Raw genomic sequence first — 72,089 nt, 5'->3', positions numbered from 1 at the left:
ACTTCTGCAGCTCTTCCTAGATAGTAGAGACTCTGAACTTCAGAAGAATTACAACTGTTAATAGCCATTAATGTTCTTACAATAAGAAATCTAGATTGAGAATTTTGCATTTTCCATAGGTTCAACATAGGCTCAACATTCGGATAAGAAATCTCTGTTTAACAGAGGTTAATCTCTGTTTAACTTGGTCTAACAAGTTCCAAAAAACACCTCAACCCTTTAAATTGCTTGACTACATACCACTTTGATCTCTTGTAGTGATCCTGCTTTCCCTGGTCTAATTTTTACTGCTGATTTTCACTCTGACTCCAACACTCAAGTTCAAGTGTTCCACATAGAGACAGACAGACAGACAGACAGACAATGAATTTACTAACAAAAAAAAAAACACCACTACATGTGCACATGTATGCATTTGATCGATCGATCTGACCCTTCAAAAAATGGCAGGAAGAGAACTGACAGACTGAGAAAGGAAGGAGAAGTCCCCAGGGCAAAGTTAAGCCCTGTCGGCCGATTGGGAACATTACTCCCCGTTTCTCTGCCTGACCAGCCGGTTTCCTGCTTGTTAAAAACGGGTCAAGAAAGCGCTTTTGTTGATATAAGCCGGCAAAACTATGACCAAGTTGTTGAAGCTTAAGGTTGCCAGATGTTACTATTTTAAGATCAAGACTACTTCTGAGGTGGATAGACCACCTTAGCGACACTCTTTTTCATTCCTGATATTATTAAACACTCAACCACATGATCTTGCATTTTCCTGACTTCTCTGCTGATAATAATAAGCATAACTAAGAGAAATATAATGAGACAAATATACACACACACTAAAGGCACTTGCACAAATCACACTCCTGCACTCATTCGGACCGGTCCTCTTTCATTCCGGTGCGCACCCAACGCAGCACATTCACACAGAAATTGAGTCCACATTACCTTTTTCAAATGGGCAGTGCGGAGCTGCAACTTTTGAGTGCGAACGGAGGAGGGTAAAAGTTCAAAACCCAGAAATAAGTGAGGAGGGTGCAGTTGAATCTTATCTTGGGAAATGGAAAATCCGTGAGATTGAAGGGAGGAGACAAGGTGATTGGCGGCACGGATCAAGAGATCCTGGTCAGAGGAGAGCAAAAGAATATCGTCCATATAGTGATAAAAGGAGACGGAAGTGTAAAGGGAGCGAAAAAGGGTCCACATAGGAGGCTACATAAATCTGACAAAGAGTAGGGCTATTCGCCATGCCCTGTGGAAGAACTTTCCAATGATAGCGAGCTGCCGGGCCGGCAGCGTTAGTGGGAGGTAAGGAAAAGGCAAAACGAGGACAGTCTGTAGGATCAAGGGGAATGGAAAAGAAACAATCCTTAAGATCCAAAACTATCTTATGGGAATCCTTAGGGAAGGCGGTGGGGACAGGGAGACCAGGCTGAGTCGCTCCCATGGGGTGCATTGAGGCGTTAATTTTTCGGAGGTCATGAAGAAGGCGCCAAGCGCCGGATTTCTTCTTAATTACAAAAATGGGGGTATTAAAAGGAGAAGTTGTGGGCTCAATGTGGCCCGCGGCAAGTTGTTCCTGAATTAGGGAAGCGGCGGCGGCCAGCTTTTCAGCCGAAAGAGGCCATTGCGGGACCCAAATGGGGTCATCAGAGGACCATGAAATGCGCAGGGAAGGCCGAGGGTTGGGGGAAACGGGGGGAAGCAAGGAGGAGGCCGGGGGCAGGGCAAACTGTGCATAAACGGAGGTTGGGGAGGGGAGAGGCTGTGTCCCGGAGGAGGTGTAGCCGAGGCCCTGACGGCCAGGGTTGGGGGAGAGGGAGATGGGTTTAGTTATCCCTTGCAAAAAACGGCCGAGGCCTATAGAGGGAACATAGCCAGAGGCTAGCATTTGGTCAAGGATCTTTCTGTCTTTGCACTTAAGGATAACAAGGCCCATTTGATCCATGAGGTCACGGCCCCAAAGGTTAATAGGGAGGCCAGGGATAATATAGGGGCGAACCAGGCCGGAGTCACCGTCCTCATCTTGCCAGATGAGAGGACAGGCACTGAGAAGGACTCGCTTGGCCGTACCAGCAACACCGCTAACAGGGTTGGGGGAAGGAGAGGTAGGCCAGTCGGCGGGCCAGTCCTCGGGGGAAAAACAGGTGGTATCAGCTCCAGTATCAAGGAGGCCGTGGAAACGGCGACCCTGAATAGATAGGGAAAGAATAGAGGAGGGGCGCTCCTGGCAGATGGTTTTTATCCAGTAAACATCGGAGGAACCAGGGTGGGTGGCGCCGCGGGGGTGGGGAAGCGCCGGCAATTCCACAGCTAGGGGGAGGGGAAGGGCCTGTGCAATACGGCGTCCGGGCACTAGCTGTACGGGCTTAAAAGGAGCAACAGCATGGAGAAAAATTTCCCCGGTGTAATCATTATCAACAATAGAAGGCTGAATAATAAGGCCATCAAAGGTGGAGGAAGCTCGGCCAATGATCATAAAAAAATATCCAGGCGGAGGGGGGCCAAAAATGCCAGTGGGGATGGAATAAACACCGCCCTGGGGTGTTAATAAGTGTGGGGCGGAGGCACAGAGGTCAAGTCCTGCTGAGCCGGGGGAGGCCCGGAAGAGGGTGGAGGTAGAGGGGCGTAATCCAGCAACGGGTACTGGGGTGCTGGCGGAGGGGCATGAGTTCCCGCATACAGGGCCTGGGCCGGGGCTGGGGAGGTGCCCGCCTGAACCCCCGAGGCTGGGACAAAGGGAGTAAAACGAGGCTTGGGGCGCGGGGCCTGGGGGCGGCCCCTGAGGGAGTTTCCCTGAGCCGCGGGTGGCTGGCGGCGGGTAAGGAGGGGGTTAGGGCCCAAAAAATTCCCATCCAGGTCCGTGGTCGCGCGGCAGGAGGATTTCCAATGGCGGCCGCGGCGGCATCGGGGGCAGAGGGAGGGGCGCTCGGAGGTGGAGCCAGCCTGCACAATAGGGCCGCGCCGCTCCGGGCATTTCCCAGCAAAGTGGCCAGGGCGACCGCAAGAGTAGCACACGTGGCCAGCATTTTGGCCCTGAAAAGCCACTAAGGCTCCAGCCACCTGTGTAGCAAAGGAATGAGCATTTTTGCAAAGAGAGATCATTTCTTCTAAGGACCGAGAGGGTTTAGGGGAACGAAGAAGTTGACGGCAGGCAGGATTAGCATTTTCAAAGGCAAGCTGCTTAACAAAGGGGTTAGAGGTATCCGAAATGCCTGTGGTTCTGTCAGTAGCTTCCAAAAGGCGGGTAATAAAGGCATGGTACGGTTCATCATCAGCCTGTTGAATTTTGGCAAGGGGAAGAGAGGGGGCAGAGGAAGAGGGAAGGGATTTCCAGGCTTTAAGAGCAGCCTGCGATGTAAGGTTAAGTAAGTGATAAGGGAGGTCCCGCTGTGCATGAATGGAGTCATAGGGCTTTGAGCCCGATATCTGGAGGAATTCTAGTTCATTTGTCCGGGCGAGATCTTTACAGTTATTAATGAACTCCGCCTCCCAAAGAATAATTTGTTCAGGGCGGAGGCAGCGGCGAGCAGTGATGCGCCATTCCTCGGGGAAAAGGTTACCGCCGTAAGCAAGGCTTTCCAAACAGGAGAGGGTGTAGGGAGCCCGAGCGCCGTAATCCTGAACGGCTTTGCGGAGTTCCCTAAGAGAGGCCTGATCGAGGTCCCTGAACTCGAGTTCCTGGCGATAGATGTCGCCAGGGCCGCGGCGAGGGGGCGGAGGAGAGGGCTGCGGGAGAGCACCCGCCGCCTCCGCAAGGGTCGGAACAGGACGGGGGGAATCAGAGGGCTGGACCGCAGGGACAAGGCGGCGAGCCGCACCCTGAGCCTGTGAGCGGGTCGTCATGGGGTGAAGCGAGGAGGCGGAAGATGCAGGGGAGCCCTCCGCCGGAGGGGCAGCAGGGGCGACAGGGGTGGAGGGAGGGTCCTGGGGGACGGGGCGCAAAATAACAGGAAAAGCCTGTGGAGTGTCAGAAGGCGACAGGAGAGAGAGAAGGCGGTCTATAGAGGAGGATAGGCGATCCATCGCTGCAGCCGAAGAGGCCTGCAAAGGGGGATCAGGAGGAGTTGCAGCAAGAGAGATTAGGGGAGGGTCCCCGTGATAGGCTGTTGCCGCGGCATCCAAGTCGGCCTGGTCTTCGGGAGACAGGGGAGTGGGGGAGGGTGAGCGTTCAAGAGCAACAAAAGAAGAAGAGGAAGGAGTGGGAGGCGGAGGGGCCGAAGCTGAGGCAGAGACATAAGGTGGGGGGCATGAATCCGAAGGGAGGACGGGGGTCTGTGCGCGGGAGGCGGAAGCCAAAAGAGCTTGGCCATCCTTGATGATAGCAGCACAGGATTGGGAAATGGGAGCAGCGGTAATAATGCCATCAAGGAGCTGCCAGTATTTTAAGATGCAGTCCTTGAAGGCAGGGTCATGCCGTTCGTCGCAGTAGGTGGACAACTCGTCGCCTAGGGAGAGCCAGGTGGAGCGAGCAATTTTAGGAGCAGTAATAACGAATGAGGGAGAAGCCTTATGTAGGATAGCAAAGAATTGGGAAAGGTCAGCTTTGGAAACATGGACCTTGCGGGAGACTAGTTCGTCGAGGGGGCGGAGGAACTTGGTCTCAGTACTAACAAGGGAGCCCATAACGCAGGGCGAGAAGAGGGAGGCAAAGGCCTGAATACTGTGGTCACGAGGACGTAGCCAAACGGCGAGGGGGTCGACTAACAAAGAAAATGGGGCGACAGGGTCGCGAGGTGCATGCACGGAGGAAACTCACACGTATTCCGACTCAGGAAGGACGAACACGAGGAGACCCGGGATAAACCGTCGACCGGGGAGGAGAGACGAGGGAGTCCACCGACGTTGGGCGCCAGTTGTCGGGCTGTGTTTCCCTGCGGCAGAGAGACAGAGAACTGACCAGCAGCTTCTCTCTCTCTGCAGCCGGGGCAGTCCGACGGTGTGGGTGAAAGTCTCTCCTGAGGGACCTGTAAAGGTGAAAGGGTTAAGGAATGACTCAAGACTCGTGAGGGTCTAGAGCGTTTATTCAAGGCAGAGTTGATGCTTATATACTTTGCAGGGGGATTGAGAAACTCGTAGGTCACGTACACAACGTACACAGCAAATGGGCAGTGAAGATAGGGGGCTTGTGCGTATAACCATTAACTTACACATCCTTGACAATTTGATCAGAGTGAGAGCAGGAACAGAGCTGTCAGCCCTAACTGTTTTCATTGTGGCTCAATATCCTGTTAGCGGGGGCTCGTGAACGTCTGTTTTCAGTCCCTCTGTTGAGGCAGGCGGAGGTCATGCAGAGATCACAAGCTGTGGGGGAGAGGGGCCTAAGACTTCTCGTCCACGGCTCCCCACATCTCCCCAACCAAGCTCGGTACTCCCAGTCACCCTGCTTCCCCATGCTAGCCTGGGTCCCTGGGACAAGCACGCTCTTCAGATGTCACTGTCTATTACTGTGCATATATATGCATGACTGGAGCCATTGGGCTGGAGTGTCTAGAATTGTGATTTTTATAGATTAATATAAAATAGACAAACATGACCACTTTTATGTAATATGACATAGATACGGCAAGATATTTAGACACCAGAAGTCAAGTGCAAGCATCCTAGTGTGGTCTGATGACTGAGGTTTCTCTCCATCCAAGTGCCATGTTCATCTCCCCATGCACAGTGGGGCCCGGGTTCACCCACACGCTGTCTGAGACTCAGTGAAGGGTCTCCTCCCTCTTCAGCTTATCAACCCCTCCACACAGGCGCACCATGGAAAAACGCATCCCATGTTCTATAATATGAAGTACGCCTTTTAAATCTAACCAATCCTCACTGAAAAGTAGACAGTGCAGGTAAATTGCATGGTCTGACTATCCAGGGAACTGCAGCATTTTTTAAATTTGGCCACTGGAGAGGTGCTGACCCTGCCTGATGCTCGGCCCATGTCTGCCCATGGCCACCTCTCAGGACAACCAGGAGCTGCTCTGGCCAGGATCCGTCCCCGTCCTGGTTGAGAAGCAGAAATGAATTGCAATTCTTGGTCTTGATTCCTAACATATTCACCTTGGCGACTTCCTGCACAGCCCTCTGCAGTGAAACTGTGACCTCAGCCGTCCATGAAGCTCCTCCTCCCTGCTGTGGACCGCAGGCCTGCTTGCCGGTTCAGCTTGCCTGGTCTCAATGCCAGTTCATGCATTGTTTATCCTTCAAGTGCCAGTGACAAGCCGCAGCGGTAGGGAATCTCAGAAAAGCAGACCAGAGCTAAACAAGCATTTGCCACAGGCGCTGAGACTGGAGACAAGCCATGGCTCATACCCAGGGTCCGAAACCCACAGACACTTCCCGTGCACCCAGACAACCCAGTTCGTGCTGGAACTCTGGAATCCAACAAAAGGTCAAAGTCAAAGGCTTCCTCTTCCTCCCCCGTGATTTCTAGGTCTGAGAGGTGACTGCCCCGTGAGACTTTAAGAGAACTGGACTCTTGGAGGAGCACCTTTTCCAAGATTGCCTCAAGCAGCCCGAGCACAGTATCTGTTAGGTTTGAAGTCAGCAGCTCAAGAGTGACAGAGGGAAGTCTGGGCCCCATCAGCAGTTTATGGATTTAAATTTTAATTTATTGGGGTTCTGTGATTTATAAAACTGTTAATAATAGCTTTTCATGCTCATAATTCCAACACCTTCTGCATCACCAGTGGACCCACCTCTTCCCCACCCAAGAACCTGTCTCCATCCCAACCCTCCCCGCAAAGAGTTGTGGGGATCTGTTCTCTTTTGAGCTGACTTTGGCCTTTGTTGCTCCCTTGCTGTGTATCTTTAGGCTCCAGATGAGAGAGCCCATTCTGTGTCTCTCCTTTCCTCCTGGCTCCACTCAGCCTGTTATCCTCCAGCTCCATCCAGGTTGCGGCAAGTTGCATGATTTTGTTGTTTCCTGCAGCTGCATCGTGGCAGCCTCTAAGCTCTGTCCCTGCCACACACACACAGCCCAGAGCCTCTGCCCAGCCAGTCTCAGCTGCCTAGAAAGGAATGTCCTTCACTCTGCGTCATGGAGCACGGTCACATGGTCTGCAATAAACCGCTCTGAAGTCAGCAGCTGGTGTGATGAGACTTGTGGACCCACCTGCCGCAGACAAGCTGAGCTTCTGATCTCAAGAACTGTGTTAAGAACTTTCAAGCTCTGTTTAAACTAGGGAGAAACTAACCCCTGCTCAGTCTGACTCCACTGCTTGGGAATGAAGCAGTCTGGGAAAAAAAAAAAAATTGCTTTCTTTCCCCCACTGCCAGCTTTCTCACTCAGGGGATGGAGTGTGTGGTAGGGGGACAGTCCCTGCCTCGTAGAGCTATGAATAGAGATGTGTCAGCCACTTAACAGAATTCCTGGGTGAGCGCAAGCTCTCGTGAAAGGCAAGTACTGCGGGTCTCTCTTCATTCCCCACTTATTTATTTACAAAGACATAAGGATTAAGACACAAACACGGCCCAGCTCAGAGTTTGCCCAGCAAGTGCCCAAGACAATTCCTTTCGCCATTTCCTCTGTCCTCTGCCCAAACAAAGAAATCCAGGCCCAGAGCTATGGGGCCCAGCTATGCCATCCATGCCCCACTGAGAAGCATGTCCCCAGCAAGTGCCTGGCAGGAGAGGAAGGTGGGACGGGGACAGCGGGGACACTGATGTCTGTGCCTGCCTTCCTGGGCTGACCAGGCTCCTGGAGCATGGACAGGGCCCCGGTCCAAGCAGAGAACTTGAAGGACGGAGCGGTTGTGGAACTCCGCAGTGCTTCTGAGCAAGGAAAATTTCTCAGCTGCCTTTTAGTGCCTTCCAACAGAATTAATTTTCTAAATGGAAAGTTGGAGTAATTAGATTATAGATTGAGTGACATTTGCTAAGGTGAAAAGCAGGGAAATTTTGATATCCTTTATTAAACAGTCATTAGATGAATTAAGCGATGTGGAGTAATTACTTTTATTCCTCCAAATGGGACGATTCTTCTCATGCCAAGGCATGATAAAACTCACAGAAGCCAATGGACCGGGACGATTCGGTGAAACAGCCGGTGGCGTGGACCATGCACTCACCGGGGCCCCTGGGGCCTGGTCAGAGAGACTGGGCTCTCAAGGAGAGGCTCCGCTTTCTCCACATGCCCTGATGCCCCATGCATGCCCCACGCACCCCAACATCAACGGTCTCAGGATCCCGCGGGCTCCCATTATGTGCTCGCCAGACCACCAGACAGCAGAGGAGTGAGCAGAAGCTCAAGTGTGTGAGAGGCCATTGCTGGGGAGAAAGGGCATGGTTGAAGGCCACTCTCACAGGGAGAAGAGACAGAGCACAGCAGCTCAGAAAGTCAGGGTGGGGACAGTCAAGGTGAAGGATCTTCACAAAAGCAGGGCCCCTCATGCCTGCGTAGGCGGGTTGGGCACTGAAGGAGCTGAGGGCGCCTCTGAAGATTTAGACTCATGTTCTGAGCTGAGTCCCTGAGGTGGGGTGGGGTTGGGGGATCTCGTTAGGAAAACACACAGCTCAGAGGTGCATTTCCTGTCTTTCCTCAGTGACCACGGCCTTGTATGTGTAGCTTCCGGTTTCCTGCTTTGAATTGTTCGGGATTTGAAAGGGGGGGTAGGAAGCACCTGGCACAAGAATTGGATCCATGTTTAGAATACTGATGGACTCTGAGCCAGCGTCCTGGGGCTGCTTACTGGGTATTGGAAACTTAAACACTGTGTCTTTTTTGTCTCATTCTTATTCATGGAGAAATGATTGTGAGGACCATGTAAAGGGACACATTTCAAACAATGATAAAGTACTTAATTTTTGTTTTGGGGGTACACTCAGCTGCTCAGGTATTAAAACTGGCACTGCATTCAGGTATCAACTCCTGGCAAGGCTTGGGGGAGGGACCCTATGTGGTGCCAGGGATCAAGCCCATGTCCGCCATGTGCAATGCAAGCACTCTCCTCACTGTCCTGTCACTCTAGCCCCTAGATGCTATTTCTGTAGACTGACTCTTTCCTGAACATGGGCGCTGCTAACTGCAGCCTGTGCCTTCTCCCTTCCTTCCCTGAGGGCTCCCTGGCTCACACTTCAGGATGCGCGTGCCACCTCCAACCTTCTGGCCAGTTCTGGTTCATGTCCCCCTCAATGCCTTCCTACAGCTCCCTTTAACCAGGGCTTCTTACTAGGGGGAGTTTGGTGTCCTGGGAGCATTTAACACATATGGAGACAATTTTGTCTGTCACAGCTGGGATGGTTCCACAAGCTTTTAATGTGTTGAGACCAGGGATGCTGCCAAACTTTCTACAGGAAAGACTACAACAGGGAGCACTATGACCTCAAGTGGCAAAAGCTTCACCGTTGAAAGAAGCTCTTTCTTGAGTTTTGTAGTCTTTCACACAAAAGCAGAGGCAGGTTCAGAAATAGATACAGATGGATAAATGGATGTGAGAGAAGAGATGGGTAGACATATGGACAGATTGAAATGAAGGAAAGAAGTAAAGGAGACTGGAGGAATGGGGAGGAAAGGAGAGGATGGAAGGGGGGAGAGGAAGGGAGGGCAGTAGGGTTAAAGTGCTGGCCTTAATGTTGCCAACCTAACCCAGCACTGCATGGCCTCCAACTGCCCCACTGACCTCTGGGAAACACAAAGCACAGATTAGGGAGCAGCCCTGTGCCCCAGCACTGCCAGGCGTGTCCCACAGCCCACTCCTCTCAAAACAAAAAGAAAAACAAAAAACAGAATCCACTTCTTCCCAGTTGACTTGACCCTTGTCTCCCAATCATCTACACAGTTCCTCATGTGGAATAGCTACAGTTATTGAATGAGTTTGCCAGGACATGGTTTTATAGAAACAATTTCATCACACAAATTTTTCTCAAGGTGCAAAAGATTTGGACTCCAAGTGAAACTGTCCATGTAAGATTTCTTGTATGTCTATATTCAGTTCAAAAGGTCCTTGCATGCTAAATGGATAAAATAAGACAGAACTAATTAGTACCATCCCTTGTAATTGTTTTCAAACACAATATTAAGGGTTTAATGGAGGAGAAAAGCGGACATATTTAGTCAGATAAGTATCTCAGCGGGAGGACGCACACACCGGACAAAGATGGCTGCGTGGCTGAAGTAGAGCTGGGAGGGTTGGTGAGAGGAAGTGGGAAGTAGCACACAGCCTGGGCACCTGCGGCACCACTGAGACAAGGCTGCACAAGCGTCTCCAGAACATGGCCGACAAAGAAGCTGCCCGCGAGGTCGACTCCACGGTCCAAGTGGGGCAGATGCTAACTGCCGCTTGCCTGAGGCTGCGACTACTCCGCATGAGACACACCCCTCAGCTGAGTGCTGTTCTTTTTGTTTGCTCCAGGTGCCAACTGGAAGCCCATGGTGTGGCCGCCGTGGGGAGTGTTGGTGCCCTGTAGACTCAGGGGCAATGCTGACTTGCCTTTTCCACTTAAGAGACTTCTCTCATCTCTGACAAATGAACACACGCCCCCCAGCAGGGGAAAGCCTTCAACAGAACCTCTCTGGAGGAACAAGTCCTTACACACACCTCGTCACACCTCTGCTGTGTCAGAGGATCTGTAAGTCGCGCCAAGATTCGACACTGTTGATTCCAAAGAGCACCGTACAGGAAAATGAAAGGTTCCAGCTCACTGGGGCCAGGAATGAGTGCCCAGAGAGCTGCCCCAGGGGCGAGCGTGTCCAGTCTCAACTCTCCTCCTTATCTCAAAGCCAAAGGTGCTTGTGAGTCCTGGGGCTGCTACAGAGCCAGCAGACAGCTATGTGCACCGAGCACCTGGTCCCCACGCCGCAGGGCATGTCCTTGTCCCACACTCATCTGACGAGGCCAGCGCACTTGTTGCCACAGCAGCTGTGAGTGTTGTCGGAAGAATGGCGCAGCAGCGACAGCCAGAAGGTGTGACTCCTCCGAGTGCAAGGGGCACAGAGCCCGGAGCCTCCCCACCCATCTCCCACTATGCCAGGCGCAGGCCCCAGCAAGCGCCGCACTCCTCTGCCTGCAGCCCTTGGCCGGGAGCTCAGGACGTGGGCAGACGGCGTCTTCAGGCGGAGCCTGGCATCTCAGGGCCGTCCCAGGAGTCCTTTCTCCTCTCGGCCGAGGGACCTAACCCCGTGAGTCGGAAAGGAAAAGCAAACTCACCACAGTTTGTGTCACACGGCTGCGACGGCGTCACCCGCACCTTTCCCTCCCCCCGGGCGCCTTGCCCCCTGCTCGGTCACGCCTGTTCCTCGGCCTAGACCAGGGTCGACCTTGAAGATTTAAGTCTCCTGGCAGGCTCGGCACAGCAGGTGGGCGTCCCCCACCCCTCAGGGCCGGCCTCCTCCGCCTCCAGCGGCGGTGCCCAGGGAGGCCCTTCCCGCCCGCGCCCGCCCCGGCTGTGTCCTGGGGCGAGGCAGCTCCCCAGAGACCAGAGGCCGGGCGGGCGCTGCTGCTCTCTGAGGCGGACCGTTCTGGCGGGGTGGGCGGCCAGAAGCAGGCCCTGTCTGCGTCTCCGCGTGACTGGGGGGTCCCCGCCCACCCACTCGGCAGGCGGCCCCAGCCCGGGCGCCCGGCCCAGAGCGCGGGAGGAAGGGCCGCTGCCCGCTCCCCCAGCGGCACCCCGAGGCGCCCCGCCCCGCACCCAGCACCCAGCACTACGGGCATCAGCCAGCACGCTCCCACACACACAGCAGCAGGAACCCCAGGAGCAGAAACCTCGCGAGCACCGGGAGCCCGAGACCTGCCCCCATCTCGCGAGACTTGCCTCCATCTCGCGATACTTGCCTCCATCTCGCGAGATCTGCCTATATCTCGTGAGACCTGAGGAGACCAGGACGGGCTGCATGTCCCTCCTTGCACGTGGACGGGCTGCGGGACTGGGCCGGGAAGCAGGGACTGCCCAGAGCTCTGCTTCCCATCAGAACCCACAGCCCTCCCGGGGAGGCTCGCAGCACAGCGTCCGGCAAGGGTGCGGAGCCGCCGGCGGGCCTGCCAGGACCTACCTCGCCGTGCCCAGGAGGACAGCGAGACCTCGAAGACCTCGAGAGAGCTTCGAGACCTCGCGAGACGTGGGAGACCTGGAGACGTCGCGAGACGTGGTAGAAGTAGGAGACCTCTCGAGACCTGGGAGAAGTAGGAGACCTCGGAAACCTCACGAGATCTGGGAGACCTCGGAGACATGGGTGATCTTGTGAGACTTGGGAGAACTCACGAGAGCTGAGAGGCCTCGCGAGACCTTGGGAGCCCCTCGAACGAGATCTGCGGAGCTGCGTGTGCAGTGGGGCGAGGCCGGGCGGCGGGTTTGGAGCTCCCGGGGTGCCCGGGTAGAGCCCCGGCTTGGGAGCAGGGTGGGCTGGAGGCTTCTGCACTGGAACTAGTCTGGTGCCCGGCAGCAGGGACTCGTGCCTAGGAAAGGGGGCGGTATTCTCGTGCCCACCCCGAACCCGAGGGGCCCGCTGCTGAGGCAGATGTGTGAAAATAGGAACATTGGTGACGCGGTGGAAATGCAGATTTCTACCCTGTGTCTTGAGAGTCAGTTTGCATAAAACTGTTGGAAACAACTGGATGAAACAATGCCATTTGAAACTAACCCTGCAAAAATGCTCAGAGGTGAATCGGCCGACCCGTTGCCTCCCTCTCCTAGGAATATATCCATCAGAACCAAGGAGACCATAAATATTTACAGAAGTGACACTACCGCATTATTTGCAATAGTGAGCAACTTTTAAAACATTACTGGACATTAGTTTCTAAATTACTTTCTAAGTCTGCATCTAAGACCACGGTTTTAAAGATTGTTGAGTAACCTGCGGAGATGTTTGCAATGCGTACTAAATGTAAAACAAGATGCAAGTCATTTTCTGCATATAATCCCTTAACACTCATCCATAAGCCAAGTCCCTGTTATATTCACATATAAATGCACATACATTCATTAAAAATACTTTTTAGAAGCTCAGCAAAAAATTCAGCAGTGTGTCCTTTGTGGTAACAAGATCAGAATTTATTCTTTATATTAGTCTAGTTGTTCCCTAGTTGTTCAATTCTTCATTGAGTCCAATTTCCTTTCATGATCAGAACGACTTTAATGACTAAGAAATCCTTAGTACACCTGTTTGTCCCACAGCTCATTGGACTCCATTTTGTCTTCTTTGCTCAATTAGAAAGTTTCTGAAGATAACTCAGCTCTGAAGGTACCTCGAGAGTTGTCTGGATAAAGCATCTGCATTTCACACTTTCCTGCTGCTCCTCCTACTATTTTCTCCGTCCTCTTGGGGATGTTGAGATGCATTCACGTCCAGGGCACTGCAGCACCTCTGGGCACCCGGGAGATGGATGAGCCCATGCTCTGGGCAGCATCTGTGAGCACCACACAGAAGGTCGTTCCTCAGCAGAAATTGAAATGGATGTTATTTACACGAACCAGCGCTGATTGCTTTACGGGCGCATAAATCGCAGGCACAGGGGTGGAACCAGAGGTTGCAGATGGTGGCCAGCCAAAGTCTGTGTCAAGGACACCTTGTCCACCTTGGCCTTGAGTTCCTTGGCCAAGAGCTGATATTGCAGATGTAGCCCACAGGTGACTCACCCTGAGCCCTGGGACTGTCACGGGCCAAGGGATCTGGTGGGTATCTGAGACATCTCACAGGACTGCAAGGGGCACTTCCTATGGCCTCGCTGATACAAATTAAATCAGCTCCACCCATCACAGCCTCCTTGGAAAACCCCTGAGTGCATTGCCATCTCCTGAGTTGTGGGAGCTGGTTCTCAGAACTCATATTCTTCAACTCTGCAAAAGTCATGTTATTCAAGTTGTGCTATTAATCCATATTAGAAAGTTTCCAGGTGTCACAAAGTAGCTGAGCACTACAGATTTGTGTATAATTTGCTCATTAAGGAGCAGAATGGGACTGGGGGCTACTGGGGTCACCATTTGATAGCCAAATCTGGAATTCAGAGATGAGGAAAGTTGCCTGACATTACACAGCACCTAGCTTTGTCTGGGGCTTGAATCCAGGCAACCTGGCTTCCTGGGCTTCCTGGAACTCCCACCTACCAAGGGAGATGGATCCCAGTGGAATGATTTTGCAGGTGATGTTTTGTCACAAGTGTTTTTGTTGATTTTTACCCACAGTGAGGTTTTAGCCCTTCTCAGTCATTGTTAGTCACTGTCCAGTGAAACACTTTCAGAGAAAAAAAGAAGAATCAGGTCTCACTGGGATTTTTGTGTGGCCTGTTCTTCAGTTCTACTGTCCTGATCCCTCCTCTCAGCCATATCACAGCTGACACTGTCTCCCCACAGGAACCCTAAAGCATCTTGAGTGTCATCTTGGGGGTCCTGCTCTTGAACAGGAGGAAACAGCGCCTCAAGTGTCAGAATTGACCCTGTGTGTGAGGTCTGAGCAGCCCCCCTGGGCTGGCCTGTGTGTCCAGGACCCCAGCCCTTACTGCCTGCACAGAAGAACCAGAATTAATTGATGGAAATCATTTTAGACTCCATAGACTGGTGATTAATTACAGTCTATTACTTGCTCAGCACAAGCGCCTGGACCCTGGACATGAGCCCTCCCTTTCCCCTCCCACCAGCTGCAGCCTGGGACTGGCACTCAATCCCTCCTCTTTAAAATGCAGACAGTTCTGAGGCGGAGTTGCTCTCCCTGTCACTTCTGGATCAGACTGAGTGGAAAGAAAAGGAGCCAGGTTCATAGGCCTGCCTTCTCTGGGGAGCACTGAAACCTTGCAGCCTGGGACCACCCTGCCATACCATGAGCACCCCATCTCTCACCAGCATCTTGGGGCTTTGATGTGAAAATGTCATGCTGAGGCAGGCATGCAAAACTCTTCAGCCAGGACACACACCGTGCTCTCTGAAGGTAGGGGTATTTCCCAAGGATCCCCCATGCCCCACATCCTCACCCCCTCAAGGTTACATGCAGGAGCCTTCCTGCAGGAATAACAACCACAGTTACATGGCGCCAGGGACGCTCTGCCACGAGGCTGTGTGGGGAGGCATGGCCTGCCATGCTCCCCCTGCTGATCCACAGTACCTGCTCCCTGGGGTTCTGCTTGGCTCGCTCAGCCCATCTGGGAAAGGCCTGCTCGGCCCAGCTCCCTCCTACCTTCTGTGGCTTTCCATAGCCTGTCTTCAGCTTCTGTCTGGGAGCTGCCGCTACAATCAGGCACACTGATCACTTGGCACAGGTCCCAGATCCTCCAAGGAGTGGTTCCAGGCCTTCCCAGTGCACGAACACCACCACTGCAGGACCTGTTGACCACAGCACCGCTGCTGGGACTCCAGCCGGCCCTGCGGCCAAGATTCCAACCCTTTCAGTCCCATTCCTGGGACTTCCGTGTGCAGCTCCCAGAAAGGGACTGCAGGATAAAACCCAGCAGGCAAACCTCAGCTCAAGATGCCTGAAGGCCAGAGTGTCAGCCTGCACCCCCCTTACAGATGGGAGGAAGACTCCAGAATCCTTCCCACTGCAGCAAAATAGACCCACATTCCCCCTCTCCCATCTCCAGCTTCTGGGCCATGTACAGCAGCACTTAGAAGCCTTTGGTGAGGACAGAGTGACCTCACACATGCATGGAGCCAAAAAATATATCTTCATCCTTTCCCAATTCCTCTCAAGCTGCAGTATAACTCAACTTGGAGTCTTTCATCTTCTGCTTGACAACAGAATATCAGTGCTAAAATCCTACTTCTAAATATGTGCTTATGAATGTACAACTTTCTTTGGGGCTACCAGTCGTAAATTCAGCAAACAAAAGGCTTGCTTTCTGCTCAGATTTATGAGAACACCAAAGGCTGCTTGAAACATGCTGCGTTAGCTTTAGCAAATCAGCAGGCGCTGCTGCTACTGGAGACACCGAGGAGGCGTGGAAGCAGGCAGGAGGAAGCAGGGAAACGGGCAGAGGCACGGGAGCGAGGCAGCAGTGGGGGAGCATTCCTTGGCAAATTCCCGTTGGGAATGAGATCCATCCTAATTCCTTCTCAGATCATGTGGGGCTTCCTAGATTTGGTTCCATGATGGACACAGCCTCCCCATGCTGCAAAAAGGAGGCTCATTCCGGAAACTGAAGGCCTGTAGGGAGAAACTGGTGCTCTCCCACGGCGTGAAGAGAGGAGGCGCTCTGGACCCTCCTGGTCTGTAGCAGTGGGCCCAGGTAATTGAGAGGGCTGGGGGCCTTCGAGCAAACACCTTCACACCATACAAAGGATGGAAGGACCCACTGACCTTGCCAGCATGCTAACCAGCCCACAGGTCACAGCACACTCCTGCCAACATAGTCCCTGACTCAGCTCACAGGAAGGAAGCCCTCAGTGCTGCACTCTCCTCTGAAAAACATACAGCAGGTTCAGGTAGCAGAAGAAAGGGGTCCCCTCACACCATACATTGCTGCTCCCAGCCCTCAACAAGCCAGTGGGCACTCCGAAGACAGAATTTCGCTTCAGCCACACAGGTTTCCCATGAAGTTCACTGGCCCTGTGCAAAGAGAAATGCCATACTCGTCCCATGAGTGATTCTGGATTTCCAATGAGTGAAAAGGGGACCATGAGTCTCCCTAAAACAAAGGCACTGTCCATCCTTCCCCAAAGTATGCTGGAGAGTAATATAGTGCTGAGAAATTCTTTCCAAAGACAAATGAAGACATGGTAATAGCACTGTAGCACTGTCCTCCCGTTGTTCATCGATTTGCTTGAGCGGGCACCAGTAACATCTCCATTGTGAGACTTGTTGTTACTGTTTTTGGCATATTGAATACACCACAGGTAGCTTGCCAGGCTCTGCCATGGGAGCAGGATACTTTTGGTAGCTTACTGGGCTCTCCGAGAGGGACAGAGGAATCGAACCTGGGTTGGCCACGTGCAAGGCAAACACCCTACCCACTGTGCTATGGTAATAGTATGGTAATAGTAATAACATTAATAATTAATGGTATTATCAACTACTACACAGCTAGGCAGAGAGTCTCTTACCCGCATGCCTGGCTGTCTTCCCCGGGGCCCCTCGGAGGGGATGGGCTCCAGCTTCCCTCCCCACCCCGAGCAGAGCTCCTGGCGGCCGAAGACCACCAGAACCTAGCTACAGCCATGCTCGAGGCCCCTCTCCACATGTTCGGACAGGCCTCACGCATGAAGGTACTGGCAGAGGAACCCAGGTGTGTGTAATCCCATCAACAGCCAACATACAGAGACTTAAAAAGCAAGCTCCCAGAAGCGATATCTTGTAGCCTACTTCTCCCTCTGGGAGAAACTGGCAAGCTTCTGAGAGTTTCCTGCCCACATGGGACAGCCTTGCAAGATTCCCATGGTGTATTCATATGCTAAATCCAGGAACAAGCTGGATCTCATTCCCCTGACCCTGAAAGAGCCTCCAGTGCTGCGTCGTTGGGAGGGCTGAGTCAAGAGAGTCTTCTAAGATCGCAGGGAAAGGACGAATGGAGAGGTTACTGAGCCCGCTCGAGAAATCGACAATTAACGGGGATTTCATGATTCGTGATTCGTCATTATCAACTACAACAATTCATGCACTCACAACACACAGATCCTCTGCCAAGATATGTTCTAAGAGCCAGTGGGGGCGGCGGAGGTGGCTGAGCACACTCCATCTCACTTTTATCCACACAAGACAGATTTTGACATGGATATGTCACACACTACAGGTCCTGGCGTGAAGAGGTAATAGGGTTAAAATACTATTAAAAATGGTTTCTCAGAGACATAATTCCAACACCACACCCATCACCAGTGTACCCATCTGCTAATGCTAAGGACCCAACCCTCTCCATCATGCCCTCCCAACTCAATTGTGTGGTTCAATCTCTATGGAAAGAAATATGGAGATATCTCAAAAACATAGGATTAGAACTCCCATATTATACAGCACTACCACCTCTTGGCATCTATCCCCAAATACAAAAGCGTGGATTTGAAAGGATACATGATATATGCATGCCTAAACTCATTGCTGCACTTAGTAAGGGAGCCACAACACGGAAACAACTGGAATTGGCCAGAAGGCACTGTGTAGAGCTGGTAAAGTGAAGCACACTGTCCCAGCGGCATTGCAGTCTTTCTTGTCTGAGTGATTAAGTGCCACATGGGCCACCAAGGAAGTTCTTGTCCTTGACAACACTGCCCCACACACCGTTATTGATCCATTGCCAACTCTACCATCTGGTTATGTCTGAGACAGGAACCCAAGTTAGTCCAACTCCAGAACCAACTCCAGAACTTCCTTCTTGACCCTTCACTAGATAGCTGCAGAGCAACAGAGTCAAGTGTGTGCTTGGGTGCACATGTGCCTGGGTGCACACGTGTCTAGGATCACACATATGGACAGAGGGGAAGGAAGTGGCCTTCAAAAGTAAGCCTATTTTAAAATGTTAGCACAAAAATCAACAACTCTTTTATCCAGGGATTGAAGAGGATAGGAAAGAAGACGTGTGGACTCAAATCACCATAAATCCTGACTTATATGTCCAGCTAAATGTGCTCCTCTTACACCTGTTACCCCAACTCTGACAACTTCCCATTCACCCAAAGCAGTAAGGGAGAAAGTGAGATTTCCAATCAGAGCCAGATATCAGCATCCCTATTCCCTCGAGTGATGTCAAAGCCCTCTGCTTTTATCAAGACTTTCTCTTCTTTAACCTCAACCATTGTTGAGACAGTTCCGAGGGCTGCCCTTTGGACTCAGTTTCTCACTCTGAGTCCACCCACTGTTAGGGTCCCTGCATACGATGACCTGGGCAGAGCAATGGAAATCCAAGGCTCTGGGACTTGTATGTGAGTGAACCTGCCCAACTGTGAGTAGTACACCTGACAACGCACTAGCCCCAAGCCACTGTGCTGTGTGTCTGCATGTGTGTGTGTGTCTGTGTGTGTGAAGAGAGAGAGAGAGAGAGAGAGAGAGAGAGAGAGAGAGAGAGAGAGAGAGACCTGCACCCACAGCACATATGCACAAGCTACAAAGCCCCCTGCCATTCAAGATTGACAAACAAGTTTGGCCCTGAAGCTGCCTTTGCCCCGCCCACACTGGGACACTCCTACCCTGAATTCCTGCAACACCCACTGGTGTCTGCAATCTGTCTTGCTTTAGCTTCAAACATCCTCTGCAACTCATAGGAGGGCTGAGCCTTTCTTCCAGATCCGGAAGCTTCCGAACCTTGATAACCTCTTCAGTGCCAACACAGGGAAATGGCTTCTGAGAGCATACACACTCTCTCTGCCTTTCATACCCATTGAAGGCTCAGAAGAACATTATTTTTTAACAGAGTGAATCTCTTGAGTCATGTCGCCATTAACTATTTATGTGATCTGTATGTTCGCAAAACGTTTCCATGTCTGTAGCTCTAACGAAGTGGAATATCTGCACTCTTTTGTACCAAGCCATCTTGATTCAGAAAATTCCAGTCTTTGCTCCAGTGGCCCAGCTTGGAGTTGCTTGGAGTCCCCATCCTGCCTGTCTCAGGGCAGGGCTCTGAGTCTCGTGTTCTCCAGTGGTTTGGTCTGTTTGCTCCGAGAAGAAAGGCGAGGTGCACCCTGACACCCAGCCCCACCCAAGCCTCCAGGAACCTTCAGTTCTGCCTCCAGTGGGGTGTGTTAGATCCCGAGAGACAGACAGAGACCATAATAGAAAAGAAGTGAGATTCCAGAGCATTCCCTGTTCGGGAGTATTTCCTTCCTTGCACCTGCTCCTTGCCCTTTCTGAGCCTCTGCATAAGCACCCAAAGAGGAGAGTGCTGGACCCGACCCTTCGCCTGTGGACCCTCCCACCCTCCCATCTGAGGATGCACAGACCAGCGGGGCTCTGAGACTTTGGGGAAGTCTTTCTTCACCTTCCAGCTCTTCCAAAAGGCTTGAAAATTATTTCTTTGATCTGAAGTTGTTTTCTAGTTGTCAGCACACAACCCCTCCCCACACACACTGTTGTTGTTCTGCAGCTCTGTTCTTTCCGTTGCTTTCTTCGCTACAAAATCCTGGCTTCCCAGTCTAAGTAAATGTGGCTTTCCATGTAAAGCTTCACTCTCACCTTTACAACAGGAAAGCCCAGCACAGACTCGGATTCATTCTCTTTTCAGAAACATTGACACCAAGAAATCATTTCTGAGAAACCAGAAACTCCAAGCACAACTCCAGGAAAACCCAAGGCATTCTAATTATAGTGGCAAAATCTGAGGGACAGGGTTGGGGAGTTATATAGTGGGGCTCAGAGTTGCCTTTCAAAGGATTAGTAGATCCTACAAGGCAAGGAAAGGCATGTGGCCAGACATGTGAGTGCTGACTGCTGAGAATGACCTCCACGATGTCCATCTCAGATTGGTTCTGCATGTCACCCTCACCGCCAGCATCTCTCTTGGCTGTCAGGCCATGTCCAGGGATGCAGGAACAAAACACAGACCTTGCACAGTCAAACGGGTGACATCCATTTCTCAATGTCCCTGGACTGTTCCCTGATGCTCACATCAATTTTCGTCTTATTGGCTGGGATCTCAGAGATGATTCATCTAAAAGACTTCCTGGGCAGGGCTCCATTTCAGTCTCCTCATGATTTGCCCCTCTCCATGGCACGAAGAACGAGGAGGCTTTCTCTCCGAGAGGAGTGTCTTTGTCTGACCCCAGCCTGGCCTGTTTCTTGCTGGCGCATAGCAGCACACTGCAGCCCGCAGCTTGGTGTCCATCCGCGAGAGGAAGGCTGAGGGATGCTCTGAGCTGAAGCCCCTGATGATGCTATTTGTGACCCATCAGCCACGAGACCCTGTTCTCTAGAATAGCCTCTTGGGGCCACTGGCAAAACAGCATGCATGACCGGGGGAGACAGGTGCCAGCCGTGTGGGGTAAACAGGCCATCACAGATGCAGCCTCACCATGGTTAAGATGCAGTCAGGGAATGAGTCAGTTCCAAGCCAGAGACCAAGCCAGAGACCCAGGTTTCTGGGTAGGAAGAGCAACCATGATTCAGCTCAAAGAAAGAGTCATTCCGGCAGAAAGAAAGGATATGTGCGTGTAACATCAAGAGCCACAACTGGGGTGTGGAAAAGGCTGGAGACAGTGACTCCAACCCCATCCCAAGGGATGTGGACATGGGCCACTGCCCCATGAGCCATCCTCTTTGGTGGGGGGAGGGGTGCCAAAGCTCAGAAAGAAGCAGCAAAGGGGGCAGGCTGCTGTGCACCCTGCAGCTAAGCACACCCACCTCTCCAGGAAGAATTCTTTACAAAGAATTATGGGGCCAGCTCCACACAGCAGGGTGGGAGCAGAAGTTTTTGTGGCTGACACGGCTTGATCCCAGCTCCACAGGTTCCCCCAAACACCACCAATGTGGTCAGGGGGAATCCCAGGCACCCCGGGGCCCAAGCAGCACCCTGGATTTAAGTCACAGACCAAGTTGGATGAGAATTGGTTGGCCTAGGAGGGACCCACACCTTATTTTGACGTAATATATATATTTTTATTTTTCATTTATTTTTAAATTTAAATTTTATTTTACTTTAAAATAAAAAGAAATGAATGAGTGATGTGTAGAATGTTCATTTTCAATGTTCTTTTGTGTTCTTTGTCTTGTTCTTCTTACTATAGTTTTTGACTAGGAGCAGATCCCATCCTGATGAGTGCTGCAAGACCTCCACTCAGAAATGTCAAGCACACATACACACACACACACACACACACACATCACATCACATACTGTAAGATAGCATTGGCTTGTCCTTTATCCCTGGCCATAGGGAGCTTAGGTTTTTTGGATTGCACCCATCACAGTGCTCCCAAAGTGCTCCTATTCCTCTGTGTTATCTTTAACTTCTCGTTCTCTCTTCCCCAACTGATTAATCAACTTTATCCCCAAAGCAGTACCTGTGACTTGTCAAATTCCTCAGAAATCTCTGGATTTGTATTTTTAAATGAAATATTGCTTTTCTCTTCTCCTTGTGTCCTTGGCATAGTTTACTTCAGAGCAATGTCCTTTTTGTATAGACACAGGAAGACAGTTAATGCTACGCTTTTGTAACTTGGGAGTTAATTGACTCCGAATAATATTCACTCCTGGGCATCTATTTTCTTGACTTAAGCCTCAGTTTTCCTTACTTCCTAGCATCCCCAAAGCATGGTCCCTACGAGGGACTGGATGCACCCAGGGCAAGCTGTGAGCTACCCTGGCATCAAAACAGTCCAGACCAAGTGCCATAATACTCAACTATAAGTTAAGAGCACAGTCATGCACAAATTCTGTCATGATCCAAAGAGCAACTGGATTAGGACCCTGTTAAGGTTAGGGAACACTAATCTGGCCTGAGCACTGTAATCTGGGATCTATAGTGAGATGTCCCCAGGAGAGCCACCCTACAAGCTTAATGTGTCTCTTACTGTGTCCATACAAAATGGCTAATATTACAAAGTAGAATTAATATGACTGTTTAAAAGGTTGTTGGACAAAGGAAAGGAGAAACACACCCCTAGGTGGTATTTCACCCTTGAGCAATCTCCTGGCTGAGGAGATCTTTGTCTTATCTTAGAAGAGCCTCCCTCAGAAGGAGGGGCTTTCATCTGTTGATTGTGCTACCTGATCTAGGTGTAGCTGCTACCTGGAATGCTTGGAGGTTGGGCAGGAGACCAAGGCTGGGAGATGGAGCCCGGGAGAAACTAGCATGGGGGACAGGAAGAGATGGGAATGAGGGTCAGTGTGAGACTGGGATGGGGCACTCAGTGAGACTGGACTAGGTTCCGGGGGAGAATGGAACAAACGGCAATTGATCACCAACCAGCCTCGAGGTCCTGTTCCCTCTGTTCTGTGTCTGTTGGTGATGGCTGCAGGCTGGGGTGGGGAAGCGGCTCATGGCCACAGAAAACACATGGCAGGCAAGAGAGAGGATCACTTATTTTGTGAATACACACATCTGTGGAATGTCCATTTCCAATGTTCCTTTGTGTTCTTTGTCTCTAAAGCTTGCTGTTCTTACTATAGTTTTTGATTAGGAGATCCATTCCTCATGAGTGCTACAAGACCTCCACCCAGAAATGTCAAGTGCGCGTGCGCGCACACACACACACACACACACACACACACACACACACACACACACTTGTGAACCATTGTATACACTTATGTACATTTGCATTCTGGTGCAATTTCTTCTCTGTTCAAGACCTGCTAGGAGTTTTCATTCAGTGATCTCATAGTTTTGACCTTGAAAATATATGTCCCCTAGGACAGAATATACAGGTCCACTAAGAACAAATTTATTAGTAGCTACAAGGAAGCAGGAGCATTTAATATGCCTCCTGCGATAGTCTTCTAGGCAAATATGTGATAAAATCTAATTCTTTATGCGAGTGTAGACAAATTCACCAGATTTCAGCCATTAAAGGTCCAGCAATTCTTCAGCAAGCGCTCGGATCCATGAGGCACAGAGCGGCCAGTGCAGGAGAGACCGTCCAGGGAAGGAGGAGCAAAGCTTTCTCGGCCTACCCAGGGCTCCCCAGGGCTGCTGCTCCCTGAGTCTTGTGACCGGGACCAAGCAGGGCTCCTGGGTCATTGGAGGCTTCCTTCTCGCTCCTCCAGCAAAGCCACCACACACGCAGGACAGGGCCACCCCACCCGGTCACCTCTGCTTGGCCTCACCAGCCTGCATGCACAGCACCTCCCCGCACTTGGACACTCGGGGCTCCCAGGGGAGCCGTTCAGAGCCCATGGGGATGGAAATCAGGCAGGGGTGGCAGAGACAACGTCCCCACGGGTCTGGGGGTGGCGGGGCAGGGGCAGGGGAGCCGGACTGTCTGGCCCGGAGCCACCCCCACCTCTGCACTGTCCAGGCCACGTGTTGGCAGTAGGACAGACACACAGTGCACACGTGCTCGTGCCACTGGGAGACTCGCTCGTCCCCTGCCTGGGACATCGACTCAGAGTGTGGGGTGCACCTGGTCTGGGGGCAGCAGTGAAGGTGCTTTGAGACACGATTTTGACACTTAAGCTCTTGAGGAAAACAGGCCTCCTCGGGGTGTGCGTGTCCCAGCACAGGCAAAGCAGCAGAGACGGCGCCTGAGGAGGGAAAGTCCTGCCTCTGATGGGCCTCACGGCCACCTCTCCGCCCTATCTGGCCCCCAGGACCCTGTTCACCTGCCACCAGTCCGGCCTGCTACTGCCGTCTGGCACGGGTACGTGTGTGTGTGTGTGTGTGTGTGTGTGTGTGTGTGTGTGTGTTTCCATGGCACAAAGTTCTGTTAAATGGAAACTTCTAGCAGCCCATGTGGAGAACTATTTCTGTCACCCAAAAATTGATTTCTGGAAAGTGGGAAGCTGGAGGAGAAGACCCCCCCAAAGCGTGGGTGAGGGCTCTCGATGGTTCTATGTTTCATCTTACTTTCGTCATACCTGACTAATATCACACTGATACCATGTATTGCACTCGTAACCGGGATACTGGTTAGTGAAAGTAACATTTGTAAAGGCTTTTGGTTTGTGTGGGGGCCACTGCAGGTGGTGCTCAAGACTCACTCCTGGCTCTGTGCTCAGGGGTCACTCCGGGGCCCTAGTTGGTGCTAGGGATCGAATCCAAGTCAGCTGTGTGCCAGGCAAGGTCCTTAGCTCTCCACTGCCTCTCTGGACCCCCAGCAACGGCTTCAGTAAAGCCAGCTGTTAAAGACAGAGGGCAGACTCTGTTGGCTGTGCTCCGAAGACTCTGGACCGTGACGTCCCACCACTCGCCCCTGCCTACTTCCGACCACCAGCAGAGTCCGGAGCACGAATCACACTAGCCCATGGTCAATGGCCCAAACTCTAGAACTTTCATGCCACGGCAGTAAAAGCGTTCTCGGAGCCGTGGGGGGCTGGGCCTGCGAGCGCTCCTGCTCCAGATGCAGCTCCCAGCACAGCACGGGGCCTGGAGGCCGGTGGCACATTCTGGCGGGAGGGAAGCCAGGCGCCCTGCCCACTGCCAGCCAGCTGCTCTCTGACGACTCCCGCTGCCCCCAAGCCCCCGCGTGGGACTGAGGAGCCCAGAGGAGGAGAAACGCTCTTCCAGACCATGCCTTCCGGATTGTTCTGGAGCCAAGCTAAAAAAGGCCTTTCCTCACTGCCTGCATAGAGGGAAGTCTCCCTGTCCAGAGAGATTGGCTCACCTGCTCCAGGAGGCATTGGCAAATTCTCCCGCCCGCCGCCTGCCTTTGTCTCAGCCTGTCACCCATTAATTCCCCAGTGGAAATCAAGTGGCAACAAGCAAAGTCACTTGCAAAAACAAAAGCCCAGGATTAGCTCTGTCGCCACAGAATCAGTTTCTAGTGCAAGACCCAAAGGGTTTCAGAAATTTAAATCAGGCTGTGCACAATTAATGGCCAGAAACTCCAATTTCATGTTAATTCATTTTAATTAAAATTTCTCCCTTTGCTTATCCACGAGGGCTTACTCCTGGTGTCCTGGTAATCTAGCCGTTATCTGCCCCGCATCAGGACCTTTGCCGCTGAACGAGAAAACAAACCAGACACACCTGAGTGCCCCCTTAGGGACTCGGTGAGAGGTGCCAGTCAGAAGCAGACAGCGGAATTAGCACACAGAGAGGAGACACCAGCGGGGACATTCATTTCAGATGATCGTCAAATTTTGCATCCTAACACAGCACCAAAGATTTGGCCACACCTTCCAAGAGATTGCGGTAATGTGATCAGAGCATCAACCAGCAAGTCTGGCATGCCCTACCCCAAAAGGGACTAAGGAAGGGACCCTCTTCCCTGGCCCCAGAGGCAGCAGAGAGCCATTTGGTCCAGTGGCTGAAGGACAGGAGTCTGTTTACTGAGGACAAGAAGCAATTCAGTCATGCGCAGTCCGCAGTGTCGAAGGAATTTCAGAGCCCTTCCCGGGAGACCCCAAAGAGAAGAGAGGATTGAAGTCACCTCTCCCAGACACCTCCTACACTCCGGCCACAACGCTTTTTCAGAAACGTGATCATTGGTGGCATTTTCATTCCTTTCCATTTTGCAGGCAGTCCTTGAACAGCATCCACTTTGCGTCTCTTGCATAATTGGGAGTGTGAATAGCCAAGTTTCTCAAACACCACACAACTGTGCCCGTTTCCAGTAACAAAAGTGCTCACTGTTTGCTTCTAAACAAAGCTCTCACTCAGGGCATATATGCATCCCCCACTTTTTTATTGCCGTTTTGCTCAGCCGTGCCACTGGAACCCGTTTTCCCCTGAGCCCCCAAGTAATGATTCTTCTAAGGTAACAGCTGTGGGCTGATAGGTCCTATATATTTTGGGGGCGGCTACTGTTGTTTGGAAGGTCAGCCATCAAATAGGGCTCATTTTTCACTGGAGACAAAGGCAATACCAAGGTCTTTTCAATTTGTCTGGAATTAGGCTCATTTTGTAGAAGTGATAACGTGGGCGCTTTAACAGTTTCCTTTTAACAAAATATGGTCGAAGATTTATATCTTTAAAAATTCATGAAACATTGATCAAGAGGGCAAAGTTTTAATGAGGTTTGTAAAACAAATGATAAAACTGAAGTCATGTGTTTGTAAAAAAAAAATCCGTTACCAAAGAGCACTTATTATTTCAAAATTTACTATTTTCACCAGAATTAGAATGAATGAGTGATTGGGCTTATAATTTAGAGAGAGGGGTGGCAGAGAGTATAATTTAATATTCTTGACTGTGAGTTTGTTGGCTAGCTTAAGGAAACTCAAGGAACCTATCAAAATTAGCAGTTGAAAACTATTGGATAAGCATTGAAGTAGAGTCAGACTGTAAACACTACTTTTTAAAAATTTTTTCTAATTTTGTTTGGGTCACAACCAGCAAGCTCAGGGCTTACTCTTGGCTCTGCACTCAGGAATTACTCCTGGAGGTGCTTGGGGGACCATCTGGGATGCTGGGGATTAAACCTAACCCACTACATGCAAGGCAAATGCCCTTCCCGCTATACTATTGCTCCAGCCCTAAACGCTGCTTTGATTATGCACACTTTCTTTCTCTTTACACTGGTGTTTTTGTTTATCACCTATATTTTTTACTTTCTACGTGGTCATCACCCTCAGATAACCAATGTTTCCAGGCTTGCTTGCTCCTTCCTTACCTCTGTCCTCACGTAACCAGTGTTTACAGACTGTCTGACTCTCTCTCTCCAATCTCTCTCCATAGGTTGCACAATCATGGCACAAACATATACTCCTGAGCAAGCACATGATCTTCTAAAATGTTGTTTTACCGGCGCATTCCAAACATCCCAAGCTCTTCTCTCCTTTTTATATTTATCTCGAAGTTTGTATTTGTAATGCCCTGCCTAGTGGTGGGGTGAGAACTCCTTCTGTAGAAGAGCTACAGAGTCCTTCATGCTCAGAAGCTGTGCAGTTGCAGAGTTCCAGCTGCCACCGACCCAGCTTGTTGGTCAGCCTGAGCTGAGTGGCAGCAGAAGGCACTTGCTCAAACACAACCCAAGAACTATCCAGAGGTGGAAGAGAAAAGCCAGGATTTTACTAGAGATTTTGAATTCTGGTTCAAAATGGGTGCTTAAATTTAGAAACTTGATTAGTTTGGATGAAGATGCTGAAATAAAACTTTTGCTGTTCCTAGTCCCTTTAAATCACTTCTTATGTTTTACAGCTCTATTGGAGTACAATAATGCAATGAACTTTAATATTTAAATTGGACAATTTTATAAGGATTGACGTAGGCATACCCATGAAACCCACACCAAGATCAAATTAGAGAACGTATCCCTCACCTCCCACGTTCTCTTCATGCTCCTTTGTATTTCTCTATTTTCCAATCCTCATTTTCTCACTATTGGTCTGCTTTCTGTCACAGCAGACTCCAGAGTTTTACATAAATAGAATCATAAAGTGTGAACCCTTTCTGTCTAGCTCTTTCCGTCAGTAGAACTATTCTGAGATTCATTTGTGCTGTTTATATCAATAGTTCATTCTCTTTATTGTTAGAAGATATTCCATCATGAGGTGTCTCTCACCACTCTTTCATCAACTATCTATTGAAGGATATTTGTGTTGCTTCTGATTTGGGGCTTTCATAAACAAAGCTGCTCTTTAATATATGTGTACTAGTCTCTGTGAGGACTTGTGTTACTGTTGAACAAATGCCTGGGAGTAGGACGGTCAGGTAATAGGGCTGACGTTCGCCTCTTTAAGAACTGCTCAGTTTCTTAAAGAGAAAACAGTCCATTGTTGACCATTTGACATTCCCAAAGCAATGCATGGAATCTCCATTAATCTGTATCCTCAGTAGTGCTTGGTAGGATCAATGCATTTAATTTCAATTGTTCTAGTAGGTGCGTGGCCCAAAAATGTCATTGTGTCACTAATTTCATTTTCTTAGTGACTAGTAGTATTGGACAAAATAGGGTATCCTATAACGGGCAACATGTTACGTAGATTATAATACTGTTCTCATCTATTACATTTTTGGCTGATTTTATGTCTGCTTTTTCTATTAACTGTGAGAAATAGGTGTTGAAATTTTGTATTTTGCTATTTCTTCTTTCAGTTCTTTCAATTTTCAATCTGTGTGTGTATGTGTGTGTGTGTTTAACCTCTGTTATTTGGGTCATAAACATTCACACTTTTCAGATATCTTGACTATTTGTCTCCTTTATTTAAGGGATGAAGAAGCAAACTTCTTTATTCCTCGTTTTAATCCTTTATATTCTTTATATTGATACAAATACTATGATTTTTTTGTTCACTGGTATTTACGTGATACCTTTTTCCTTACTTAAATGCATGATCTCTTTTGTGTGGGCTTGGGGGTGGATGAAACTTCCAGCGGTGCTCAGGCTTACTCCTGAGATCCCACTGCACCCCGGGCACCACTTGGGGTGTCAGAGATAGAACCCATGCAAGGCAAGTGCCCTGCCCCTGCATATTATCTCTGGTCTATACTTTGCCTATCTTTAAATTTAAAATGATTTTTTTGAGCAAAGTTTAATTAATACTTAATTCTTTCATTCAAGATAATCATTGCCTTGTAACTAGGGTGTTTAGGTCATTTATATTTAATGCAATTATTGACATAATTGGAATTTAATTTGTCATTTTGCTCATACTTCTTTGAAATTGTCCTTTTGCCTTTTATAACTTCTTTTGGATTGAAAATTTTAATGATTCTATTCTGTCACCTTTTTTTTCTGGCAGTCCTACTTTCACCTTTTTTGACTTATTAGATTTTACTCTATTGTGCTATTTAGTCAGTTATTTTCTTACTCTGTGGTGGGTATAATAGGTTTCCTCAGGTCTTTAACATATTAATGCATGTGATAATTATGCTAGTGATAGTTCATGTGACAATCAAGAAAATACTCTATTTTTTTGCATAATATAAAAGTTATCACCTGTATCACCTGTCCTCCCATTGCTCATCGATTTGTTGGAGCGGGTGCCAGTAACGTCTCCACTCATCCCTGTCACGTGCTAGTGTAGCCCAGTGGCCTCTGCTCACTCCAGGAACATGAAGATCTTCAAACCATTCATTCAAGGTCCTGACAAAGCAGTCTGACCATCTTGTAGATGTGCGGCCACGCGGTCTTTTGACATCCCATGGAATCCAGTCGGTAACAGCTCTAGTTCAGTTGTCGTCTCTAAATTGCATTATATGTCCGGCCCATCTGATTTTAGATGCCTTGGCAAATGAGACAGCATCCCTGATCCTTGACCGTCAACGGAGGTCGGAACTCTGGGTTCCTTCTCTCACTTGAGTGAAACATGATATTCCTAGCATATTTCTTTCGATTCCTATTTGGGATACCTGGATAGCATTCTCATCTTGTTTTTGTAGGGCCCAGATCTCTGAGGCATAGGTTAGTGCAGGAAGAAGAACAGTGGAGTCGAAAAAATGTGCCCAGGGCTGGAGGTTCTTTGTCCTCTTAACAACTTCAAGAACTCAACATAAAAATTATACTTTTAATAATGTCTGATATTTATACATTTGATATTTATGCAGTGATATACTACTCATGTAGTGTTCAGGAAGATACTATATTATTTTATGTATAATGTAAAAAATATACAGTGTTTTCATTTCTCACTTGTTGACTATATGATTAAAAATATCTTTTAATTTTACTTTTTATATCATAAGCTTCAAGTCCATTATTATTGTTGCTTTAATTGTTAGACAGTTTTAAAGAAATGTTAATAATAAAAATTCTGAAGTTTCTGTCTACCTGGCTCTTTTTTTGTCTTCTTCATTCCTTTCTGGTATTATTTTCCTTAAACCTTTAAGGGGATTTTTAGATTTCTTATAGAGTTTGCTGGTGGCAAATTTTTTGAAGTTCAGCATTTGAAACTATCTTTTATTTTATTTTCTTTATTGGAAAAATAGTTATGATGCATATTTCTAAAGTTGCTGACTTTTCTCTCAGGATTTTAGGATGATAACGTTTTTCTCCATTGTTTTTTCATTTTCATTGTCTCCAGTGTAAAATCTGCCAACTTTCTATGTTTATTCTTGTGTGCAAACCGCATATTTTTTTCTGACTGATTTTTAGTGTTGGACTTAAGAAATTTGATTGTGATGTTCTTCAGGTTGTTCTTGAGTTTCACTTTTTTAAATATTTCATCATGAGTGATTGTCACCATATCACCTGAAGTTTGTTCACAGATCAGGGATACTCTTTTCATTTAAATATTTTCCCTCCGTTTTGTGTCATTTCCATCACTGTGTCTTCAGGTAGACTGGTCTCTACTTCAAGCATATCTTGTCTCCCAAGTCTGCCAGTGTTCTATTATAGCCAACACTGCATTTTCCATCTCAATTGATATCTCCATGTCTCTACTTAAGCTTTTGAAAATATGAGATTCAATTAAGTAATTTCTTAATATGTTATTTCTGCTATTCTAACATGTGGATTGCTTCTGGGTCATTTTAATTAGATGGATATTCTCCCATATGCATATGGAAGAATATTTCCCAGTCATATTTTCCTGCATCTTCATATTCCTCATGTTGCGAATTATAACTTTTAGATGTAACATTTTGTTAATTCATAAAATATTCAGGAATTCTGTCCTGCGATGAAGTTAAATGTCCAATCCTTTGTGGGTCCTAGCTGCCACAAATGGTCCCAATTCATTGTTTGGTCAAATACATAAAATCACTTATTTATTTCTTGGGTTTATAATGACCATAAGGGAGCACTCCTGGTGGACTCAGGAATGATATGGGGTGTCAGGGATCCAACCCAGATCAACCGCAATCAAGGACAAAGTGTTTACCCTACACACTATACTATCACTATGGCCCTAAAAATCTCTTTCATAGACATGACAAAGTATTTTAGATATCTAGCTATTTTGATATTTGCCAAATAAAAATCATTGGTTTCACTTATCCAAGAAACCAATTGATAATGAGAAGAAAATAGAAGTAAAGAAAGCGTAGTAGCTCCAAGAAAAATGTGTGTGGGTACAGAAAACATCAGTGTCGCTGTGTGCTTTAGTAATTAAATTGTAGCGCCGGATATTGCTTGTATACCAAACAGTGGCTAAGTAAGAATGCAAAAAACAATATTACGGACTGTAAATATTCTGTTGTCCGTCATCTACATGTTGTTCACTCAAGTAATCCTGAATAGAGTAGGCAGAACACTAGACGAAGAACAACCATGCGAGCAAGCTAGGTTCTGAAAAGGATTCAGCACTATCAACCATATCCACATGGTGACCAAGCTCATTGAAGTTTCACGAGAGTTCAAGATGCCACTCTGTCTAACGTTCATTGATTTAAAGAAGGCCTTTGATTTTGTTGAGACTGAAGCAGTCATTGAAGCCCTGGCCAAACAGGGCATTCAAACTCAGTACATCAAGATCCTCTTTGAGCTGTATTACGATTCACCACCAGGATCTCACCATTCCACAAGGAAGTGATCATTGACGTAAAGAGAGGGGTTCCGCAGGGCGATACCATTTCACTGAAATGCTTCAGTGCCACCCTCGAGAATGTCATGTGATGACTGGAATGGGAAAGAATGGGAATGAAGGTAGACGGTTGGCAACTACACCACCTCCACTTCGATGATGACATCGTTCTCATAATGCCAAACATTAGCCAAGCAGCACAAATACTGGCCGGCTTCGACCTTAAGTGTGGAAAGGTCAAACTGCAGCTGAATCTCACAAAGGCAATGTTCATGAAGAACAAACTAGTCCCTGACATTTCATTTGCTCTCAACGGAACAAACATCTCTGAGTGCAGCAGCTATGTGTTCCTGAGTCGAGAACTCAACTTGAGGAACAACTTGGTGCCAGAACTGCACAGGAGGAAGAGAGCAGCGTGGAACGCCTTCAAGAGCATTGAAGAAGTGGTTAAGAGGACAAAGAACCTCCACCTCCAGGCACATCTTTTTGACTCCACCATTCTTCCTGCACTAACATATTCCTCAGAGACCTGGGCCCTACGAAAACAGGATGAGAACGCTATCCGGGTATCCCAAAGAGGAATCAAAAGAGCCATGCTAGGACTATCACGTTTCACTCAAGTGAAAGAAGGAATCCAGAGTTCTGACCTCCATCAATGGTCAAGAATCAGGGAGGCTGTCTTGTTTGCCAAGGTATCGAAAATCAGATGGGCCGGACTCATAATGCGATTTAGAGATGACCACTGGACTAGAGTTATAACCGATCGGATTCCACGGGATGTCAAAAGACTGCATGATCGCCCACCAACGAGATGGTCAGACTTCTTCGTCAAAACCCTGAATGAATGGTTTGAGGCTCTTTGTGTTCCTGGAGTGAGCAGATGCCTTTGGGCTACGCTTGCATGCGACAAGGACAAATGGAGACGTTACTGGTGCCCACTCGAGCAAATCAAAGATCAATGACAGGATGACAAGTGACAAGCGACACGTTGTAAGTCAAAAAGATCAAGGTACTTTTGCAGGGGATGCTCCCAAGCAGAGCTGAGGGAGCCAGGGGCCACTCCTGGCAACTCTCAGTATAGAACATCTGTTAGATGCCGAGGGCCACGGATGTGGTGTTGCTTGACCCTGAGTGGTAAGGACCACCCAAGCCACTGGAATGTGCTTAGGGCATCTCAAGGGTCACACCTGGCAGTGCTGTGGGTGTTGGAGCAGGCGGTTGGGAGGGGGCAGGGGGCAGGGAAAATGATGTGAGGATTTGAGTTGGGTGTGTTAACTGCTCTAAGATCTCCCTTACCCAAGGTCAAATTGCTGGATGGGAGTGGATTGCGACAGGAAAACTTGGGACACTGATGCTGGGAACTGTACACTGGTGGATGGATGGGTGTTGAAACATTGTCTGACTGACCCAACCATGAACAGCTTTGTAACTGTGTATCTCACTATGATTCAGTTAAAAACATAATAATAATTATAAAACAAAGCACCCAGGTAGAGAAGAAAGAATATTGCTACAATGATTAAAACCAAAAAAAGAATTCCGATTACAAGGTGATTGCTTTTAGTCTTCATGTTCTGTAGATGGATGGGAGGTGGGAGGTTTCATTATCCCATGCAAGCGTTAATTTGATCCAAAATTTTGATTTAAAGCTATCTTCTCTTGAAGATCATCTGTTTCCAAAGAGATTCTCAAAAACTCTCAGCTTGAGTTCTTCAATTAAGAGTGTCTTCCAGTGAGCTAACAATAATTTTTGCCTTTTAAATTAAGACACATGAACACAAGAATCAATCTCTTAAAATTTTACTGCTATTCCAATAGTTAAGTGCTTGATAACATCTTTTTTTCAGGGACTATTTTACTCTAGGGTGTCTTTCATGTGTCTGGGTTTATTGTAAAATCAAGTTTGCTAAAGAGAATTTGAAGAAGAGTGTCTGGACCTGTTGATACAACCGGTAGATTGCATGAGTTCCCTTTAATATTTGATAATACCTGCTTCTAATAGTGTGGATATTTACACTTACATGAACCTGCTTGTTTATGATTCATGGGGCCAGAGCCATGATCCTAAGGGCAGCTGAGCTCATTCAAGCATTCAAGCCAACAGCTACTTAGGAAATAGAAGTTCTAGGATCCCTGAGAGATTTGCTAATTTGAATTTTAGAATTCTCTTTGTTCTGTCTCCCTATCCTGAAGATTGAAGATGATCTAAGCATGACATAAGCTGCAAAATTTCTGACAAATTTTGGGGATTTGCAGAATTTTTTTACTAATACTCCCAATAAAAATGAAAGTCTCTGCTATGTGAGAAATAAGTCATAATCCCCCAGGTTGGGAAACAAACAAACGAATCTAATGTGCCACTGTCAGAATTGTAGCATTTCAGAAAGAAAAGGTTTTAGTTCAGCCTAATTGTGACAATGTTCTAGAAGCATGTTCAAATTCTCACATAGAGAGCATTTGTGTGGCATCCAGCTAAGGATAAGCAGAGCGGTCCTGATGTTAAACTCCTGTCACGCGCTGCTTCGACCAGGGAAGAAACACGCAACTCGGAGATCCTTCTTGCTCCGATTTATTCAGGGACTTTCCATTGAAGGGGGAAGAAACGGGAACGAGGGGGAATGAGAGGAGGAGAGAGGGATGAGTGAGGAGGAACCTCTAGCCAGGTGACTTACCCCCTTATATACCTCTCGCTGCCTGCTTACGCCCACGTGTCTGCAGCTGATAGGCTAGTTATAGCTTATGGGCGTGGCAAGACATCCTGTTTCCTTATTAGGAGTTGTTTTAAAAGCACACAGGTATTGTTTACGAAGAACGGTGCAATTTACAAGCAGGGTGCAATTTACAAGCACAGTTACTTGTTGTTACTTGTTGTTACAAAGCATGGTCCCGTGGAGGCTCTCCACAAACTCCTGAGTCTGTCCCAACATTACACACTGACAATGTTTTAGCAGACTTCTGCTTGCAACAGATTAGACATGTGCCAGAGACACTCCCCACCCACCCCCAAACACATATACATACAACCTCAACAATTCAGGTTAAAATTTCCCCATTCATGTTGATTGAATATATTGGCTATTCTATGCTGTGATGGGTCACTTTACATAACTATTTTATCATCCTTCTTTTGAGGTTTTCTAACATCAGAGATGATATCTTGCAGTCTATAGCAGCTTATTTGATTCTCTCCAGAGTTTCTGTTTCTTGGTATATTATGAAGGTCAGACTCTCGAGGGGGCAGTGGGGGAAGGGTGCCTCTCAGACACTGGAGGCTGAGGATGGTTGGCCAGGGAATTTCCATTCCTCTCTGGGTTATTCCCTTTTGTAGAAGCATCACTTTCCTAATAGCTTTGGAGTACTCAAACAGTCTCTAATTTGCTGATCATTCTTAATTAAGATTTTCACTAAGGTCAAGAACAATCTGTTTCCAGAGCATTCAAAAATAATAGACTACTCCCATAAAACATAAAACATAGCTACATCTGGTGACTACATAAACCTACGTATCTCTATTCTATTCATCTGGGTAGATATTACCCAGTGAAGGATCTTTATCTAGGGATGAGTTAAAATTGGTTTCACCTTAACTCATCTTTTATTTTCCTCTTCCAGAATTCAGATACAACCTTTTAGCAACTAATGGCAAGTCCACAGTTCCTAAAGGGACTTCTGAAAAATATGTTAGATGATTCATAAGCAAAGGGTATAGGGGGCTGGAGCAATATCACAGTGGGTAGAGTGTTTGCCTTGCACGCAGCCGACCCAGGTTTGATTCCCAGCATTCCATTGGTCCCCCAAGCACCGCCAGAAGTAATTCTTGAGTGTATGAGCCAGGAGTAACCCCTGTGCAATGCGGGGGTGTGACCCAAAAAGAATAAAAAAAGCTAAGGGTAGGGCATCAGAACCTCTCTCTTCAAAGTAGTGAAAGAAAAGTTGATATGCAAATCAAAGGATTGAAATATTGAGACATGTGAGGAAATATAAAAGGTGATAGGATTTCACAGGATGTAGGCCTCCTTGCTGAGGAAATTGTGGAGTCTTCAAGAGCAGCAAAGACTCAGACCAATAATATTTAAGTTTGCAAAATGTCCACCTGTCCAGCTGCCGTAAGCCTTGCTGAGACTGGGAAAGCCTTAGCTAGAGTTCAGAGCACTGCAACCCTATTATGGACAAGGACTGTTCCCAGGAGTTCAATTGGAATATGAAGGAATTATCTCTTACACTGAAAAAAAAATATGGAGAAGAGATTAAGTAGACAGAATGGGGGCGGGTTTAAAGGGCTAATTTTAGCACACAGAAAGGCTATGCTGTTATGTTTCCGATTTGGGGAGGTTTCTAATTCCGGAGGATTGGGTTCAGTCTCATGTCGCAATGACAGCTTCAGAAAAGTCGAGAACCTTCTATCTGCAGCAAGTAACCAGTGAGACCTAGAACCCTGTTCGTTATTAGGCCTCATTATTAGGGTTACTGGCCTGGGAAAGTGTTGAAGTTTCTGTAACCTGAGATAAGTAAGAAATTTCCTTCCTTAGGATAAGGCATGGTCTGCAGTAATAAAGTAAACCACAATGAAACTAGCGCTTCTCTTTGGAAACTTTCTGAGATAACACAGTAAGCAAGATGGATTCTGCCTTTGGGCTGACCAGTCTGCTAGCAAGGGCCATCTGAATTTTCAAAATGAAATGGCACCAAAGGGAAAGGCAACATCTCTGTGGCTGTGTTTGAAGGAAAGGCAGCAATACTTCAGTGACTCCTTAGGGTGCAACCGTCTAGGCAAGGTGTTGTCTTCCCCAAGTCAGCAAATATCAACTCTGGTGATAGAGGCGAACGTGAAGGAAAGAAAATGTCACCGAAAAGGTCCATGAGTTGTGCATTCTTGGTAGGGAGCAGGAACTCCTTAGTGCTGGGCTTGGCACTCCAAGGAGAGGAATGGCACCCTTTTGTGGCCCCGAGGTCCTAAGTGAACGGTATCCCTGTCCAGGATTGATTCTTGATTTTTTTTTGTTATTTGGTATTTTGTTTTAGCTTAGTTCTGTTTGCTGTTGCTGCTAATATTGTTTATTAGGAGGAGCAGAGAATTAGTGAATCCCTTTTTAGACTTGTGATACTTGGCTTTGGTTCAACTTTAGCTTTTGAGTTAGAGAATAGTATATGAATTTGAGTAAAAGAACATCACCTAACTATCCTCTTGTTTTCTTGCTTCTGTATAGGACAATTCTTTTCCAAAATGTCCTTTCTGCTCATAGTATCCACAAGTATCTTTAATATATCTTATTTCCATTGGCTTTTTGAAAATTAAATTGCATTTAGTATGTCATAAAATTCATCAATTTGAAGTCTAAAATTTTGTGAATTTTTAGTATAATCACTTTTCTGTATAACATCATTATATTACCATAAACAATGCCACAATGTTTTCCAAAAGAAATGAAATTCTATGCCTATGTAGCAGTGAATCCTCACTCCTTCTCCACCCATCCCTGCAAACATTACTGTCTCTCTGGATTTCCCCATTCTAGACATTCACAAAAATGGCATCATACAATTTGTGGCCATTTCTGTTTGGCTTTGTTCATGCAGCTGAATGTCTTCAAATCTGTCATGTTGCAGAATGAATTGCTTCTGAATTCTTCATAAAGTTGAAAAGCATTCCCCTGTATAGATGGATACACCACTTGTGTTTGCCCATTTGGAATGTGATGAGCTTTGGGGTTTGTTCCTTTTTGTCATCATGAACAATGCTACTATGAATAAATGTTCAAGCTTTTATGTAAATAAGCTTTTAAGTCTCTTGGCTTTATAACAAGGAGCAAAATCATGAAGTCAAGTGCTAATTCTAAGTTGAACTTTTGAGAAAAGCTCTCCATTACCCTTCTCAATGCCCACGCCACCATATATTCCCATAAAAATCTAGAGTACTTCAAACTTCTCCACATCCATGCCAACCCTTCTCAGTGTTTAAGTACTGGTATTACTGTTCATGAGAAGTGGTAGTTAGGTCTCATTAACCATCAAGTGGCATCTCATGGTGATCTGATCTTCATTTGCCAGAAGACCCATGATGCTGAGTTTATTGTTTCATGAGTTTATTGGTCATTTTCAAGTCTTCTTTATTTTTTTTTTCTTTTTGGATCACACCTGGCAATGCACGGGGTCACTCCTGGGTCTGTACTCAGGAATTACCCTTGGCAGTGCTCAGGGGACCATATGGGATGCTGGGAATCAAACCCAGGTTGGCCGCGTGCAAGGCAAACGCCCTACCCGCTGTGCTGTCGCTCCAGTTCTTGCAAGTCTTCTTTGGGAAAAGATCCATCCAAATATTTTCCCACTATAAAATGAGGTTGTCTTGTTGTTATTATTATAAGGGCTCTTTTTATGTCCCAGATACTAAATCCTTATTAGATACAATTTGCAAATACGTTCTTACTTTGGTATAGTTTCTTTTTTTCATTTTTCTCCCAACAAACATTTTACACTTATTTTTGGAAGCAAACTGTTTTATTTAGAGAAATATGGAGAGAGAGAAAGAAAGAGAGATGGATAAAGAGTGCTAGCTAAAAGTATACCTTTCAGATCGAGACTCAAGATTCAGGAGAATATCCACAACAGAAAAAATTTAAAGGCAATTATAAGACATTTATCCATAATACAAGGTTGCTTAAATATTGAGAAATTCAAGAAGTTAAATATTTTGTTAGATACTATTATAATATTCATTTATCAAACCACTTATAATTTTTCTATTTTAAATGTCTACTAGTAGGTAAGCATTAGAATTAAAAGAAAGGTGAAAGGAGGTGAACATTTACAATAAATAATTATTTTGTATGCTGAACAAATAGCAGGCATATTATTAGGCAATCTAACTAAACAAATACCATAGACCCTTAGAGTTCAGTTCACTAAATAACCATCTGAGAGACAAAAGGATTCCATCAACTTCCCTAATGCTAAACGTTTCAAGAAGCAATTATATTTATAACTAATGAGTAATAGTATGAAACCAGCCAAGCCCTACATCAGATACTAAATTCTGCCCCCTTTTTGGTCTGAGCCAAGGACCAGGAAAGCTTAACAATTAGGCTGAAAAGCTCAACACTGAGAGACTGTCCAGCACTCAGGCATCTGAAGGAAGATGTGGGCACGCATCTCAGACCATTGAAAAGCCACCTCGTTGTTCAAGGAGTTTTGTTCCCTTCAAGTTATAGAAAATTGCATTGTTTTCAATCAAATATCTATAATATATCCAGAATTATTGCTAGTTAAAGATATAATAAGTCCTTTTTAAAATAAAGCACCTTTTGTGAATAATAATTCTCCAATTGATCTGTAATGTAAATTTGGAATTTCCAATACTGCATTTTCTTTTTTTAAAAAAATGGTTGGATGCAGAGAACACACCTTGCAAAAAAATGAAAACAGAATAATTCAGATGACTCTACAGAGATGAAAAACAAAGGGTCAGCACGTACTCGGGTGGGGCTTTGCTTCCTGCATGTTGAGGAATGTGCTGGGTCTGGAAAAGATCCAGAGATGAGCAGTTACACAATTCCGTTAATGGAAACCAAGTCCCCAGAGAAGACCTTAGAGTGTTTGGATTACAACAGGCAAGCTAAAGTTCTACTTGATCACAATTTTCAAAAATAGACACGTGGGGGGGGGGGCGGGGGTTGAGAGTAAAGTGGGAATGAAGCACTGAAATATAAAATATGATTGAGTGTAGGCATGTGTAAAAAACTAAAGAACGCCGAGGGGCGAGTGCACTCGCGGGCTCTCCGGGCGGCTCTGTCTCACCACCCGCGTTCGGTGCTCTGGAACCGCAGTGTGTGGACTGGATCGGGACGGCCGGTGGTCAAGGACAGGCGAAGGAAGAATGAGGACCAAGCTGGTTGCTGATTAGTTACCGTTTATTCAATCTTCAATCTTTCTCATCTCCCACACTGCCAGCTCCGGCCTCTCTCTGGATCTACCACTCAACTGCTGCCTCTCTCTGGCTTCTCCCTCTCCTCCTCCTTGTCTCTCCCACCTTGCCCTCTAGGCTACCACCAGCCAGGTAGCCAAATCAACATAAGAAAGCCCTTCCTGAGGGCAGGGCACTCCAAAGCCCTTCCTCACTCTTAAGGTTTTTTTTCTTTTCCTTAGTCCAGGAACTTATTAACATCTTAATACTAGTTATTTTTGTATGGACATAGCAAGGGATACATTGAGGCTTGCAAGGCAGCTCTCCTGGCAACATCTTGCCACAGGCTCAGACCACAGCACTCAGTCCAGATTAATCATTCCTCACCCTAGCAGGGTCCAAATCTAGTATCACTGTTTGGATCATGACAGCATTTGTCCATGATCAAGCTCTTAACTTATAGTTAAGCATTAGGCACTTTGGCCAGGCCCATCTCGATGCCAGGGTAGCACACAACTCACCGCTTGCCCTGGGTCCTTCTTGTCCCACGTCGGGACCTGCTTTGGGGGTGCTAGGAAGTAAGGGCAGCTGAGGCTTAGGTCAAGAGAACAGATGCCCTGGAGGAAAATATCATGTAGAGCCAAATGACTCCCAGGTTACAAAAGCATAACATTTGTTAAGTCTTCCTGTGTCCATACAAAAAGGACTTGCTCTGAATAAACTATGCAAAGGACTCAAGGAGAAGAGAAAAACATTATTTACAAGTCAACAGAACACTAAGAAAGAAGCTACAAATAAACAAAGAGGAATATGAGCACTGTAACGGGAGTAACCCAATAAACCTAAACTACTGAGGCTATGTTATCCTACAGGCATGTAAGAATAAGTATGCACAAAGAACAGAAAGAAAACACAATGGTGAAAGCCCTGAATTCTTGGACAAAATTACTGACGAAATGGGCTTCAACTTTCCTTTCATGCTGCAATGACACCACAATGCAACATATAATATTCTTACACATTTATGTGTTGTAAGGTAGCAGAGTAGTAATATCAGGATTCTGTATGTCAGAGAGGAAAGAAAGAGTGAAGGTGGCACTTGGATCAACGAGCAGGTATGAAGGAAAGGAGAGAGTCCTCATCTCCTCCCCAAGTCAATCATCTCCCCCTGTAACTCTCCCATGCTGCTGCCTTAACCCGGTTAGCCCACAGTCTCCCAGCGTTATGACCCCTAGGTTAGCTGGGGGTATTATGCAACTTCATGGATCAGCTAATCCAATGCACATACTGTCTCTTGGACTCTCTGTCTGGCCCTGACTTCTCTGAGGAGATGATCGAAATCAGTGAGAAAGAGAAACAGACGGAGACATGAAACAAGGCACTGGACTCCTCCAGGGTCAGAGGTAGGCTGGCGGAAATGACACTGAGGCTAAACGGGGGGACACGTGAGGACCATCAGCCCATCCTGCAGACGGGCTTCAGCAGAGCGAGTGCCTAAGAACAGCTCTTTCTCTGTGGAAGTTCACGCTCTCAGTTAGTGATAAGTGAAAGGCTCCCTCAGCATCCTGCATGCTCTTTCACTCTGGGTCTGCCTGTCTCTCACTCACAAACATACAAACACATACTTCCTCATATATATCACAGGAATCCTGCTGTTCGGTTCCCTTGAACGTAGAACATTTCATGAGACTGTTCTCTATCCATACTTCTGCCTCTGTATCTCTCTTTCACAGATGCTTTATTTTTCTCAGGTGGATTCAACATACTCAACCACTTTTTCGGTCTCCTATCAAGTCATTCTAATCTGATCATACAGTTGCAAGGATATTCATTGAGCTGCTTTAAAAGTGCTCAGTGAATACTGTCCATGTGTGTTTCTACTGCACTATCATGTCCTCTAAGTTGTGGCTATTTCTCAAACGTCTTTAGATGTTTTCCACTGGTCCTTTATAGAGATTGTATATAGATATACTATCCCAAGCAATTAAAGCCCTTCTTTGTACATTGTTAGCAAAATCCCTGTGATACCAGTCTTTTGGGTTATTACCAATTTTATAGGTAGATTATTTCACTTTAATTTAATTTGAATATTTCTTATGAGTGAAGCTAAAGTTATTTTCTTGTGTCAATGGGTCACTTGAATTTTTTTAGTGTCATATATCCAATTCTTGGTCCATTTTCTAGGGGTTGTTATAACTTTCTTAGAGATTTGAGGAACTCTTTATTTGTTAGAGATTATGTTATTTGTGAAATGAGTTGCAGTATTTCTTACATTTTTCCTTTTAATTTATGGCTCCTCTGAAATGCATACTTTTCTTTAATTGTATGTGACCGATATATTTCTTAGACATAACTTGTGGATGAGGGTCAAATATCACTGTCCAGCAATAAGATTTTTTAATTGTATCATATCCTTTTCTAATACTTGTTTATACTTTTCTTACTTTTCATATCATTTTCTTATGAAGAAATTATTTGGATATTAATGGGAAATCCATCTTCAATGTACTCCAGATGCTAGACTGTACTTGCTCTAGTGTCATTTTATTGAATAACAATAGTTTCCCCAAATGTTTGAAATTCTTTTCTTTGTAGTACATAAATAGGTAGAGTTTAGCTTATTTTGTAGATTTGTTTTTTTATATAATCAACAATGTTGCTTTAAATCTGAGTATTGTGATTTAATCTCAAATTACTTATATATTGGTGTCTTTTAACAGACTATTTCCTAATTTAGCACAAGTTTAGGAGCCTTATTTTATAGTCTCTGGATCTTGGCCGCTGATGGGACTAAACAGCGAAAGCATGCAGCTGCATTTGCCACCTTGCAACCTCTTATAGCCCAGTTCTCCCTCTCAGAGAACCTGGCAAGGTACTGAGAGCATCCTGCCTACACAGCAGAGCCTGGCAAGCTCTCTGTGGCATATTAGATGATGGGTCTCATTCCCCTGACCCTGAAAGAGCCTCCAATGCGGCACCGCTGAAAAGAACGAGTAAAGAGAGGCTGCTAAAATCTCAGGGCTAGGATGAATGGAGACGTTACCGGCACCCGCTCAAGCAAATCGATGATCAATGGGATGACAGCGATACAGTTACACAGTGATTTTTTACGTAGAAATGTTGATATGTCCATTCTGTTCCAAAAGAAAATACCCATAAGCAGTTTTGTTTACATAATATTAAATATGTAGGTTTGCCTGAAGACAACTAAAGCTTTGCGACATTGTGATCTTCTGCCTAAGACAGAGCAAACTTTCATGTGTGCAAAACTGATTTTTGTCTTTCAACAGTTGTCAAGCAGCCTTTACATCAATCCTTGCTAAAATGGCGCCTGTGTCTCTCATCTTTGTGGTGACTGCTGTGAGACTCCTTCTTACTCATCTTACTGGTGATTACTTGTACACAGGGGCTCCTGCATTTGCTTATGATCTTTGTGCCTGAAACCGTATCTATAGCTTGCACTGATTCCCTGAACGTGCTCGTTAATAGTCAAACCAAATACAAATAAAGATCATTTGGGTCACTTGTACTGGAGGCTCCTCCAAAGCGGAGGTCTGGCAGTTCATGGCCAACGGGGCAAGGACGAGGCCTGGGGGTGCAGGGTGGCTTGAAGACATGGAGCTGGATTTACTCAGTCCTCTTTTCATCAAGAACGTCCACTGAGGGGCTGGAGCAATAGCACAGCGGGTAGGGCGTTTGCCTTGCACGTGGTCAACCCGGGTTCGATTCCTAGCATCCCATATGGTCCCCTGAGCACTGCCAGGAGTGATTCCTGAGTGCAGAGCCAGGAGTAACCCCTGTGCATCACAAGGTGGGACCCAAAAAGCAAAAAAAAAAAAAAAAAATGAACATCCACTGAATACTAGCATTGTCCTTTTAGCGCTTTTGGAAATAATATTACCACTTCTCTCTTTAAATCCATTTAATAATGTACTGAACTGGTTTTATCTGAAACCACTCTTGATTCCCTAAAACTAGTCCATGTTATTTGTTTTTATTCTAATACTGCGCTGCTGGATTGTGCTCCGAATGCTGCCCACCCAGGAAAATGGCCGCATCTGTAGTTCCTTCTGCTACGCATGTGTTAAGGTTGGCAGGATCATGCTAAATGCATAAAAAGGATTCAGAAGCTGTTCATTTTTTCCCTTTAATGTTACAATTGTACACTCTTCAAATGTTCAATAACATTTTCCTAAAAAATTATCTGCACTTGGTGCTTTTTCAGGCTTTTTAGCTTTCACCCAAAATAACCAATGACTTCAAATATTTGAATGGGGGAGGGGTCACTTCTGGTGCATCAACTGTTTTAGGATAGCAAATTATTTATGCAGAAAGAAGAAGAGAAATATGAATTTATCATTTCTTCTTCCTTTTCATTATTGCTTTATTTTATATTTGTGTTCTTCCTCCCTTTTAACTGAGTTTGCCAACAGGTGTTTTCACATTTTTGTTTTGATTTCAAAATCTAAATTTAAAATATATTCATGGCATCTACCAGTTTGGTGGATTTAATGCAACAATTCTTGTCCTAACTTTATCAGTTCCTCTCTCCAGTTTATTTTATTATTGTTTTTCTATTTCTCAAACTGGTTTCCCCATCCCCTGGATGCCAAGGCAAGTGCTTATCATTACAGCCGGCCCATACTTTCTGTCCCATCACTTCTACAGAGAAACCATCACCCTTCAGACATCCAGAGCATCTGTTCTCTTTCATCTACTATCATCTTGCAAAATATATTCTGTTCTCATCATGATAGTCTTTAATATGGGTTTATAATTACATTCTATTCTTGCTTTTGCTTCTATTATTATTCTTGTATTACTTGTAGTCCCGTTGATCTTCGATTTGCTCGAGTGGGCACCAGTAACGTCTCCATTTGTCCCTATCGTGTGCTATTATTATTATATTATTTATTTGCTTCTATTATTTGATCCATGGGCATTTGGGGTCCCTCTGTTTCTCTACCTGATGGTAGTTCTGGCGTGTGCTCTCTCCCTCCCTCTCTTCCTCTCTCTCCCTCTTTTTCTCTATCTCCCTCTTTTTCTTTCTCTTCCTCTCTTTCTCTCTCCCTCTCTCTCTCCCTTTCTCATTCCCTCTCTCTCCCCTTCTCTCCCTCCCTCTCTTCTTCTCTTTCCCTCTCTCTATCTCCCTCTCTCCCTCTCTCTCCTTCTCTTTCTCTCTTTCTCCTTTCTTTCTCTTTTTCTTCCTTTCTCCTCTCTTTCTCTCTCCCTCTCTCTTTCTATCTCTCCATATATATATGTACATACATATATATATTGCCCTTTGCTTTAGTTGGGCGATATCTCTACGGCATCTCCACATGAGCACCCTCAGTATGGACACACACGCAGGCCAGTTCAGGGCTCAGGCATGGGCACGGCTGACGCAGGCGAGCTATAACCCTTAGTGGGCACCACACCTCAGCTCCCAGAGTGCATCAGCACCCCCTCAGGTGAGAGCCACACGGGCTCTCCCGAAAAGTCAGCCTGTCTCATCCCTGCCTCCTAACTTGCCCTTCGGGAGTCTGATCAAAGCACGGCCCTCCCGGCCCCGAGAAGAATTGCCGGGTTGGCTCAGGGCGCATGGCTGGCCCGCACAGGACAGTGTGAGGACGGCAGCTGTGCCCAGGGCTCCTCTGGTCTTCAGGCACGCAGAGATGGTGGTTTCGGCTGTTCCCGTTTGGGTGGTGCGGGGTGGCGCCCCTGACTCCCGTTCTCACCTTTAGTGATTTCTAAAGGACAGGAAATGAGAGCGCCTCTTCCCAGCCCCACTGGCCAGCCCACCAAGGGGCTGGGGCTACGGAGCCTTAGAACAGTCGTCTCACGTGTATGAGGCCTTGGGGTTGACCCCCAGCACTGCAGAAACACACACACACACACACACACACGCTTTGGGCCGTTGATGCTGCCCTCCCCACCCAGCAAACCGCTGAGGCCAGCTACTTCCGGGAATCCCAGACATGACGCCCAGGTACAAGGGACCCGTTCCCATAACCTCAGAGGGCAGCAGGGTCACAGAGAAACAGAACAGGTTCTGCGTTTTGTAGGTCAGGCGTGGAACAGAGTTCCAGTCACCCCCTCCCAAGAAACCAACAGCTGAGGCAGCACACAGCCACCCGCAAGTGACCCTCACTCTCGTGAGCCTGCAAGTCACGTGGCTTGAAATCCAAGCCCCCTCACAGCTGCTCGGGACCAGGAGGCTTTCTCACTGGGCGTTTCAAACCATCTCGTCTTCCACAGCAGCTGTCCCCGGAACATTTGTCCCATCCCCTGGAGTTTTCAGAGCAGAGTCGCTGTTGCTGGGATCAGTCCGTGGCCCACAGCAGCCAGAGTTGCTGCCAGTGTGGGGCCAGTGTAGACACAAGGTCCAGCCCAGAGGGGTCGCCTGAGCACAGCCGGCAGGTTCTCTTGACCGTGTCCAGAGAGATTCGAAGCTCTCCTGGGCAGGGTGGGCACATAGCCCACACATCAGTGCAACTTGGATCACACAAACCCTTTGTCTGGGGGCTCCACAAAAGGCATTTCTCCTGAAGATGGGGAGTTTAAGTCAGGCAAGAGAAGGTCTGGCCTTTAGCAATAACCAGAGAGACTTTGCTAGTGCCAAACAGCACCCTGCCTGTGTACGTGCCATGGTGGAAGGCAAGAGACTTGAATGTTCCATTGTGATTCCAAAGGATGGGGTGACGGGGCTCTGGGACACAAGGTCTTTACACATAGAGATTTGGACTATCTGATTCCAGCACCAACGGGGAAGGAGGCTCTGGAGTAGGGAGCCAGATGAGTCAGGGTGATGAGGGAAAGGAATTCCATTGCCCCCTTGCTTTACAGTGGAAACCACCTCACCCAGAGGCGGAGTTAAGAGATGCTGAGAAAGCAGAGAAGAGGCTTTCAGGGCCAACTCACACATGGCTGGAGATCTCGGGGTCTACACGGCTTTCTCTCTTCACGGCTGCCTTTTTCCAGACCCACAGGTACTTTTAGAGTGTAACTCAATCTGCAGCCCCTGACAGGCTTCCCACAATGAGAGAAGGAAGCACCGTGTTTCCTTGAACAATCTTCTCAGTTCAAAAAATAAAATTGTTTAAAAGTTTAAAATTACCAAAAAGCCATGGAAGTTCTGGAAAGGAGAAGACAACAGGCCAGGTGCAGGGCAGTGGCTTAACTCAGGGCCCCCAGAAGCATCTTTACCAAAGTTCACACATTTTGTGACTTTCAAAGTCTAAAACACCCACAGTCTTTATTTGGTTTTTATTCGACTTGCTAGGATCTTTCCTTACATATTGTAGTCACACTCTATCATGAAGTGAAAAAGAGAACTCGTATAGTCAGAATTTTCACAAGTGCCAAGCTCCCTGGGCTGAATCAAACCCTACAGAGTAACAGACATTTTCAAATTATAGAAAATTTACATTTTTTCCCTGTGAAGGCAAACAAATAATGGCAGTATTTTAAGATGGTAGAGACCAGGGAGATAGTACAGGGGTTAAGCATTTGCCTTCAACATGGCAAACCCCCATTTAATCCCGAGTATTGCATATGGTCCCCTGAACACTTCAGAGAGTAATTCATGAGCACAGAGCTCTGAGTAAACCCTGATCACCACTGTGTGTGCTCAAAAAAGTAATATAGATGATAAAAATAATAGTGGATGAATGAGTGGATGGATGGATGGATGGATGGATGGATGGATGGATGGATGGATGGATGGATGGACAGATGGATGAACAAGCAGGTGTATGAATGGATGGGTGGCTGAGTGATGATGGATGGATGGATCAATGGGTGGTAGACAAGTGGATGCATGGATGCAGGATGGATGGATGATGACTGGATGATGTTTGATGGATGGATAATGGATGGTGGATGCTGGATAGAAAATGAATGGGTGGCAGGAAGGAAAAGATGGGTAGATGGATGATGGGTGGGTCATGTATGTCTGTTTGTGAGGAGGCTGCTGGATGGTTGAGTCGGGATGGATAGGTGAGAATGATGTACAGATGGATGTGTAGATAGGCAGATGATGGATGGACTGGTGTATGGATAGATCAGAGGAGACGTAAGCTGTGATAGAGAAAAGGAGGCAGTAGTATAAAAGGACAAGGACAAGAGATTGACGATGGACAGCAGGTGGTTGGTAGGCAGACAGACAGACAGATGAGAGCCTCTAGCCTTTAGCAGCGTGTGTATGTGTGAGTGCAGCTGTCATACAGACAGACATGAAGTAGCAGCAGTTGTGGGACCAGAAGCCTCTCTAGGTTCTTGGCAAGAATTTAGAGTCTCCACCTCACACAGCTGTTCCTGTCAGGGCGCTGGAGGCGGGCAGGGCTCTGCCTCCTCCTCCCGGTATCCACGACACAGGGGACCAGAGGGGAGCTTGCCCATGTCCCCTCTCTCCTCCACTTCCCTTCACCCCTTCTGTCTACCCACATATCTTTCCCCCATTCTTCGGCTCCCTGCAGTTGTAGAGGCGCCCGACGGGATGTGGAGGCACCGTCTGACCACAGTGGGCAGGAAAGGTGGCGCTCCGGTGGATTCAGTCACTTTAAACCTTGCCCGTTGCTAAAGTAGTTCATCAAAAGAGATAACGGGGTGGCTGGGGGAGGGAGATGGCGGCAGAGAAAAGGAAGCCCTCCCCCCCATACATGCCTGCTTCTCTCGCCCCTTTCTCTTACCTGTTTTACCTCTCTCTCTGTTTCTCTCTGTCTCTCTCTCTCTCTTGCTCTCGCTCTCTCACTCTGTCTCTTTCTGTCTCTCTTGCTCTCTCACTCTCTGTCTCTCTCTGTATCTCTCTCTGTCTCTCTCTCACTTGCTCTGTCTTTCTCTCTGTGTGTCTCTCTGTGTCTGTCTCTCTTCCTGTGTGTAGGGAGATGGCAGGACCAAGTCTACCCAATGCATAGCGTGACCGATGGCAGATCCAAGCAGGGCCCAGAGGCCCGGTCTCACCCGCAAGCACATGACGTGGCTGGAACCTAGGCAAGCCAGAGAAGCTGGGGTAGAGCCCAAGGAAGGCCCAGCAACAATAGTTCAGACCAGGAGTGCGTGTCCTGGTAGAGGGCAGTGCAGGGGCACAGTCAGAGCACTGTGCACTGGGGGCGAGGAGAGCACAAGGGCAGGACAAAGCAATCGTACACGGGCGTGGGGCCGTGTCAGGGCAGCATGAGTGATGTCCTCACAGCAGAGGAGAGCTGGACGCCTGGGGAGGGGCTCGGACCCATCTATGACCAACCTGTACGATAAACTCTGACCTCTGAGCCATCAGAGTTGTGTCCACAAATCTTTCCTACAACTCTCAGGAAGTTGGGGGTTTCTCATCACATTCAGGCACCACACACACACACACACACACACACACACACACCCTTTCCTCTCCTGTCTGCGGCCCTGCCCCTCCCTCTGCCGCTGACTGGCCCCACGGGGAGACAGCTCTGCCCCAGATGCAGTTCGCACACAGCATGCCACTTGAGTGTGGGAGCAGCGGGATGCGGTGCCAGGAGGGTTCTTAGGGCAGCTTTGCCGAGCTCAGCCACACGGCTTAGTAGACTGGGAACAACAACCTGAGAACTGAAAGTCACACGATAGTCTGAGAAGAATATCCACACAAATCCCCGGGCTTAAAAAAAAAAAAGAAAGAAAAAGCTGTTCTAAACACGTACCTTCCACAAAATTCCAAGCTGAGAGTAGACACTAGTTCTGCCGCCTGCCTTGGGAAACTGGGATCTGAGTAAGAACGTCCCACACCTCAAGGCGCCCCTCCCCACAGTCCCTGCTAAATCACAGAAGCACAGGTCCCCGCATTTCAGCCATCTGTCCCCTTCCCCGGCTAAGCAAGGAGTCAAGGAGCGTTATCAGTGAAAGCGCAGATGGTAAATACTTCCAGTGTCGTGGGCCACAAAGTATTCGTGACGATGTTGCTGGAGGAAGAAGCTGTGGCGAGGGATAAACAGGAGCTCTCTGGGCCCTGGGAGCCTTGATTGACAAAAGAGCCGTGGCCGGGACAGCCCGACTCCCTGCTCTGAGCCCAACCACGTCACAACCAGGGGTGCTCTGGGCGGAGCCCCCCTTCCTGGTGCAACTCTCAAAGGGGGCTCCAGGTCTGGATGGAGTCTTGGGGACCACCACTGTAGAGGAAAAGTTAAAGGACCCTCAGAAGAGTGGAAGGGTGGGAAGAAAACGTGTGGAAGGGAAGGAGAGACGTCACTAAACTGGTGTGCCCACGGCCCACTGAACTGATGCTGCCTCTTCAGCTGATCAGAGAAGCCGCTAAAAGAGCCAGAGACAGGGGCGGGGAGGGGGCGGGGACTGGTCCTAGCCGACTGGACCCCATCACTGAAGAACAAGCAAGAGCAGCTTTGGGTTAACTCCACTTCCAGGAGGCATTTCCCATCTCTCACGACTTGAGAAGTTCTCCACCTCTGCTTCCACCTATTCCTCCTCCTCCTCCTCCTCCTCCTCCTCCTCCTCCTCCTCCTCCTCCTCCTCCTCTTCATCTTCCTCCTCTTCCTGACCCTCCTCCTCATTTTGATTCTGCCCCTTCTTATCAGCCTCCTCTTCCTCTCCTCTTCCTGCTCTTACTCCTCTTCTTCGGTATTATTCTTCCCTTCAGTCCTCTTATTTCTGTTCCTCCGTTCCTTATCCTACTCTTCCTCCTCCTCCTTATTCTCTTCCCTCCTCTTCTCCCCTTCATTTTCTTTTTTGTTTCCTTTTGTTTGTGGGCCAAACCTGGCAGTACCCAGGGATTACTCCTGCCTCTGCATTGAGGAATCACTCTTGGTGGGGTTCAGGGGACCATATGGGATGCCAGGGATTGAACCCCAGCCGGCTGCGTGCCAAGCAAGCTCCTTACCTGATGTACTATCTCTCCAGTCCATCACATTTATGCTCATAATTTTCATGTTCATTAGCTGAGCCATCAATATTTGGGGTGGGGGCAGACTCCGCAGGGCTCAGGCTTACTCTTGACCATATGTTCAGCATCCATGTCACACTTGGTGGTGCTCAAGGGCCCATATGTGGTGCCTGGGAGTCAAACTAGGGTCCTCTGCATGCAAGACAAGCACTTGCCTCTTGTTTGTATTTCTGGCACTTGTTATCAATATTTTAAAATATCTCTCTTGGCTAAAGAATCTCCCTCTACAACTTGTGTGGAGCATCTAATGAACCTCTTAAATTTTTCACAGGAGAGCAGGGAGCACAGACCTTTGCTATTCTGCAGACAGGAAAGAGGTCCAGCAGGATCCAAACCCTGATGACAGTTCCCTAACTGGAAAGCGGGAATGCCCGATGCACACCCAGACCTCCTCCATCCAACACTGAGACTCCCACCCTGCAGTAGGGCAGGTGAAGTCTGTGCAAAACCCTAACAGCATCCGCCAGACACCAGCATTTTAGGGGCACCACAAATTGCTGTAGCTTTAAAGGGACACCAGCACAGTCTCTCCGCCAGCCTCCCCTGCAGAGGTCAAGGCTAACAAGCTCATGGAGGGTCCGCAGAACAGGAGCATGCAGTGAGCGGATGGGGAGCCCTCCCTCCCTTACGAGCTGATGTGCTTGAGCGGCACCACCCTGCTTGGCTCTCTGTGTGCTTTGGGGGCCTTCCCCTCCCCACGAAGACCAGGGGAGAGGTTAGCTGGAGAGATGAGAGTCTGAACTCTTTCCCTCCTTGACAAAGACCTTAGTAGAGGCCAGAATCTGCTCCGAAGTCCAGCACAAAGACCAAGTTCTTCCCAGACTGCAAAAAATAAAGCTCAATCTAAAGTAAAATCTGCAGGATTCCGAGAGATAGTACAGCTAGCAGGGCACTTGTCTTTCAGACAGCCGACCTGGCTTTGATCCCCTGCACCACAGCGGGTCCCCCTGTCCCCACCAGGAGTCACACATGAGCATAGAGCCAGGAGTAAGCCCTGATCACAGCTGGGTGTGGCCTGAAACTGAAGATAGTCTTAAAATTAAATAGTGGCGACCCTTGAGCACCACCAGGTGTGACATGGACCCTAGCACAGAGGCAAGGGTAAGCCCTGAGCCCTACTGAGTGTGGCCACGTGCCACCACCACCAACTGTCACACTGACTGCAGCTGTCCCCAGCCTGTCCTCTCAGAGCCCCAAAGTTGCCAACAGCATTTCAAGGACATGAGCAAGTCTTGTCATGAATCCAGGGGATGTAAAAGCAGTGAGTGCTCTGGTCGAGGCCAGCCCTGCTCTGCAGGACAGCTGTCCTGAGGAACGCACTGTCCAAAGAGGAAAGTGCCACAAAGTAAGGCTTTCTGGGCAAAACAACTAGAAAGCTCTAAATCAGTCCAGACTGCAGTGGCATTAATGTAGCAACGAGCCATTTCCCTGTGCTCCCCAAAACGAACCCATTCACCCACCTCTCTCTAGCGTTATCTGCCAACTACCTCAGTGCATGGGAATTGCTCAAGATCCACATTATGCAATTCCAAGATACAATTTTCAGAGATCTGACTATAAAAATAATTTTCAGGGGAAAAATTTTACATTTATGACTTGCAATATAAAGATTTAGGAGTTGAGGCTAATCTTAGGTTCCAACTTGCAGAAAAGGTGGCTGCTTAGTTTTAGAAGATTTAGCCTGAATTTCTATCATGAAAGACCAAGGGAAATTAACATTTACATATCAGGAAACGATCAAGATGAGAGTTGAGTTTTCTCATGCCTGATGAATGTGAGTTTGAAGTTATAAAGTGTGAACTTAGTTGGGATGGAGTTTTTTCCTGTAACTATCACCACCTCGCCCAGTCCCTAGCCATGATGGAAGGGTTCTAATATATAATATATATGTATAATACATGTACTTCATGAAATAAAGAAGAGAAAGAAGGAAATGAAGAAGCCTCATACTAGTCAGACTGAAATGTTCATTTTGTCATGTGCTAAAACAAGTGGCGTGTGAAATCATCAAATACGTGACGATACTTTATACACAGGACAAGCAGCCCCAAGAGATGCAGCTCCCAGGTCAAAACTCGGTGCTAAGGGCAGAACGTTGGTCCTCTGCAAAGGAAATAAAAGCCCAGTAAGAGCTGTCACCTTCCCCAACAGTCTCCCAGCAGCCCAAGCAGGAGACCATGAAAAGAAGAAGCTCTGGATCAGTCAAATGAGATTTTTAAAAAAGAGACTCTCGGAGAATGGTACCCTCACACCAAAGGAACTCATGGAACCCTGCCTGGGGTTTTCTCTGATGCAAGAGCTGGAGTCACTGTGATCCACCTACATGTTGTAGGAAACTGCTCACATGGTCCAAAGTAAGCCAAGTAGTAGAGGGACGATGCGTTACTCCTTCCGCAGCGTCAGCAACGGTCCACCCGTGATGGCCTCGCTGCTCCCCCAGCCCCGCCCACCTCCTCAGAGCTGCTGTGAGGCTGACCACAAAGACATGGCCTCTCCCTGCCTCTCGCTCACCCTCTCTTGGTCACCTCAAGACTCCGTGATCAGCCAGACTCTTCTTGACTGACAGAATGGTAGTAAATCTGTCCCAACCGAGACAAGCATCCAAACCGCTGGTGCCGTCAGGCTTGTTCCTCTCTTGTCCTCCTCCTTGACCTGGGAGCAGGTGGCCCGCCAACGGACCACCACACTGCTGACCAGCAGACACCATCTTCACACCAAAAGAAGCGTTGCTGAGCCAGGTCCAGACGGATGGCCAAGCATCAAAGCAGTAAAGCAATTGGCACAAACCATCAGCCCCGGAGGGAGCAGGTGCAAGTGAGAATCTCAAAACAAGTCGGTTCTCTCCTGAGTCCTCGCCTTGTCCAGCCATCCCAACACAGCCCGTTCCCCTCTTTCTCAACCACTGCACCATCGTCACTGAAGAACAAGTCCTGGGGCTTCTCCAAGGGCTCGAGTGCGGGATCTGTTTGCAGAAGGCCTGGGGGGTCCCAGCCCAGCCCCTTCTTGTCTCTCAAACACCCACCCAGGAACTGCAGCCCCCAGGAACTCCAGGGTGTGGACCCCAAACAAGCCAACCCAGAAGGGGTTCTTACTAATGCTACACTGAAAATATGCCTGCTACTTGTTGAATATTAGTATACAATCTGCCTTCATATTATCTATCGTCTCATAAATATCATCTCTTTATAAGCCGTTCTGGCTCTAAATCCTCATGTGGTTCATGCTTTCCGTTTGGCGGGGAGTCAAGCTCCACGTATGTCCACTCTCCCCACGAGTGCGCTCTCCTTGTCCACTGTCTGTGTGGATGAATCAGCCCCTCTCTAACTGTGTTCTGTTCCAACACTAACCGTCACCTAGAGATTCTGCCCTGAGGATGGATCCCCTGTGTGTGGACTGACCTCAGGTGTGAGTCAGATTCAGGGTTCCTTTGTCTGCGTATTTGTCCTCTGGCAAGGCTACGTTATGGCCTCTGAAGGGTCGTCCACCAAAGCCACACACCCGGCCACGCTTGTGTGATGGGCAGTTTGTGTTGAAGAATGCCTGCCTCCCTTCACACAGCTTTGGAAAGCGGGAATGCTCTGATTCCAGCGCCCCGTGGTTTATTGTGAGCTAGAACGCTTTGGTAAGTGTTTATTTTCTCCTCCTCTGTAACTGGAGTACCCAGGGCTCAAGTTTTTATAGGACATATATGTTTGAGTCTCCGCTTGGCAGAAGCTCCCAGGCAGTGTGCCAGGGGGTGGGGACCACATCTCGGACACGCTGTTCAGTGATGGGGTTAGGCGTGTCGGGACAACACGAGCCACACCCAGTGTTGCTCAGGAAGCCGTTAAGTACCGTGGACTGAACCCAGTCTCTGAATATCGGGCATGTGCTCCAGCCTTTGCGACACTCTGTGTCCCCATGGTTCTTTTTACTTAGTTCTCAGTTTGTTTGTTCCTTTGTTTTATTGAATCACCATGAGATACACAGCTACAAAGTTGTTCACGCTTGGGTTTCAGTCACACCGTGTTCCAACACCCGCCCCTTCACCAGTGCACACTTCCCAGCTGCAGTGTCCCCGGTTCCCTCCCGCCACCCTCCTCCATCCTACCTCTGTGGCAGACACTTTCAACTTTTCTTCTCTCCGTGTCTCTCTGTGTCTCTCTGTCTCTGTCTCTATCTCTGTCTCTGCCTCTCTCTGTCTCTCTCCCTCTCTCTGTCTTCATCTCTGTCTCTATCTCTGTCTCTGTCTCTCTCTGTCTCTCTCCCTCTCTCTGTCTCTGTCTCTCTGTCTCTCTCACCCTCTCCCTCTATCTCTCATCTCTCTTCCTCCTTTTGGGCATTAGTTCCCAGTTTTTAAGTAAAGATTTTCTGGACTAGCATCTTCCAGTTGTTACAAGTTAACTATTTCATTTTAGGTCTACATTGTCACAAGCTCGTTGACATTATTACATTTAATGGGCACCAACTTGCTGCAGACATTATACTTACTAACGGAAGGGAGTGAACTTTCACGGCTGGAGCTTCTTCAGGTGAGGTTGTAGCTGGATGTTAAAGAACAGAAAATATCTTCTACATTTCCTCCCCAGACCCAGGACCAGCCTTTTCTCCAAAGATAACTGATTCCAGTCGAAGAAAACTATTTAAAAAAAAATTAAAAATCACAGTCTGGGCTCAGAGGTGCCCGTTATCACTACATCAGGCATAGCTTTCAGATCTTTTCAGTGAACAAAGCCAGGAGGGAAAAATGGGTTTCCTTCTTAAGTGTGAAACCAATCATGAACTCAGACTGGGACCTAGAAATCCAATGTAGAATCCTAGAGTTCTTGCTTACTCCTTCTACTTCATCTCCTTGGTTTTATTGCTGCTGTTGTTTTAATTTTTCTTTTATTTTTTTATTTTATTGAATCACCAAGTGCAAAGTTATAAAGTTCTCAGGCTTATATCTCAGTTACACAATGCTCAAACACCCATCCCTTCACCAGTGCCCATATTCCACCACCAATAAAAACAAAAGCAAAAGCAAAAAAAAAAAACAGTATACATCCCACCCCTCACCCCCCAACCCACCCCGTACGTGAGTGATAATTTCACTTCCTTTTTTCTTTACCTTGATTACATTCCAGATTTCAACACATAACTCACTATTGTTGTTAGAGTTTCAAAACAGACTCACTATTTTTGTTGGAATTTATCCCCTAAGAATACAGCTCTATTAACAGGGAAATGTTTGATAATAAGTTTTCCACTGATGAGAATGAAGAGATAAAATGTTGCGCGGCCGCAGTAGCGGCCGCGCGGTTTACAATTTCTGTATTATAGTAATTAAGTTTGCAAAGATTTAAGTTTGAAAATGAATCATTTCCCTTCCTGGAAAGGCATGTGGCCAAAGTTAGTTCACAGTCTCTATACATGGGTGCAAGCACTTGCTGGAACCCCAATTCCTAAAGCAGTCTCTGGTTCCCGCTCGTTCCACATCCACCGGCTCTGCAGAGGCATGGGCACCCGGGCCGAAAACCCGGCCGGCCGGAGCCAAGCACCAGCCCCGGCTGGGGCTGGCCCTGTATCCCGCGGCTGTTTCAAGTTCAAAGCACACTTAATTTTTCTTTTATAATGTTAATCTGGGGCCAGAGAGACAGTACAGTGGGTAAGGGGCTGGCCTCGCATGCAGTGAACTGGAGTTTGATCCTCAGCCCCCAGGTGGTCCCCTTAGCCCACTGGGAGTGACCCCTGAGCACAGATCTGGGAGTAAGCCCTGAGCACTGCCAAGTGTTGCCAAAATATAAATAAAATTAAAATGTTATTGCACTTTAGGTCACACCATTTTAATAGTGTTAATACGATGGTCCCAGTGGGAAAAGTTTCTGCATCCTAACCACCATCCAAATGTCTAAGACTCTGCTGCTGTCCTGTGTCATTGCTTCCTTCATGACAGACGTTTCGTCTTCTCAGAGACACTAGGAATGATGGGTTGTCATACAATTCTTCATCTATTCTATCCATACCATCCAGAAAAGTTTCAACTTTAGCATTCAGCACTGCACCAGCAATATTACTGAAAAGTAAAAAAAAAAATCTTTGCATCATGTGCATCTAACCATACACTGAGTAATAAGTAAAGGGAGGTATTATATTTTAAGTGACTTGGAGTCAGCTCTGTTGTGTGAATATGCCATCAACTTCTTATTTTTAATTTAACTTTGATAAATTTGTGCACAATAATTTATTACATTCAACATTCTAACACCAATCCCACCACCATTATACCTTCCCACCACCAATATTTTGAATTTTCCCCACCACCAGCCAAGCCTACCCCAATAGCAGGCCTTAAATAACTTATTTTGTATTGCTTGTTATGAGCAATCTGCTGAAAAATGATCAAAGTTTCCTTAGAAGAAATTGTGTGAAGATTGTTGTAGACATTAAGCCCTTATATAAGAGAGTCACTAATGTGTACCTATATAATATGCGTGTATATGTACATAAAAATATATGTATATGTGTGCATATCTATCTATATATATATAGATATAGATATAAAATCAAGATCAGTCACCTTCTCCTTTACATCCTACCCAGGGTGGTATGCTACTCCTGGAACATCAGTGGTGACGAGTACGAGATGTGGCTGCACACTCTATAAATTCCAAAACTTTAAATATGTTGATACAGCTGGAGTTAAGTTTTTAACTGGATGGTGACCTTGGGGTCCGGGGGCATGTCTGCAGCTTGTTGCACATCTTTTCGATTCCACCGTTCTTTCCGAACTAACATATACTTTGTGGTACTATATACAAATTTATTTTTCCATTGTCTTCTTGAAAAACTGACATATAGTTTTATTCCATTATTTTGGATTTTTCCTTTTTTTCACGTTTTTGGTTTTGGACCATACCTAGCTGAGCTCAGGACTTAATCCTGACTCTGTGTCCAGTGGTCACTTCTGGCAGGACTCAAGGGACCATGTGTAAGTTTCATATCTCTGGACTATCTCTCCAGCCCTGTGAACTGATTTCTTTCATCATTGTGAGAATGTTTTGTGTATAAATTTGAAATAATATCTTTCCTCAATTCTATTTCTTCTTCAAACTAAACATGAATTGGACCTTCTCATTTTATCCTCTATGTTTCTAAATCTATATTTCAAATTTATACTTTGGTTATAATAGGCTAAATCCTGGGAAATTTCTTCAGATTTGTCTTCTGTCAAGAATATTTCATAATTTCTTTGCATTTTTTTTACCATGTGTAAGTTTCATATTTCTGGACTATCTCTCCAGCCCTGTGAACTGATTTCTTTCATCATTGTGAGAATGTTTTGTGTATAAATTTGAAATAACATCTTTCCTCAATTCTATTTCTTCTTCAAACTAAACATGAATTGGACCTTCTCATTTTATCCTCTATGTTTCTAAATCTATATTTCAAATTTATACTTTTGTTATAACAGGCTAAATCCTGGGAAATTTCTTCAGATTTGTCTTCTAACTGTCAAGAATATTTCATAATTTCTTTTTTTTCCCCGCCCCCCCATTTCATAATTTCTTTGCATTTTTTTTAGCTCTCTTTGGTCCATTTTTCTAACCTTATTTTATGTTTATCTCTATCACTTCTTTATTAATTTTTTTTTTTTTGCTTTTTGGGTCACACCCAGGGATGCTCAGGGGTTCCTCCTGGCTCTGCGCTCAGGAATGACTCCTGGCGGTGCTTGAGGAACCATATGGGATGCAGGGATTAAACCCAGTACACCCTACCTGCTGCATTATTGCTCCAGCCCCTCTCACTTCTTTTTTTTTTTTTTTGAAGACATTTTGTTGGGTGTTATTTGGATTCCATACCGGGTAATACCAACCAAGCTGGAGAGTCTGCGTATGGGGACTGCTGTGTGCCCTGTCTCCTTCCTGGTCATTTATACCTTTTCTTCAGGGAGCGATTTACTCACGAGCCTGTATTTCAACTGCAAAGCTACAGTGCTCCCGAGCTACAGTGCTGGGCTTGCTCTCACTGGGGAAGGTTTGAATGTGGCCTCCAGCCTGGGCCACACCAGCCCCAGAGAAGAGCTGCTCTGGGTGTCTCCTCCCTCTCCAAATCCAGCTCACCTCTGCGCGGACGGCTCAGCTGGCCTCATCTGAGGGTCTATTTCCACCTCGCTCTTCCTCCTCATGGCTGAGGCACTCTGGGGTTCCACTTCTTGCATGTTTAATCGGACCAAGTAGAGGGAGTGGCAGAGGACATGGCTCAGCGGGTGACACTGGACCGGGCATGTGAGGGCCCCAAGTCTGAGGCCCTGGCACTGAGGCCCCTGAGCACTCCCGCCCTGCACGCTCAGCGCTGAGCTGTGGGGCCTGCTTCGCTCGTCTGCGTCTGAGAGATGGAGACTCACACACTGAGCTCGGGTGAGCTCAGCGGCTCATTCCCATTCGTGGATGTTTTATTTTCCATTTGTCGGCTCTTGTTGGTTGGGGGAGTGGCTGGGGGTCTCCCGATGTTGTTCAGGGCCGTGTGGCACCAGGGATTGAATCTAGCGTCTCACACATGCAGGGGAGCTGCTCTCCCATTCCTCAGCCCCCTTTTGGCGAGGTTTTCAGTCAAATGACCCTCTCGATTACCTGTCTGTTCTGAACTATCGTCAGAGGTAGAAGGTATTCTCTAAAATAATAACATTTGACTATCATAATTTAGGGGAAACCCACTCCTCCAAAAATTAAATTATTGGAACAATCTGAGTATTTAACAATGCTCAGATAGTATTACTCTGATGCACATGGCCTTATGCCAGTAATTGAAGCAATAAGCAGAACAAATAATTATAAGCGATGAGTCTCTTTGTCAGGCCTTAAGGGTTTGTTGCGGCTTGCATTTTGATGTTGCTTTTGTTCTCTGCTTTCTCAGAGCTGACCAAACCTCATGGAATAAGCCTGTTTCCTAACCAAGAATGTGTAGTCTACCTACTGTAGTAGAGGCAAACATCTAGAAATAAGCATTCTTAGAGCTCCCTTGACTTCAGAAAACATTTTAATCGAAATCTTCCGATGTCCCCAAGATTTAACTAGTTAGATCCTGTTACTGATAGGAGAGCCTGAAGGTGCCTTTGGTGCCATGGTCTCATGGGTCCTCCTTTGCAAACAGTGACTCTGCTTCTTCCTCGCTTGTAGATGACAAGGTGGAGAGCCAGGGACTTACTTGCTGAGGGCTATAGGGACAAAAACACTCAGCCATTCCTGGGTTCTGTCCACCAGCCTTGAGGGAGACACTCTAGTTTTCATTTACTTTACTTCCATAGTAAAGAGTTAATTATCCTTTAGAAACTCAGAATTTAAGACTTCATACATAAAAAGGTAGCAACGGTTTTTTTTTTAAATGTAATCACTTAGGGCCACAAAAAATTGCAAATCCGTCTTGAAAGAAACAGAAATAATAGGAGAACAGTGCCTCCACGTTTGTTGAGTACTCTAACCAAAAGCAAAGCTCTGGAACTGCACTGAATGAGACCAATTCGAGTCTGATATTGAGATTTTATGAATCAGAAAATCTGACACCATCCTTGGCCTTTGAACTCCATTTAAGAATCTGTAGTAGTAAATGTGGCAAGAGATTAATCCATCACCCCCAACAGCAAGGGCTTCTTATCAGTGTGAGCGAGGTCGGGGGACACAGGCCCGGCGGTGTGTCCCTGCTTGAGAGGTAGTGCTTAATTGTCATCTTCGATTTGCTCAAGCGGGTGCCAGTAACATCTCCATTTGTCCCTGTCTCGAGCTAGTGCAGCCCAATGATATCTGCTTGCTCCAGGAACAGGAAGAGCCTCAAATCGTTCATTCAGGGATTTGACGAAGAAATCTGACTATCTAGTTGGTGGGCGGCCATGAGGTCTTCTGACGTCCCGTGGAATCCAGTCGGTAACAGTTCTAGTCCAACGGTCATCTCTGAATCGCATTACATGACCAGTCCATCTGATTTTTGACGCCTTGGCAAACGAGACAGCATCCCTGATTCTTGACCATCGATGGAGGTCAGAACTCCGGATTCCTTCTCTCACCTGAGTGAGACATGATATTCCCAGCATAGCTCTTTCCATTCCTCTTTGGAATACCCTAATAGCGTTCTCATCCTGTTTTCGTAGGGCCCAGGTCTCTGAGGCATATGTTAGTGCAGGAAGAACAGTGGAATTGAAAAGATGTGCCCAGAGTCGGAGGTTCTTCATTCTCTTAACCACCTCTTCGACGCTCTTGAAGGTGTTCCAGCAACCCAGAGAGTGGAAATCACAGGCAGCTCTGCATCACTGAAATGTAAGTGACCACAATCTCCCTGCTTCGTCATCCCCAATGACAAGATTTACCAGTGAGGTGCTCGTAGGCTCTGTCAGGACCCCTAAATGCTGAAGCCCAGCGACAGAAGACCCTTGGGAGAGACGGCAAACGATGGGTCAGCGAACGCTTCAGGGACCTCAGACCTGAACAGCAGAGAGCTTCACTCCCTGTGTCCACGCACACTAAGGCCGTGTCTAATTTCGGGGGAGCCGTGTGACAGGAGAGCTGAGACAGGAGAGGGCATAGGACCCCCCCCGCCCCACCGCCTCACCTGCCCTGGAGCCCTGTCCGCGTGAGCTGTACTTACTAACGCAGACTTCTGTGGGGCCGGCCCCTGAGAGAAAGGTGTGACGCCCGTGACCTGACAAGTTCTGCTCGAAGAACATCATCCTCAGGCACAGAGGTGGGGGCATGAAGACTCCCCTGGGTGCCACCGCGAGAGTGAGCAAGGGTCGGGCCAGGCCCTCAGCTGAGCAGCAGAGACCCGCTTCTCAGAAGTGTGGCGCGGAGAGAAACACGTTCAGAACCGAGTGTGCCCTTGTGAAGCCATCCTGCTACTTCCTCATTTTTCGATGCCTGCAACTGATGAATGTGAACAGCACCGTGATCTCACGGAAACTCAGTGACTCTCTGTGGGCAGTACCGTGCCGGCTGGGCCAACCACAGCACAGCGCGTTTCATCCCTGAGAACACGGGAAGGTTCTGACGTGCGGGCTTACGATCTGCCTTCCGGCTTCCCTGGTCAAGAAGCGTCAGAACGGGGAGCTCCGGAGGCCGGGGAACTAGGACAGAGGGGAGCCCACCCGCTGCCCGCTCGGCATATGCCCGACCCCAACCCGACCCCCATGACCACATGGGCCCTGAGCGCCCCGGAGGGCATCTCGGAGCTGCTGGGACCGCCTGGACGGCCCCACACCACAGGGTCCGATTCACCAGATTCCCAGGCCGAACTGTCGTGGCCAAGACCCCTCGGGAGTGGCCACAGCCCCTGAGCACCTGAGGCCCAACAGCAACGGGACCAGGGCGGGTGACTGATGCCACATGCCTCGGCCGCCCCAGGGGCCTGAGCAGAGCTGAGCAGCAGGGCCACGGCAGGCGCAGACACGCCAGCACGCAGATCTGCCCCTGCCCAGCCACACATCTTCCGTGTGCTCTGATGCGTTGCCTCGTGTCTGCAGATGGTCCCTCTTCGTCATTCACAGCGTCACAGCCGGGCTTGTCACAGGGACAAAACACGGGCCGGTCATCTCTTTGTCTCTGCTCTGAAGAGAGGGAGACGAAGAAAGACGGGAGCCGGCACAGAGGAGCCCCTCACTGCCTGTGGTCCGTCTCAGCTCGCCCCGACACCCCGAACCACCCTGCGGCAGGTGGGAACCCAGCCAGGGGTCCCCGAGTCAGCGCCTCTTGGCCCGAGGTGCGGGCAGGCGGCTGGCAGGACGGCTCGGTGCGGGGAAAGGACTGCCCGGCCCTGCTCCCATGCCCACTGCCTCCCCTGCTGCTCTTGGCCCGGCTCCGGGCCCCGAGGGCCTGTCCTGCCTGCTCCCTCCAGGAACCGTGGGCAGGCTGACGGGACTTCAGAGCCCAGCAGCAGCCTCCGCCCTTCCTAAGGACAACCGGATGTTTGCAGAAAGAACCGAACAGCCCGGGAGGTGTCAGGAAGTGAACCGAGGAAGGCACGGGGTTCCTAGGCCAGAGAGGCGGGGTGCGTGGCTGTCTGCCCCTCCCGGAACACTGAGCAGGACAGGCCAGCACTCCCAGCCCACAGCTGGACCTCAGGCCCCGGGCAGGGGATAAATGCAGGAAGGAGAAAAGCGGGAAGGGGAAGGAGGGCGGAGCCTGGCACAGTGGGAAGAGTTTGCCTTGCACAGGGCTGACCTGGGTTTAATCTGGCCCCCGTGTGGTCCCCGCATCCTCCAGGAGTGATCCCGGGGTGCCGAGCCAAAAGGAAGGGTGCTTTGTGCTACGTGTATTTGGGTGCTTCCCGCAGAGGTGGCCGCAGCCCAGTACGACGTGCTAAGGGAGGTCGGCAGCGTGTGGAGTGGAAACGGCCCCTGCAGGAGCCCCCGTGCACCTGCGCTTGGACTTGAATGGAATTCACGAGGGAAACCCTCCCGCGCTCCGGGGAAGCCTGCCAGGCTGCAGGTGGGCGGCGCCCTGGCCCCTGTGGGGACCCCACCCTTTACGCACAGGGGCACAGCAGCCGGGGTCCTTGGTCACCCACCCTCTCCCCGTGCCCTGGGCGGCCTCTGCGGGGCGGGAAGGGGGTCAGTGGACCTGTGGGTACGGGGGACACTGGGGCATCCACACGCCCGTCTGCTCCGCTGGGCCGGGCGGCCAAATGGGGGTCTCGGATGCTGGACTCGGCTACCCTCCCTGACAGCTGGGAAGGGCGAGCATCAGGTCCACCTCAGTTTACTCTCCCCATGCCAGGCTCTGGCCCTGGGAGTGGGCAGGGGCATGCTGTGGACACTGGGCGCTGGGAGAGTGTCCGAGGGCAGAGGACTCAGGGGGCTGGGAGACAGGCGGGGCCGTGAGGGGTGTGCGGAGGCTGTTGGCTGAAGGCTGGCCAGTGTCCTGGAGTCAGAGACGGGCACTGGGAGGGCCTGGACAGTGCCGGGGCTGTCCCCGCGCCCCAGGGCAGGGAGGGCAAGGGCAGGGTTCCACTGCCCACCGGCTGACCCCCACCAATACCGCGACCTACAGGGAAGGGGACGGGCACCTGCTCCGGCTGGCCTCACGGGGCCGCGTCTCGGGCACGGGAGCTGGACAGGACACGTCTTCCTCTTGGCCCCATGCCTCCACCTCTGAGCTCCAGAGGAAGCGGCTGCCCGCCTCCCTTCCCCGAGCCCCATGAACCTTCCTTCCCTCTGCCCGAGACTTAAGCCACCAATGGAGGGAGGAGGGGCGGGGGCGGGAGCAGAGGGCGAGGCGGGGGCTCACTGCAGGGCCGCTCCCCACCCACTCACCCTGCACAGGGAGATTCGCTTTGCACGTGGAGAGAGGAAAGACCCTCCAGGGCTGAGGTGGAGGCCCAGCGTGTCAGGGGGTGGAGCTTAGGGCCACCCCTGGGAAGACCCCCGGAGCCCGTCTGCACAGGAGGCCCCTGCGTCCGGCACAGCCTGGGCCATGTGTCCGGCCCTGTGGGTGCGGAGACAGGACGGAGGCCGGGCCACACGGCCGTGGCCTTGGAACTCTGAAACGTGAACCTGCGCAGCCGAATAGCCAAAGCTCCGAGCCCGCTCATGTCCCCTCGCCTCGTCCCCGAGCCCGAGTCGCCCGAGGCCGCGTGGCTCTGCTGGCCCCACGTGCCGCCCATGTGAGCAGCGCGAAACCCAACACTCTGCATAAAGTCTCTCCAGCTTTGTTTCCCTTGGACCCGGTTTCTGGCCGGACGGAGAGCAGTGGAAAGACTGTGATGCAGGGGTCAGGCCGGGCGCGCCCAGCCGGGCGGGAGGGCCCGCGGTGGGCCCCCGGCTCTGCCTCGGGGACAGGCGTGGCGCAGTCTGAGGTGCCGGGGCTGCCCGCCAGGGTCCCCAGCGGCTGCCAGCGCCTGCAGCCAGGGCTCAGATGACTTTCTCCTGAACTTCTCAAGGCCGAGGCCGAGGCCCACGCTGGAGGAAATGGGCCCAGGGCGCTGACCCGGAGTGGCGCAACACCCCAGATGACCACAGATGGACTGGCCCGGCATCACTCTCCGCTGGAGGCAGTGTCCGTGGCTGTGTGTGCACCGCTGGCCGCTCCATCTCCTCGGGGCTGACCCTGCAGGGCCCGTCAGGGAGCCGAGCGGTCTGGAGCCCTGGCTGAGACCTGGGAACCTCCCGTAGACGCCCCTCCCGTGGGGGCTGAGGAGGATCAAGTGAGGAAGAGGCTGGCCCGTGAGGGCCTAGGGCGGCAGACGCCCACGCCCCTGTCTCTGGAGCACGGAGGCCCCGCTTGCTCCCCACCCAGCAACGTGAGCCCACGTGCCCGCCGCCTCATCTCTGCACCACGCACACACCTGCCAACTCAGGGGCACCCCGGTCGCACCTCACCTGGGCCGTGACAGAACCTCAGTCCTCGTAGGCCCAGGAGCACCCGAGGGGCCTTAGAGCTGACCCCCCCCACGCCCCCGCAAATGAATAAACAAGTCAATTGCTCTGAGATGTGGGTGAGGCAAACAGCTGCACATGGCCACCCAACTGCTGGGTTTAAGGAGTCACTGCTTGGGGCTGGAGTGATAGCACAGCGGGGAGGGCATTTGCCTTGCACACAGCCAACCCGGGTTCGATTCCCAGCATCCCATAAGGTCCCCTGAGCACCGCCAGGAGTAATTCCTGAGTGCGAAGCCAGGAGTAACCCCTGTGCATCGCCGGGTGTGATCAAAAAAGCAAAAAGTAAAAAGAAAAAGAAAACTAGATATATATTTCCTTATACAAATAGACAATAAATTCCATCTTAAATATCCAAGAACATATAAGAATCATATAAAGTATTTTTAAAATCAAATTCTTGCTAAGTGATGTTTTAATTCAGCCGTTTAGCCTTTGTGTGCCCAGCAGATAACTGTTCTGATGAGAGGAGTCTGGAAAATGTCTCCATGGTGGCCCGTGGGTTACTGGAACATCTGACTGCGGCTAACAAATAGCCTTTTAGTGAATTAAGTGTAAATGAATCAGAAGCTTATGGATCATGTTTTAGCTGAAACAAAGGATCCAACATTTATAAGAAAAGGTACTTGGCAAACACATTATAGTTTGTTGAGACCAAGGATTTGAAAAATAGTTTGATTAATTTTGCCAACTCAAAGCCCTGCCAATTTTCTACTGTCCCAAAGTATTTGCTAGCGTTTTCCCAGATTGCATTTCCATTCCATATTTCTAAATGTTCTTGGCCACTCTGAGGATAATTATTTGGAGAAATGCGCACACCCTGGGGTGGTTCGCCTTCCTCTTGGAGGATGATTCCAATGTCAGACGAGCTTTGGATGGTCCCACGGATCACAATGTTCTCTCCAGTGAATTCTCCCAGCCTTTCCCTTGAGACAGTCTGTTTCCCTTCCCCAGATGAAGAAACTGAGGTCAGGGTCTCCCTGACTCCATCAAAGCTGCTCCATCAGAGAGGGGCAGGAGGATGCAGTGTGGGACTCGGACCCCTGATCTACCCACAGGTACATCAGGCTGAACCACCATAGTCCAGGGGTCACTGCTGGGAGATGGGTGGGGATGAGTCTCAGGGGTGCCCCGGGGTGAGGATGAAGGCAGGGCACCCAGTATCCTGACAGTTGGGAGACCCCACACTTCTGCTAGTGTTCAAGATGCTGACAGAGCCATCGTGTCTCCAGGGGGTCCATAAGAAGACCCATATAGGAAGATGGTGACCGTCGAAGTGTTCTGAGAGACAGACTTCTCCAGGACAGGACAGCGGGGCGGGCACTTCTCTTGCATGTGGCTGGCGCCAGTTCAATTCCCAGCACCACACAGAGTCCCCAAGCACCACTAGGACCCCTGAGCACAGGCCTGAGAACCCCTGGCTGTGATTTAGAAACCAACAGAAAAAAAAAGAAAGAAAAACAAACAGCACTGTCATAGCACTGTTGTCCCATTGTTCATCGATTTGCTCGAGTGGGTACCAGTAACGTCTCCATTGTGAGACTTGTTACTGCTTTGGCATATAGAATACGCCATGGGAGCTTACCAGGCTCTGCTGTGTGGGTAAGATACTCTCGGTAGCTTGCCAGGCTCTCCGAGAGGGATGGAGGAATCGAACCCAAGTCAAGCTGTGTGCAAGGCAAACCTCTTACCTGCTGTGCTATTGCTCCAGACCATATATATATCACTGTCATCCCGTTGTTCTTAAATTTATTCGAGCAGGCACCAGTAACGTCTCTATTCCTCCCAGTCCTGAGATTTTAGCAGCCTCTCCTTACTCATCTTACCCAACGATTGGAGGCTCTTCCAGGGTCAGGGCAATGAGACCTATCGTTACTGTTTCTGGCATATTGAATACACCACGAGTAGCTTGCCAGGCTCTGCCCATGCGGGAGGGATATTCTTGGTAGCTTGCCGGGCTCTTCGACAATATGATATATTATCATATATATGTATGCATGTGTATGTGTATATATATATATATATATATATATATATATATATATATATGTTCCTATAAAGAAAGCCAACAGGCATCCTAAGCAGCAAATTGGCCAAGGCGCTGGAGAGCGGATGCATTCCACACTCCAGTGGGAGATGCCCTGAGTGATGCAATCCTGTCCAGCGAGCAGATGAGAAAGCGACTTTCCGTCCTCTGCAGCACCTCCTGGCTCAGTACTCAGGCATCTAGCTCATGGTCTGTTTATGCCCCACTTCCAGACCGTTAATAAAGGTGTTGAATTGCGCGGAATTCAACACCCATCTGCATGCCGAGCCCCCCCCCACCAAGTTCCTGGCCCCGTCCCCACCTACACAGGGTACTGGTACGTAAGACACAAGTGTCACCTTCTTCCCTAACCCGGGACCGCCTGCCTCTGTGTGTGCTGGGTGTGTGCTCACCTGAGGCCCCAGGGTCAGACCCCCAGGCTCACCTCTAAGAACCAAGATTCTTGAGGCTGCAACAGTAAGAAAGAAGCTGGGAAACCAGCGGGTGGGGTCCAAGCCATGCAACCTCCCACCCTCATGAGATGTGACTGTGAGGGGCAAGAGTCCCACCTGCCCCGGGATCATGGTCAGAGGCCATCGGCACAGGGCAGCTGGCCATAGGCGTCATAGGCGCCCCCAAGGCCCTGGGGGTGTGGACCTGAATCCTCTTGTCTCCTTCTCATTGGCCCGTCTGCGACCAGGACAGTGAAGCCCAAACACGGCAGCACAACGCAACCCCCTTGTCCAGGTCCCCAAGGGGCCTCCCTGATCCCCTGAGTGACGCGAATGCAGTGCCCTAGGCCAGAGCTTGTCCAGCAAGGATCGTCCAGGTGCTCCAGAGACCACAGGTGAGAAGTACATACGTCGGGGCCACAGAATGATCTCCAGGCCGTTCTGATCTTAGGACAGGGGCCCACGGGAAGGAAGCAGAGAGAGGTTGAGAGATGGCCGATGCAGAGGGTGCTTTCTGGAGAAGTGCAAAGTCGAAGGCGAGAAGTGAACAGTGAACTAGCCAAGTGCTCCAGAGAGAGTGCTCATTGCCAGCACCTGACCAATCACAGCACAGCGTCAAACACCTGATATGGGGCCAAGACGGGGCACTCAAGGGAAGGCACATCTTGCCCCCACAAAAGAAAGTTCAGTGTGTCCAGACAAAGAGAAGCAGCACTCTGGGCTGGAGAGTGATTCCAGGCCCCTGCCCGCCCAGTGGGCACCACCATTGCCACTTTACAGATCAGGAAACTGAGGCAAGGAAGGACTGGGGGCATGGGACACAACCCTAGCCCTGCAAGGCCAGCTGTGTGGGTAGGGGCTCCTTGCCAGGGGTCCAGGCCCTTCCCTCATATTCCTGGTTTGTATTTGCCCGTCAGGGGCCCTGAGGAGGAGACGCCCCAGCTCTGGGAGGCTGCTCGGCTCCAAGATGCCTGAGGAGGAATCCCCCCACGTGGGGAGACGGGCTGTGCTTCTCTCACGCCCCTCAGCTGAAGGCAGGAAGGGCACTGGCCTGCACACCCGCTCAGCAAGTGCTCCACTGGCCAGGCAGGCCACATGGGTACCATGCATTTCTAGAAGTTTCTGTGACTCCCTGTACCTGAAACTCTGCTCTTGAATCTTCATGCAGGTGGGAGTTGCCAAGACATCAAGTCCAAGGTTATTTTCCCTCCATGGGTCAAAGCTTAACAATTCAATGAGTGCTGAGCTGATAGACTCAAATGACAAGACAAAAATGTCTGAGGAGGGAACATGGATTTAAAATGTATAAGGATGTCGCTGCTCCTGGAATGATAAAGTCTTTGAATTTGCACGGCCCCGTCGGGAGTATTAACCCCACTTTCTCAATTTGTAGATCAAGACACATGGGTCCACGGGGTGGAGTGAACCTCTCAGCAGACAAGCAGCAAAGCCACGGTGGGAATCCAGCCCCCAGACCACAGATGCCGGAAGCTGCCGTGTGCACCCCCCAAGGAGCAGGAAGACCGGCTGACGTGCTCCGAGTCGCCTAACACAACCTTTCCTCCGAAGCGACATCTTCGTTGAATCTCTGCCGATGATGACGTGCCCGGGCTCATTGTGAGGAGGATGGAGTGGAGAGAAGGGACACTTACGTCACACGATGGCACTGTGTGGCGCATCGGGGGGTGACTGTAGTCAAGAAACAGAGCTAGTCACCACCAAGACCCAGGCACCAGGCTTTAGGACTGTACACACACATGCACACACACACACACACACATATGCACACACACATGGGTGCATGGGCGTGCATTTGCACACAGGCATGAGCGCACACATTTACACACATGCTCACACGCACACACACGTGCACACATAAACACACGTACATGCACATGCATGCGTGCGCATGCACACAAGTGCACGTGCAAATGCACATGCACACACGCACACGTGCACACACACGTGCATATGCACACGCACAGATGTGCACACATATGAACACACACATACACACCCGCACACACCCCCACATATGCATGCACATGTGTGCACACACACGGACACACCATCAGTTGCATAGAAAGCAGGGGAAATCTGAATCAGGTGAGCACACGTCAGGACGCGTCCCCTGGGTGCAAGGGTGCTCCCCACAGGGCAGCTGCATGGCGCTGGGGGCAGGGAGCACCTGCCCTGCCCTCTGCTCCTCTGTGTGGCACACGCGAACCCACAGTCCTCACGAGAGGAAGGGCCCCACCCTGGATCTGAGGCCGGGCGCTGCGGGGCCGTGGGCCACAGGATCGTGCCGTGGTGGCTGGTGCAGTCGGGCTGTTTGGAACCTCCCCGTCCCTCCGAGGGCTCGCCAGGGGAGCCGGGCACTGCGCCCCGGGGTGCTGACCCAAGGAGCTGGGTCCACTCAGGGGCCTTCCTGGGGCGTCTGTCCCCGAAGTGTCCGGGGGCAGCCGAGCTGTCCTCCCGCAGGGGGTGCAGTGAGCCCGCCCTCCGGACAGTGGGGCACCTCCAGACCGGGCTACAGATAGCAACGCTGTCTGGCCAGGGCAGGACACAGAGGCGCCCGGGACCCGGGGCCAGGCCCCGAGTCCTGCCCTGACATTCAGAGACGCCAGAGACCTCCTGGCCAGCGCAGGTGCGGGAGACTCTGCCGCAGGTGCTCTCCTGGGCGCCTACGGCGAGCACAGAGCGGGTCACCGAGAGACCCCGCACTGAGAGCAGAGACCCGGGCCCAGTGCTGGGGGACAGGAGACCACCACTCAGGGCCCCTGTGGGGCGGGAAGGAAGGCAGACTCGGCACGACCTTAAAGAAGCAACGCGCGGGTCACGGGGACAGGACCCTCGGCCCCCCGGAGCCCCCAGGCCACTGGGATGGGCAGGGCCGCGCATGACCCCTCGCTGCCTCCTGCTCCCCTGTGGTCGCCTCCCACAGGCACCCAGCCGGGGACACACGCCATCTGGGTAGGTCACAGACCAGTCACGCCCGGACCCAGAGCCAGGTGATCGGGCACGGGCCGGGATTGTCTGAGCCCCATTTCCTCGCTGGCTGTGGGGGGGCTGCGGGGAACAGGGGTCTCCGGGACAGGGAGAGGGTCTGGCTGGTGGAGTTCCCGGCCAGCGTGTGGGAAGGGCCCCTCCCCCTCTGGGGAGTCCTCGGCTGGCTCCACGCCCCTCCTCAGCCCGTCCAACCCACGGCAGAGCCTCCCCTGGCCCCCACCCCGACTCCTCTGGATGCCACCCCCCGTCCCTGCCGGCCCCGGCACCCCCACCCCCTGCCTCATTGCCTGGGCCGTGAGACACGGTGGGCCTGTGTCGAGGTGTCCTCACAGCTGCACGCCTGGGCCCCCATGTCTGGGCCCCGCACCTGTCACGGGGGCACCAGCATCTGGTCCTCTCCCGCCCGAGTCCCTGCGGGTAATCAGTCCTGACTCGGGAGCAGGTTTATCTCACTCGAGGGACCGTCCGTCAAACGCCTCTTTGGATGAAGCTCATTTAAGAGAGGGCAGGAGCACTCCCCGAGGGCAGCTAACACACTCTCCATCTTCCAGCAGTTTCCAGCTGCTGCTGTGGCCGGAGACGCCGACCGCCCTGCCCAGCGGCCCTGATGGGCGGGGGGGTGGCCAGGGGCCGCAGTGACGTCCGTCATCAGGACGGGAATCTGTGGTTCCCAGGGTCTGGGGTCAATTCAGACGACAACAGTTGATCATGGCGCCTGTGCCCGGTTCTCCGCCCTCGGTGCCTGGGCAGACTTGCTCCCAGTGGGCACGGAAGCCACGCCCCCCCCCCGGGCAGAGGACGGTCAGGTGCGGGACTCGGCCTCACTGTTCCGGAAGGGCCTGTGCCATCCTCACACACGCGCCAGACGCCCCCAGTCTCCAGGAGGCAAACGCCCCTGAGAAGGAGCATGAGGGAGGGGGAGGGGAGCTGGCGGGGCTCAGTCTCGGGTCCTGCTCAGGGGGCAGCGAGGACCCGGGGCCTCACTCTGGTCTCCATCCTTCCGAGCCGACGGTCTCCAGTGGGTGCCTGCCCCCACCCCGCTCTCTCTCCTTTCCCTCTCTCCCTTTGGGAGAAGGGCTCGGGCCACACTTGGCACTGTTCTCAGGTCCCCTCCTGGCTCTGTGTTTAGGGGTCACCTGGCAGTGCCAGGGAACGTTTGCACCATCCCTGCGTCTGGGAACAGGGCAGCTGCAGGCAAGGCAAGCACCTTAGCCATTATGCTGTCTTTCCACCCCCGGGTGCTTGCTTTTCAGTAAGATACTTTATTCGATAGTACCCATTGCTTCCGAAACACACACCCCACTCCCACCCCCAAGGCAGAGACCGTGGAGCTGCTTCCCACGCTCATGAGTTACGTGAATGTGAGCCTGGCTGTGCACAGCCCTGCCAGGGAGGGGACCCGGCCTGTCCTGAAGGAGCCCGCACAGCAAGGTGACCCACGAGAAGGCCAGGTGGCTAAAAGGAAGCGGTGGCCACGCTGGGCTAGCACAGCCCTGCCCTGCCCCGCCCCGCCCTGCCCTGCCCCGCCCTGCCCCGCCCGCCCCGCCCCCCCTGCCCCCTGCCCTGCCCTGCCCTGCCTGCCCTGCCCTGC

Source organism: Sorex araneus, chromosome 4 (genome assembly GCF_027595985.1).
Source record: "Sorex araneus isolate mSorAra2 chromosome 4, mSorAra2.pri, whole genome shotgun sequence".
Classification (NCBI taxonomy): Eukaryota; Metazoa; Chordata; class Mammalia; order Eulipotyphla; family Soricidae; genus Sorex; species Sorex araneus.
Note: the sequence above shows the minus strand (reverse complement) of the source record.